Source organism: Hyperoodon ampullatus (assembly GCF_949752795.1).
Source record: "Hyperoodon ampullatus genome assembly, chromosome: 8".
NCBI lineage: Eukaryota > Metazoa > Chordata > Mammalia > Artiodactyla > Ziphiidae > Hyperoodon > Hyperoodon ampullatus.
The window spans coordinates 33,201,834-33,273,922 of record NC_136921.1 but is presented as its reverse complement, the minus strand read 5'-3'; the positions used below and the strand labels follow the sequence as shown (position 1 = coordinate 33,273,922).

General features: G+C 40.8%; 1 protein-coding gene across 1 annotated transcript; it reads left to right on the top strand.

The window, feature by feature from the left end:
• Positions 1–23,536: 23,536 nt before the first annotated feature.
• On the top strand, positions 23,537–51,111 carry CD28 (CD28 molecule; the record flags this gene model as incomplete). Its single annotated transcript, XM_079710420.1, has 4 exons — positions 23,537–23,722; positions 44,679–45,032; positions 45,284–45,408; positions 50,983–51,111. Exons 1-4 carry the CDS (start codon positions 23,668–23,670, stop codon positions 51,109–51,111), a joined length of 663 nt encoding a protein of 220 aa, XP_079566546.1. The 5' UTR covers positions 23,537–23,667.
• Positions 51,112–72,089: the final 20,978 nt, after the last annotated feature.

Below are 72,089 nucleotides of genomic sequence, written 5' to 3'. Positions count from 1 at the left end.
AATGGGTGAGGCTGGACCACTTGTGCCTGGTTACTCTTCTCAACCTTACCAGGCAGAGATGTCTCTCCACTGCCTAGGAGCAGAGTGGAGGAAGGGCATTGGAGGGGACTGCCTTTTCTCCACCACAGTTTCTCATTCACTGACTCATTCAACTTAGATGCTTTCAGGAGTTAGGCATCCTACAGATTCAGGGAATGCAACAATGAAGAGGATACGATTTATCCCTAGATGGTAATAATAAGAACTGCTAATGGTTACTGAGGATGCTCCTTAAGGCAGGATGTACTTTTTATTCCTTTCTCATGAAATATTCACAGCCACCATATTAGACAGATACTATTACTAACTTTATTTTACAATTTGAAGAAATTGAGGCTTAGCAAAGTTAAGGGACTTGCTTAAAGTCACCAATTAGTTAGGGGCAGAGGTAGGATTTAAATCCTGCAGTCTGGCTCCAGAGCTAGTGTTCCTAACTCCGTCCCATGTCACAGGTCAGTGCTGGAAACAGGCTTATGAACAAATAATTACAGTGTAATGAATGAGGTAAGTGCAAATGGAGGGATGTACAACGTGTGAAGGGAGAGAGGAAGGACTGACTACACAGGTATATGTGTACGACATTTGTGCGATTTCCCTTGTCCATTGCCAGAAATGAACATAGTGGTGTCTTTATTGTTACTATACACGAAGTCAGATACAGAGCTCAATTCATGCTGCCCTGCTGTCCCTCCCAAGCATAACAGCACTTAAAATAATTTCTTCCTGACATCTGGACCCCTTCCAAGAGTTCTGTTCCAGCTTTTGGATAAGGCAGAAACAGGAAGAGGATTTCCTAATGTTCCCCGACTAGAGACCTAAGTTGGAATTCGGAATCATTTTGTAATTAAAATCATTGTTAAGATTCTGTTATCCTATAATATGTATATGTGTGTGTCAACTATATTATATAACAGCCGTGATACATGTGCTACAAAAATATCACTAAAATCAGCTGTGAGATCGGTGAAATTCCTATACTTCTCTCTCTATAGGTCTTATGTCAAATGAAGATGATTTTCTCTTTATAAAGTGGAATTCTCTCAAACGTTTATTTTTGCTATGAATTTATCATAATTTAGTAGTCATATATCACAACGTCTGCTAATAATGGAAGACAAATCTACTTTTCTGTTTCATACCTCTGGGTAGAAATTTTTTCCACTTGGCCCCCTTTGGTGAATCATCTCACAGCTCATCTTTGACATACTGACCATCCATACCTTTGGTTTTTATATCCCTCGATCCTAGAGGAGGTTTCATGAGGTTTGTATGACCAGACTGGATACTGTAAACAGGTGCTGCCTGCTGCCGCCAAGTGATGGCCTATTCATGCCAGGATATTAAGCACATCCTGTAGTTCAGTGTAAACACCAGGTGGGATTCTAATCCACTCAGCACAGAGTCCCTTACTCTTTCCTCCTGAATGAATTAAAATCTCTGGAAAGTCCCTGCTCAGAAATTCTCTAAAACTTTTGAAGTCAGTGAGTCTCACTCTAAAAGGACCCCAAAAGAGGGCTGGATCCATGACTCCCATGCCTCCCCTATTCACCACATATTTCTTGGAGTGACCTCAGAAACACACAGGAAAGTTCCAAATTAACATGTAGCCCTCTTTTTTTGTACTAGGTTATACAGGGTTTCAGGGTTTCAAGGTTGGAGAAATCCTCCCTCCTTTCCAAAGGTGAAATTGCCTGGGAGTTTTGCACTCCTGACTCATTACTACTTTTTTCTCCTTTTAGGACTAGAGAGAAGACAAAGTGAGACAAGCTAATCCTTACAACAATGGGATAAACTCTGGTCTTAAAGCAGGGTCTTTGGTCTGTAGAATAAATGGTGACACTACTTAGACCCACCCAGATCCATCATCAAGGAAGTTTCCCAGGAGGAGGTACAGCCTAGCTTACTGATTGGCCAGATGTCAGCACACAAAGGTGCGTGGACACCGTAGCTCTCTTCTCATGGCCTTTTCTTCCTTAAGCATACCAGTATATCATACAGGCATAGGTGGTCTGATAAATGGAATAATTTTGGAGGGGGGCACGGTGCAATAGCTTTGAAGGAAAAGAGGCTAGGTCTTCTGATAACTTATCCATTGTCAAAGGAATAATCTGAAAATTGACCTTTGTGGCAAACCACTGGCTGTCTCCCAATATTAATTCTCCCCCTTTTTTTCTATGGTAACAGAATCCCCAATATGTAGCTGGGAACAACCTTGAAGTTCTGTTGGTCATATGACTAAGTTTTGGCTAATGGAATATAAGCAGAAGTGATGCCATTTCTGAGTTGTGTCCTTAAAGGAAGGGGCAGGTCATCCTTTTCTCCATCTTACCCTCCAGTTGGCTGGAATGTGAGTGTGAAGGTGATCCATCTTGGATCGTGTGGGTCCAAGGATGGCAAAGTTACATGATAGAAAGCATCTGGGTCTCTAAGCCTCGAGCCACCACACCAGACCTGGGCTACTTACCCCCCAGACTGTTAGATGAGAAAGGAAAAATCATCTATTGTGTTTAAACACTTATTATCTTGGGTCTCAGGACTATCCTAAGTCGATGACTTTGGATTTCAATAGAATAGAGTCTTTTAGTTGAGAACATTGCCTTGTTAATTTAACTCATCTGTTTCAACAGGTAGCCTTCCTCTTCTCAGAGCTCTGTAGCTTCCAATTAGGGTGCTGCCTTTGGGGGGGGGTTACACAGAGAAAGAAAGGGCTATGAAATTAGGCCTCAGGTAGAATAGGGAGTGGAGATATGGACTTTTCACTTAGACCCCAAAATCCTGTTTGATCCTGTTGTTAAGACATCTATGAAATTTCCATATTCTATCCCAGGAAAAGAAATTTAATTTTTCTTTGATGCCACATTCTTCTTTAGCCAGCAATACAAGAAAACTACTGTTTGCTGTGGCTTTTTGGCAGAACTCTGAAGTGTGGCCTGGATCTGGGAACCCACAATCCAAGAATAGGGCACCATTTACATACAAAATTGTTGAATTTGGGTAGAAACTAATTCCAGCTATGCTTGTGAAGCCACTGCCTTGCAGGGTTAAAAAAAGAGCTTATTTTTTAAGTAAGTGCGTTTCACTGTTTACTGGTGACTACCAAAATAATTATTTCCTGTGTGGGTCACAGGGAGTGAGGTAATCCCAAGGAAAATGTTCCATTGTGTTTACTGGGCTGGGCAGTGCAGCAGCTCCAGACATTCCCTTAAAGGAAACGTAATTGTGCTGAATGATAAAGTCTGATTCATATGCCCCTTGGAGGGAGATCCATTTTCTACTTGATACTTTGAGGATCTTATGAGAGATGGCAAATGTGACCGTACACATACACATACACATACACATAGAGTAGCATGTCTGTGGGTGCCCTTATCATGTTGGTTCATTTAAATAGTTTTATAGATGTTTTAGAAGGAGAATGTCTTTAGGAGCCAAGATAATGCTCTCTGCCCCTATCAATGTAAAAGAAGAAACATACCTTGTACAAGTTGTTACTGGTTTACTTCTCTGTCTTGAGCCACTTGAGGGCATGCTTCATTTGCCTTTGTCTACCCAGCCCATACTAATGGGCCCATCACTGAATGCAATGCTCATTAACCATCTGTGGATGAAAGTATAGCTTGTAAAGGAAGTGAATTCCAGGGAGGGGACTACTACTCCAAAACGGATTTCCTTGGTACCATGACAATGAGATGAGAGAGTTTGCCAGAAGGTACGTCTGGCCAGCCAAGATTGGAGCATCCCTGAGCTATCAAACTCCATGGTTCCAGTGGTTAAACAGTTCTGTGCTTCCAAACTCCATCTTCCCTGGAGTGATAGGCACAGAATTTTCTACACAAATGTGTTACATACTGGCACAGCAAGTAGAGTGAACTGTGGCAGCTGGATCAACAGGGGACAGACAATCAATCAATGGGATACTACTTCTGGTCCTAAAGCAGAGGAATGTTTTTTAATATATACTACCTGATACTTCACCCTGCCTTACCTTCCATTGCTGCTCTGGTTTAAGAGTATAACACGTATGTTACAGATTACAGAGCTGCATATCATAAAAGGCAATGTTCACCACTGATTAATCCACTCACCCAATTTTTATTGAGTGCCTGCTACGTGCTAGGCATTGTATTGGTGCTGGGGTTTGGGGGTGAATAAACCAGATGTGGTCCCTGCCCTTAAGATTTTAGCATCTAATAGAAGAGATAGACAAAAAACACACACCCAAAATAGAGAAAAATTACAAATTGTGGCAATTTAAGAAAAAGAAACTGGATTTTGAGATAGGGAATAAAAGAAGTACCCAATTTACATAAAGCGCTCGGAAATGACTATCAGCGGGAGGAGTGAGCCCTGGGAAGAGTGTGAAGGGGAAGAACTTTCCAGGCAGAGGAAAGAGTTCATATTAAGGAACTGACACCTAAAAGAAATTGGTGTTTCAGAGGATAAAAATAAACAATGCTCATGGGTTTGCAGCAGAGTGAGTGACAGGGAGAGGCTGCCCTAACTGGCAGAAGTCCTCCAAGGATTTTTTAATCTACTGTTGAGGACAGGATATCAGGTTGAGGATGTGGAGTATTTACAAGGCAGTCAGGGGGCTTGACATCATTATCCAGAGGAAGAGGTCTGAGCTTGAGTGTGGTCCTTCCACTACATGTCCAAAGTCTTGTCTCAGCAACTATATGTCCCATTCTGTCAAGTAATGGTGAGCAAAATGGAAAGTTGGGATTCATCTGAAATGTAGGAGAAAAGCAAGTGCAGGTGGAACTGTAGAGCTTAGTATTGTCACCCAAGTTTCAGGCTAAAATGAGCAAACCATGGTTGGGAGTGGCCATCCACACCTGGTTAGTGTTTGGAACTGGAGGCTAAAGAGAATACTGACATTCAGGTCTACACTGTTATGTACACTTTCTGCTCCTTGATCTTCCAGGATATAGACATGTGGGAAGTGTCTTTTATAGGTGTCATTAAGATGCTGTCAGATTCCAGTACTGAGATTATAAGGCATGCAGTGCTGTGTGTGTGTGTATGTGTGTGTGATCCATGTGTAGATTGATGAGATGCTGATGGCAGCCAGATGTACTGACTTAAGCAGGGGCTCTTGACCAGGGGTCTGATATAATCTTGGGCAGGAGAAAAATTACATCTTTATTTTCATTAACCTCTCTAACTGAAATTTAGCATTTCAGCAATGTATTTAGGCAACAAACCACAGTAATTTTAGCAGTACTGGTGACTTTGTCATCAATAGAAATAACAGATATTTTCATATCACATAGTTGTTGCAGGTGTCTCAAAATATGACTAATGCTAATCACTACTTCAAAATTACAGTAGTTACCACACCATAGCTAGATCTTGTCATTTAATGTATTAATAAAGAAATTTTTATGATATCACATTTTAAAAAATATTTAAAAACTGCATTTCAATCCTTCTGGTTTTTTTGCAATCTTATGTGGGCTATTTTTTTTTTTTTTTTTTTTTTGCATTTCAGAATAAGATTGTAAGAAGGGGCTTATAGGCTCCCAGACTGCCAAAGGGGTCCCTGACACAAAAAAGATTAAGAATTGCCAGACTGAAGATGGTGTTTTGGGAACCCTAGTCCACCTTCTCAGTCTGCTGGTTTTCCGAATAAGGTTGTATTCCTTGCCTCATCTCCCAATTTATTGGCCTGTAACAAATTTGGCTTAGCCAGTCAGGAACCTCGTTGCTTGTGGCTAGCTGGCCTCAGTCAGGTGATATTGGGGCAAGGCCCTAGCAACTGCCGGGACCATTTGTACTGAGGATCTTCCCTTCAAAATTCCCTGAAGCATCACTGGCTACCCCAGCACTTGGCAGCTGGAGCAAGGAATCGAGAAACTTCTGCGAGTGGATGGACTCGATTTTGGAGGGCTGTTCGCTGCTATGAATCTTTTTTTTTTTTTTTGAGGTACGCGGGCCTCTCACTGTTGTGGCCTCTCCCGTTGCGGAACACAGGCTCCAGACGCGCAGGCTCAGCAGCCATGGCTCGCGGGCCCAGCCGCTCCGTGGCATGTGGGATCTTCCCAGACCGGGGCACGAACCCGTGTCCCCTGCATCGGCAGGCGGACTCTCAACCACTGCGCCACCAGGGAAGCCCTCTTTTTTTTTTTTTTTTTTTTTGCGGTATGCGGGGCTCTCACCGTTGTGGCCTCTCCCACTGTGGAGCACAGGCTGCGGACGCGCAGGCTCAGCGGCCATGGCTCATGGGTCCAGCTGCTCCGCGGCATGTGGGATCTTCCCGGACCGGGGCACGAACCCGCGTCCCCTGCATTGGCAGGCGGACTCTCAACCACTGCGCCACCAGGGAAGCCCTGCTATGAATCTTTAATCTTAAAAGCTGAAGGAAAAGTGGAGTCTGAATTCTTTTGTCAGGTCACTTCAACCTCTTATTGGAAGATGATCCAAAAGCATTATCTGCTTATCAGAGATACTACAGTTTACAGTCTGACTATTGGAAGGGCAATTAAAGCCTTTCAAGAGGTGCTTTATGTTGATCCCAGCTTTTGTCGAGCCAAGGAATTTCATTTACGACTTGGGCTTATGTTCAAAGTGAACACAGACTATGAATCTAGTTTAAAGCATTTTCAGTTAGCTTTGATTGACTCTAAGCCCTGTACTTTGTCCAGTGTTGAAATTCAGTTTCATATTGCCCACTTGTATGAAACCCAGAGTGAAAGTAAATATTAAAACTCAAGCTGCCGTGGACACCCGCCTCTCAAGTGCCAGCGCAGCCTGAAGACTCTGACCCCCCAAGTTCGCCTGCAGTCGCACAAGCTTGAACGCATCCCGTAGTTGGTGGACAGCGAGTTGCCGTGTGGCTGACAGGGTCTTGGTGCTCTGGCCGGGTGTCAGACCTGAGCCTCTGAGGTGGGAGAGCCGAGTTCAGGACATTGGTCCACCAGAGACCTACAGGTCCCACATAATATCAAATGGCGAAAGCTCTCCCAGAGATCTCCATCCCAATGCTAAGACCCAGCTCCACTCAATGCCCAGCAAACTACAGTGCTGGACACCCTATGCAAAACAACTAGCAAGACAGGAACACAACCCCACCCATTAGCAAGAGACTGCCTAAAATCATAATGAGTTCACAGACACCCCAAAACACACCACCGGACGTGGTCCTGCCCACCAGAAAGATAAGATCCAGCCTCATCCACCAGAACACAGGCACCCGTACCCTCCACCAGGAAGCCTACACAACCCACTGAACCAAACTTACCCACTGGGAGCAGACACAAAACACAATGGGAACTACGAACCTGCAGCCTGTGAAAAGGAGACCCCAAACACAGTAAGTTAAGCAAAATGAGAAGACAGAGAAACATACAGCAGATGAAGGAACAAGGCAAAAACCCATCAGACCAAACAAATGAAGAGGAAATAGGCAGTCTACCTGAAAAAGAATTCAGAGTAATGATAGTAAAGATGATCCAAAATCTTGGAAATAGAATGGAGAAAATACAAGAAACATTTAACAAGGACCTAGAAGAAGTAAAGAGCAAACAAACAATGATGAACAACACAATAAATGAAATTAAAAATTCTCTAGAAGGAATCAATAGCAGAATAACTGAGGCAGAAGAACGGATAAAGTGACCTGGAAGATAAAACAGTGGAAATAACTACCGTAGAGCAGAATAAAGAAAAAAGAATGAAAAGAATTGAGGATAGTCTCAGAGACCTCTGGGACAATATTAAACACACCAACATTTGAATTATAGGGGTCCCAGAAGAAGAAGAGAAAAAAAAAGGGACTGAGAAAATATTTGAAGAGATTATAGTGGAAAACTTCCCTAACATGGGAAAGGAAATAGTCAACCAAGTGCAGGAAGAAGAGAGATTCCTATACAGGATAAATCCAAGGAGAAACATGCTAAGACACATATTAATCAAACTATCCAAAATTAAATACGAAGAAAAAATATTAAAAGCAACAAGGGAAAAGCAACAATTAACATACAAGGGAATCCCCACAAGGTTAACAGCTGATCTTTCAGCAGAAACTTTGCAAGACAGAAGGGAGTGGCAGGACATATTTAAAGTGATGAAAGGGAAAAACCTACACCCAAGATTACTCTACCCAGCAAGGATATTATTCAGATTTGATGGAGAAATTAAAACCTTTACAGACAAGCAAAATCTAAGAGAATTGAGCACCACCAAACGAGCTCTACAACAAATGCTAAAGGAACTTCTCTAGGCAGGAAACACAAGAGAAGGAAAAGACTTACAATAACATACACAAAACAATTAAGAAAATGATAATAGGAACATACATATCAATAAATACCTTAAATGTAAATGGATTAAATGCTCCAACCAAAAGACATAGCCTGGCTGAATGTATACAAAAACAAGACCTGTATATATGCTGTCTACAAGAGACCCACTTCAGACCTAGGGACACATACAGACTGAAAGTGAGAGGATGGAAAAAGATACTCCATGCAAATGGAAATCAAAAGAAAGCTGGAGTAGCAATTCTCATATCAGACAAAATAGACTTTAAAATAAAGACTATTATAAGAGACAAAGAAGGACACTATATAATGATCAAGGGATCAATCCAAGAAGAAGATATAACAACTATAAGTATTTATGCACCCAACATAGGAGCACCTTAATATATAAGGCAAATGCTAAAAACCATTAAAGGGGAAATTGACAGTAACACAATCATAGTAGGGGACTTTAACACCCCACTTTCACCAATAGACAGATCAACGAAAATGAAAATAAATAAGGAAACACAAGCTTTAAATGATACATTAAACAAGATGGACTTAATTGATATTTATAGGCCATTCCATCCAAAAACAGCATATTACACTTTCTTCTCAAGTGCTCATGGAAATTTCTCCAGGATCAATCATATCTTAGTTCACAAATCAAGCCTTCGTAAATTTAAAAAAATTGAGATCATATCAAGTACGATCTTTTCTGACCACAACACTATGAGACTAGATATCAATTACAGGAAAAAAATCTGTAAAAAATACAAACGCATGAAGGCTAAACAATACATGACTAAATAACGAAGAGATCACTGAAGAAATCAAAGAGGAAATAAAAAAATACCTAGAAAATGACAATGAAAACATGACAACCCAAAACGTATGGAATGCAGCAAAAGCAGTCCTAAGAGGGAAGTTTATAGCAATACAATCCTACCTCAAGAAACAAGAAGCATCTCAAATAAACAGCCTAACCTTACACCTAAAGCAATTAGAGAAAGAGGAACAAGACAACCCCAAAGTTAGCAGAAGGAAAGAAATCATAAAGATCAGATCAGTAATAAATGAAAAAGAAATGAAGGAAATGATAGAAAAGATCAATAAATCTAAATGCTGGTTCTTTGAGAAGATAAACAAAATTGATAAACCATTAGCAAGACTCATCAAGAAAAAAAGGGAGAAGACTCAAATCAATAGAATTAGAAATGAAAAAGGAGAAGTAACAATTTACACTGCAGAAATACAAAGGATCATGAGAGATTACTACAAGCAACTCTATGCCAATAAAATGGACAACCTGGAAGAAATGGACAAACTCTTAGAAAAGCACAACCAACCGAGACTGAACCAGGAAGATATAGAAAATATAAACAGACCAATCACAAGCACTGAAATTGAGATGGTGACTAAGTATCTTCCAAGAAACAAAAGCCCAGGATCAGACGGCTTCACAGGCGAATTCTATCAAACATTCAGAGAAGAGTTAACACCTATCCTCCTCAAACTCTTCCAAAGTATAACAGAGGGAGGAACACTCCCAAACTCATTTTATGAGGCCACCATCACCCTGATACCAAAACCAGGCAAAGATGCCACAAAAAAAAGAAAACTACAGGCCAAGATCACTGATGAACATAGATGCAAAAATACTAGCAAACAGAATCCAACAGCACATTAAAAGGATCATACACCATGATCAGTTGGGGTTTATCCCAGGAATGCAAGGATTCTTCAATATATGGAAATCAATCAATGTGATAAACCATATTAACAAATTGAAGGATAAAAACCATATGATAATCTCAATAGATGCAGAAAAAGCTTTTGAAAAAATTCAACACCCATTTATGATAAAAAACCCTCCATAAAGTAGGCATAGAGGGAAGTTACTTCAACATTATAAAGGCCATATATAACAAACCCACAGCCAACATAGTTCTCAATGGTGAAAAACTGAAACCATTTCCACTAAGATCAGGAACAAGAAAAAGTTGCCCACTCTCACCAGTATTATTCAACATAGTTTTGGAAGGTTTAACCACAGTAATCAGAGAAGAAAAAGAAATAAAAGGAATCCAAATCAGAAAAGAAGAAGTAAAACTCTCACTGTTTGCAGATGACATGATACTGTACATACAGGATCCTAAAGATGCTATTAGAAAACTGCTAGAGCTAATCAATGAACTTGGTAAAGTTGCAGGGTACAAAATTAATGCACAGAAATCTCTTGCACTCCTATACACTAATGATGAAAAATCTGAAACAGAAATTAAGGAAACACTCTCATTTACTATTGAAACAAAAGAGAATAAAATACCTAGGAATAAACCTACCTAAAGAGACAAAAGACCTATATGCAGAAAACTATAAGACACTGATGAAAGAAATTAAAGATGATACAAACAGATACAGAGATATACCATGTTCTTGGATAGGAAGAAGCAACACTGTGAAAATGACTCTACTACCCAAAGCAATCTACAGATTCAATGCAATCCCTATCAAACTACCAATGTTATTTTTCATAGAACTAGCACAAAAAATTTCACTATTTGTATGGAAACACAAGAGACCCTGAATAGCCAAAGCAATCTTGAGAAAGAAACACAGAGCTGGAGGAATCAGGCTCCCTGACTTCAGACTATACTACAAAGCTACAGTAATCAAGACAGTATTTTACTGGCACAAAAACAGACATATAGATCAGTGGAACAGGATAGAAAGCCCAGAGATAAACCCACACACATATGGTCACCTTATCTTCAATAAAGGAGGCAAGAATATACAGTGGAGAAAAGACAGCCTCTGCAATAAGTGGTGCTGCGGAAACTGGACAGCTACATGTAAAAGAATGAAATTAGAACACTCCCTAACACCATACACAAAAATAAACTCAAAATGGATTAAAGACCTAAATGTAAGGCCAGACACCATCATACTCTTAGAGGAAAACATAGGCAGAACACTCTATGACATAAATCACAGCAAGATCCTTTTTGACCCACCTCCTAGAGAAATGGAAATAAAAACAAAAATAAACAAATGGGACCTAATGAAACTTAAAAGGTTTTGCCCAGCAAAGGAAACCATAAACAAGACGAAAAGACAACCCTCAGAACGTGACAAAATATTTGCAAATGAAGCAACTGACAAAGGATTAATCTCCAAAGCATACAAGGAACTCATGCAGCTCAATATCAAAAAAACAAAAAACCCAATCCAAAAATGGGCAGAAGACCTAAATAGACATTTCTCCAAAGAAGATATACAGATTGCCAGCAAACACATGAAAGGATGCTCAACATCACTAATCATTAGAGAAATGCAAATCAAAACTACAATGAGGTATCACCTCACACTGGTCAGAATGGCCATCATCAAAAAATCTACAAACAATAAATGCTGGAGAGGGTGTGGAGAAAAGGGAATCCTCTTGCACTGTTGGTGGGAATGTAAATTGATACAGGCACTATAGAGAACAGTATGGAGAGTCCTTAAAAAACTAAAAATAGACCTACCATACGACCCAGCAATCCCACTATTGGGCATATACCCTGAGAAAACCATAATTCAAAAAGAGTCATGTACCACAATGTTCATTGCAGCTCTGTTTACAATAGTCAGGACATGGAACCAACCTAAGTGTCCATCGACAGATGAATGGATAAAGAAGATGTGACACATATATACAACGGAATATTACTCAGCCATAAAAAGAAATGAAATTGAGTTATTAGTAGTGAGGTGAATGGAGTTAGAGATCATACAGAGTGACGTTAAGTTAGAAAGAGAAAAACAAATATTGTATACTAACACATATATACGAAATCTAAAAAAAAAAAAAAAAAAAAAAGGTCATGAAGGACCTAGGGGCAGGACAGGAATAAAGGCACAGGCATAGAGACTGGACTTGAGGACACAGCAGGGGGAAGGGTAAGCTGGGATGAAGTGAGAGAGTGGCATGGACATATATACACTAACAAATGTAAAATAGATAGCTAGTGGGAAGCAACCGCATAGCACAGGGATATCAGCTTGGGCTTTGAGTCCACCTAGAGGGGTGGTGTAGGGAGGGTGGGAGGGAGATGCAAGAGGGAGGAGATATGGGGATTTATGTATACGTATAGCTGATTCACTTTGTTATACAGCAGAAACTAACACCATTGTAAAGCAATTATACTCCAATAAAGATGTTAAAGTATATATATATATATATATATATATATATATATATATATATATATATATAAAAACTCAAAAAAAAAAGAATTTCCAGACTTATTATATACAGTCTTGTCAGTTGGACTATGTAATAGGAATGTTGGGGACAAAAAAGCCGCACATCCACTTTCATATGAGGCAATTTTTGTATTTGGACCGAGTAGAAAAGGGAAAGAGGTAATAGGTACTTGCCAACCCCATATCTGTGCAGAAACACATACATATTTTTATGCAGCTTGTAGACTACCTCAGAGACTGAATTTCCGAGAAACAAAAAGAGAGTGATAGGTCCAGGGAGACTAGAGATAGATCTGATAGAACATGCCTACCATCTTGGCTATGAAGGGTACATTTCTACAAACCTTTCCTAACTAAAGATATGGGAAAACAGACGTCATTTTCACGAGACTCTGACCTGCAGGACCTGGTGACAGTCCAGCCAGCCAGCCTGAGCCTTCCCCATTCCCTTGGGCTGAAGCCTCAGGTACTCAGAGCTGACCAAGGCAAGCCCAGCACAAATCAGCAGCCAGCTGCCACCTCCCACTGCTCTCCCACTTGATGGAGGCTATTTTTGGGAAGTCTAATTTCTCAGCAGACACAGAGTACCAGCAGCAAAGCCCTGAGAAGTCAGCCCGGTTTCCCAAAAGTCTGAGGTGGCATCCAGAGAAATGAAAATGCTGAAATTAAAATGCTTCTACTGAAATTACATGCTTCTACTTCTGCATCTTGAAAAGAGGGAGAGGAGGAGAGGGAAGAAGAGATGTTTGTTCACTTCTTCAGAGATTTTGGAAATTGAATCGAAAGCTTAAGAGGCTATTCACTCACACCGACCCTCCAGCCTCCACCACACAAACTGAAGGATCATTTCTGAAGATGCCTCACCTGTTGATTCACCCTGTCTAGAGGAAGCTCCTCCTGAAGCGGTGGTTTAATGGCAGAGCAAGGAGTCATACTCAAGGAGGCTTGTCACCTTTCTCAAGATCACAGTCTCATAGCTGGAAGAAGAGTATTTCAGTCCTTTTTTCTTACTTACCAGGTCTTCTCATCCATAAAATGGACCTACAATAATGGCTCCTACACAGGGATTTTTTTTTTTGCGGTACACGGGCCTCTCACTGTTGTGGCCTCTCCCGTTGCGGAGCACAGGCTCCGGACGCGCAGGCTCAGCAGCCATGGCTCACGGGCCCAACCGCTCCGTGGCATGTGGGATCTTCCCAGACCGGGGCACGAACCTGTGTCCCCTGCATCGGCAGGCAGACTCTCAACCACTGCGCCACCAGGGAAGCCCTACACAGGGATTTTATGAGATAATGTGCGTGTGTTGAAACGTGCACGGTCCACGTTAGTTAATCTCTAACTCCTGTAACTTCCATTCTGCTAGACAAACGTGATGGTCTCAAAGTAGTTTTCTCCTTTTTCATTAATGCTAAGGTGTTAGCTTATATCCTAGGCCTATTTCCTATCATCTCCATTTTCCCCCCACAGATTATCCTCCCTCTCCTATTTCTTCAGTCTTTCTCTTTGCAACGTCTTCCACATCTGACCATGAAAACATGCTTCCCTCTGTCTCTCCACTCCAAACAAACCTTCCCCTGACCTCTCTTCTCCCCCTGTCTCCTGCTGCCTCCTGTCCCCACTTTTGGGACCTGCCTTCCTGCAGGGAGCCTGTGTTCTGCTCTGGGCATCGCGGTAGCTGAATGGTAAAGACTCTGCCCCTGCAGGCACGGCCTGTGGTTTTCTAGCAATGCCTATGACTGGTGGGTAAGTCCGTGTGAGTCTGGGATGCTCGTTGTGGCTGCACACTTAGCCACATCCTCCAGTGGTACTTTATCAGTGATATATGCATCTCCACCGCTGTGACTCCTTTGTCTTCCTTAGCCCCTCTTATTTGATTTAGAACTGAATTAGCTGGGTCATTTGTAGAGACGTGGATGAATCTAGAGACTGTCATACAGAGTGAAGTAAGTCAGAAAGAGAAAAACAAGTATCGTATATTAACGCATATATGTGGAATCTAGAAAAATGGTACAGATGAACCGGCAGAAATAGAGACACAGATGTAGAGAACAAACGTAGGGACACCAAGGGGGGCCACTGGCAGAGCGGGGCGGGGCGTGGTGGTGGTGGTGGTATGAATTGGGAGATTGGGATTGACATATATACACTAATATGTATAAAATAGATAACTAATAAGAACCTGCTATATAAAAAAATAAAATAAAATTCAAAAAAAAGAAACAATTAGTAAGTAGAAAGGCATAATTTATTAGCCACCTCAAACCCCCAAAATGGAAAAGTGCCAAGATTTAGGGCACAGGTGGGGAAGAGCAGCCTGCAATCTGATCTGCAGTCATAGCTTTATTATAATTCTGGTCAGGGAGTCAGAGAGCCTTTTCTATCCTCCCCCGTGTCCTTCCCATGCTCCCATCCATCTGGTATGAGGTCTCAGAAATCCCATTCAGCTGTGATTCAGGCAGTTGAGAACGATCGGTTGGAGTTAATGTAAGAGATTAAATCTATTTGAAAGCCTGGATCCAGCATTCTGATGCCTCCTAAACTGGTAACAGCATCCCTGACCTGCACACTGACCCATATTGTGGTGTCTCCTCATCGTACTCAGTACAGAGAGCAAACTTCTCACCATGGCCTGACCAGCCCTGACTGCCTGTCACCTCCATTGCCCTTCCTCAGTGTTCTTCTTGCTGCGGCCACACTGAGCTCCTTGGTTCCCCCAGCAAGCCATGCACCATAGGCTTTTGCAAATAGTGTATACTTTGCCTGGAAGGGAAGTCCCATTCTTCCCCTTTGCTGCTCTGTCCAATTTTGCTTATCCTCCATGTCATAGCGTCTCTTCCCTGAAAGCCTCTCCTGGTAAGTTAGGGGCTTCTTCCTCAGTATTTTTCCAGACTTGAGTTCCCTGGGAACATGGGTACCACTTTCATCTCCCCTGGCTCCCCAGGGTGTAGAACAAAGCCTTCCCTATTGTTGGCCCTGAATCCAGGTTTCTTGGAAGAATGAGTGCATTTTCAAGGTCATTCTAGATTTTCCTACTCTTGTTTGTTCAGCTTTGAAGCCCTCTAAACAATTCCAATTTTTCTAGAAAAGTCCTTGGTAACAATTTGGTATAGCAAAACTGGGCACATTTCATACAATGAGCAACAGCATGAAAAAGCAGAGTACATTAGATTCCTGACATGGATGAGATTTCCCCATGTTTCCAATGTTGATTCTAGCCCCTCAATGAAGAGAATGATGAGGTTTTAGTCACCCCAATTCTAAGCAGCCTATAATACAACAGAAGCTAAATGCTGTGAGAACAAGTTCAGTCTGGAATTTTCCTTAAGATCATGTATAAAAGACATCATATGTACCGTAGTGTTAATGGATGTCTCTGGATGGATTTTTAGACAAATCCTAGATTTGTCCAGAACTTGCCTTGGACCATAGCCTCTGTATTCGTGCTCCTTACTCTTACTCCTGGGCTTTTGTAACATCCCAGTTACAGCTTTTTAAAAAATAATTAATTAATTAATTAATTAATTTTTGGCTGCGTTGGGGCTTCGTTGCTGCGCACAGGCTTTTCTCTAGTTGCAGTGAGCAGGGGCCACTCTTCATTGCGATCTGCGGCTTCTCACTGTGGTGGCTTCTCTTGTTGAGGAGCACGGGCTCTAGGTGCACAGGCTTCAGTAGTTGTGGCACGCGGGCTCAGTGGTTGTGGCCTGTGGGCTCAGTAGTTGTGGCTCACGGGCTTAGTTGCTCCACGGCACGTGGGATCTTCCCGGACCAGGGCTTGAACCCGTGTCCCCTGCATTGGCAGGCGGATATTAACCACTGCACCATCAGGGAAGTCCAAAGCTTTTTTTTTTTTTCTCTTCAACTTCCTTTTTTTCCCCTCCAATATTTCTAGAAGAAAACACAAAATCTTCAATCTTATTGCCTGTACACACAGGAGGTTAGCAAAGGTTTTCAGTGTGTGTGTGTGTGTCTGTGTATCAAGATATGGAAGTACAGAAAGAAAGAAAAGTACTGCTTTTTTCCAAAACTTAAAGGAAAAATTAAGGCTTAAAAATTTGGGATGCTTCTGACTTTGTACTATATCTGGCATATAGCAAATGCTTAAAAAATTTTAGGTACAATTCTATTTATAATTATTAATATTACTCTTAGTAGGCATAGGATCCAGTACTTGAAAGCAGGTTGTCTTTATAATAAAGCAAGTGTGGAGAATATACTCTCCTGGCGCTACATTCTCCATAGGAAGTGGAGATTGTATATATTATCTGGAGTTCACCCAAGCTACTTTTGGGACAAACAGGATCATGTGTTCCGAACAGAGGTCAACAGCTGTTAATCCTCTGTGGCATTCCAGAGATGGGGACAGATGTATTCAGATTGACCTTCCTTATTCAATGAGTGTGGGAATGGTTGGAAAGGGTAGGAGGGAGGAAGATACAAGAAGGGGGAGGGTGGGAAGTTTCCCATGGGCGCCCAGTAACACGAGAAACCATTGAAAGCAATGTTGAAGTTAACAGTCCTATTTCCTGTAGGTTCTGTGGTAAAAAACATGTGAGGGGACAAAGCCCCTTACATTTTTTCCAAAAGGAGGAAAGCCAGGCATGATGGTTTTCCCAAGGCCTGGACAAGATTGTACTTCCTGAAGAGGTCAGAGGTTGCCTCCTTACCATTCCACCGATTACAAAGCCAGGTTATAGAAGAGGGTCAAATCAGGTTCAAGACAAGCTGTGGAGTGAAATACATTCCTTACCTTGCCCTCCCAACCTCAGTCATGTTTAATTAACATTCCTCTTTCTAGAAAATATCCAAAATGTCCCAGCAGCTTCAAAAACTTAAAAACTCAGCCAATTCAGGGCCCTTGGTACCTCTGTTTAATGCCGACAATAAGGCAGGGGGTGGTCTTCTATGAGACTGAAGGAATGTGGCTCCATGAGACCATTAGATTTCCAGAATAATAGGACTGGAGGGCAGCACAGTAGACTTCTTTGAGGACAACATTTTTGGGTCCTAAGACTGTCCCTTGTCACACTGTCCTAATGGTTTCGCCCAAGTCTGATTGGCAATAGTGTTTCTCAATCTTTAACGACGGTGATCGAGGTTTTCTGTATCTACCACTCCCCTTCTGCTTTTTTTCAGATTACCAACTGGATGAACTTGTTGTCATAGAACCATCCTAAAGCTCAGATCAGCATTGTCCGGGCTCGTGATGTATCCTTGCTGACAGCACACAAATTCCTGGTCTCATCAGGATTCATTCCTCTAGGATGATGTCAGGAATACACAAAATTTGTTTTTTCCTCTTGACTGGGTCTCCATGAATATAGGGTCAGCAGGGGAGTATGAGAATCCCATACTCCTGACTGAGGAAGATTTTGCAAGTCCTATGGAATTCTTGCTGAAATTGTATGAAGTTGGTGCTGAATCATAGATGTGTCTATCAAGAGGATACATGCCTCTTTAGAAACAATGCTCCTACCCACAGCACTATCAGTCACAGATTCAAGCTGTTGGTTGATTTGATTGCGATGGTGTCTACTTCTCCCATGACGTTGGACTCTAGTTTAAAACCCTGCTTTGCTACTTACTGTGTGATTGTGGGTAGATTACTCAACCTCTCTAAGCTTCTGTTTCCTTACCTATAAAATGGAGATATTAATAGTAGCAACCTCTTACGGTTGTTGTGGAGATTGAAGGAGATAACGCATGCCTGACGCTTAGCACATACCTGCTAGCCGGCAGCCCCCAGGAAATGTTAACAACTGCTTTTACCATATGGAGAGATAGGCCTGCCTCTGTTAGTGGTCAAAAGATTTTTAGGTAATTGTTTTAAGCTACTTTTCACCATATTCTTTCATGTAATCCTTGGTAAAGCCTCCCAGATTGTTCCTGCGAATATATCTTTCTGTAATATTTCTTTACTTGGTGGGCTTAGTCAATCAGTACGACAGTTATTTCTTGTTTTTTGGCTTTTTTAGTGGTAGCCTAATTTTTTTCAGGCTTTGGTCCTGCAGGCTTGTGATAATATGCACGACTTTTTAGACTTCATTTTTGTCTATTTTTTGAATAAGATTTTCATACAAACACCCGGGGTAGAATCAAAGCTCAAAGGGAGAATCTAAGGCCTCATTATTTTCCCACAATCGCCATGTGAGCATTTGAACCTCTGTGAGACAGAGGTTTGGGAAAACTTAGAAACTAAAATGAAAGGCAAGCTTCTAGCTGGAATTTAGATCAAAGAAGATATTATCCTGGTAGGCTTGCTCTATATGAGTTAGAGATTGCCAAGGGTTTCCCACTGACTAGCTTGGCCACTCTGATTCTTGAAGACTCTTCAGTGATACTTTGTAGTTTATACTGGTTTGTGTAATTATTAAAGGATTGTCCGGCAAGGAGGAATACTGGGCTAATTTCTAAAATGATTCTGACGGCACTCTTGCTATGAAGTAAAATCAATCCACAGAAATAGATGGAACACATACTCAATGGTCTATTTTGGTTGATCCAACAAACATTTATTCAGCCCCTTATAATAAGAATGACGTGGAGATTCATTAAATCTTATTGGGGAGATTCACACATTGTGTGACATGTGAACAACTTATTGAGTGAGGCATTTTGATCCCCATTTTACACATGAGGAGTTGATATTATGACTTTCTAAGATTATATGGCTACAAGGTGACCCAACTGGGATTTGACTCCTAAGCCCATGGGACTCCAAGTCCTGTGCTTTTAGCCACTGGAATTCCCAAATATGTGATCCCCCCCCCACATCAGCTGGCTGTCCTACAATTCAATTCAGTTCTGACACTATTTACCTGGAGTTAGTGTCAGATCCCACAGGTTAAGGGCTCAGTCCCATAAGACCGCCCCCATTTCAGAAGCCAACTGCACGTCCCAGGTTATCACTTGTATTTCTGACCAACTGGCTACAAGTTGGGTTCCCACAACCCCCTCCTCAGGTTCAATAATTTGCTAGAGTGGCTCACAGAACTCAGGAAAACACTTAGACTTACCAGTTTATTATGCAATAAAGGAAATGAAAAATGAACAGCCAGATGAAGAGGTATGTAGGGTGAGTTCTAGATTCCAAGTGCAGGAGCTTCTGTCCCTGTGAAATTGGGGGGCACTACCCTCCCAGCTTGTGATGTGTTCACCAACCCAGAAACTCCCTAAAACCTGTAGTTCAGGGATCTTTTATGAAGTTTTCATCAGTTAGGCATGATTAATTTTTTTTTTTTTTTTTTTTTTTTGCGGTACGCGGGCCTCTCACCGTTATGACCTCTCCCGTTGCGGAGCACAGGCTCCGGATGCGCAGGCCCAGCGGCCACGGCCCACGGGCCCAGCAGCTCCGCGGCACGCGGGATCCTCCTGGACCAGGGCACGAACCCTTGTCCCCTGCATCGGCAGGCGTACTCTCAACCACTGCGCCACCAGGGAAGCCCCAGGCATGATTAATTTTTAACTCAATCTCCCTCCCTTCTCTCCTCCCCGGAGAATAGGGGGTGAAGCTAAAAGTTCCAAGCTTCTAATCATGGCTTGATCTTTTTGTGGCCAGCTCCCATCCTAAAGCTCTCCAGGAGCCCACCAAGAGTCCCTTCGTTAGGACAAAAAAAAAAAAAAAAAGTTCCTGTCACACAGGAAATGCCAAGGGATTTAGGAGCTCTGTGTCAGGAACTGGGGTCAAAACCCAACTATTAGGACAAAAGATACTCCTAGCATCTTTATCGATTAGGGAATTTCACAGGTTTTAGGAGCTTTTGCTAGGAGCCAAGGATGAAGACCAAAATACATATTTCTTAATATATCACAAAAAAGAGTCTTTTTCTTTCTCTTTTTTAAGGCTCTTACCCCTAGGCTTAATTCCTATTATGTTTCAAACAGCCTATAGAATTTGGTCATGTGTATTATATTTTTCTCTGATGAGCCATGTATTATAGGTGGGACTTCAGTATATGTGTTGATTTATTAAGGTCATTTGTTTCATCACAGAGCATCTGTCCTTGAATTTCAAGAGCACGTGTGGATGGGAAATGTAGGAGGGTCTCAGTACTCCATGCATTGATAGATTTAAGTTCCCTTACTTCATCTCTATCATTTCTACTTCTTAGTATAAGTGAATGCCATTGAATTTCAAGAGCAAACGTGAAATGATTTGTTTCTTTAGTGTGTTAAAAAAAGGAAGGCGGGCTTCCCTGGTGGCGCAGTGGTTGAGAGTCCGCCTGCCGATGCAGGGGACACGGGTTTGTGCCCCGGTCCGGGAAGATCCCACATGCCACGGAGCGGCTGGGCCCGTGAGCCATGGCCGCCGAGCCTGCACGTCCGGAGCCTGTGCTCCGCAACGGGAGAGGCCACAACAGTGAAAGGCCCGCGTACTGCTAAAAAAAAAAAAAAAAAAAAAAAAAAAGGAAGGCAAATGCCAAAGTTTGTGTTTCTTTTTATTCTAAAGAGTGAAAACCAAATACGGTTAGTCAATTAATAAAATCAAGTATACTTAATTATTGTTTGTGTAAATCAACTAACCTCTCTGGTCTTCAGGATCCTCCTTTGCAAAATAAAGGAGCTGGACCAGATAATTGCACTCCTTCTTTCCAGCTAATGTTGATTCAATTAAGCATTACCATATACATATTATTAACTACATGCTACATGCTTGAAGCATATTTCTTTTATATGCTTCACAACAGCTATTAATTTGCTCCTTAGCCTTTTGTTATCAATCAGAGGAAATTTGGGGGAGTCTTTGTTTCTACTGTACATATTCTTCATATCTGTGATGAATTTCAGAGCTTGTTCTAGCTCTGGCTGGTCTGGGGACTCCTGAATAAGGGTAACCTTTTAGAGAAGGGCATACTGCTTTCCATAAATTGTCCTTAGAAAGACATCAGGCCCTGGGTAAGATATAACTTCCCCTATATCTTAGAGAGTCAGAGCTAGGAATACTGGGTCAAATTCTAGAAGTGAAACTTCTCTCAGACTGGAGACATGACTTCATCATTTACCTTTAGTTCAGAAGTGTAAGTGAAACATAGCCAAGGACAAATTGCTCCAAAGGGCAGAAAGATATATTGGTATGGGTGGGGGTCACAAAGAATGTGTTTGTGAGAAGATTGAAATATGGACAAAGAGGATCTATTAGGAGGGGAAATACTTTTGATCTGTCATTTATCAGACAAAGAGGGAGGGACATGAAACCTTCTTTCCCTTCAGCTAAATCATGAGAGATGTTCAACGTAACATTTGAAAATAGCAAAAATTTGGTGACAACACCAGGGGATTGTTAGACAACTTGTGAGGTGATTATAGGACGAAATATTATGCATCAATTTCAAATGATGTTTATAAAGAATACTTACAGGTCATGGAAAAATATTCAAGATAAAACAGACAATAATATAGATCTGTTGAAAATTATAAGTAAAACCTCATATTAAATATGTAAAAATCTTAATAGGAAAACACATGGAAGGTAATGGACCAGAATGTTAACAGTATTTATATCAGAGCAGTAAGATCATGGGTAAGTTTTGTTTTATTGATTATTTTTGACATTTAAAAAAGTAAAATGTATCTTTTTTTATTCTAAATTTTCTATATGTAATATGTCCTACTTTTATAGTCAGAATAAAAATCAAGGGCTTACCTGGTGGCGCAGTGGTTGAGAGTCCGCCTGCCGATGCAGGGGACACGGGTTCGTGCCCCAGTCCAGGAGGATGGCACATGCCGCGGAGCGGCTGGGCCCGTGAGCCGTGGCCGCTGAGCCTGCGCGTCCGGAGCCTGTGCTCTGCAACGGGAGAGGCCACAGCAGTGACAGGCCCGTGTACTGCAAAAAAAAAAGCCAAACAAACAAAAATCAATACAAATTGTGTTTTTTTTTTAAAAAACCACATACACGAACCCCAAACTAGGGTAATCATATAAAGCTTAGGTTTTTCAGGAAAGCAGAAAAAAGTTACTGGAAAGTTTTTGAGAAAGCCATGGAGTACAAGATCCTGACCCAGGTGCCAGAAGAGGAGAGTGGAGCTGGCCATGCCAGGGGGATGACCCTAAATGCAGAAGTCTTGGCCAGAGGGCAAGGTCACCAGCCTTGGGGAGGCTGCTACGGAGCCTCCTTTCGTGCCTGTCACTTAGCCTGAATGATTCCTTGAGGGACATGGAGACCATGAGGTACCAATGGGCTTTTGGTTACCTTACTGTCCTCCTAAAGACGTGTGAATTTTTTTTTTTTTTGCTGTACGTGGGCCTCTCACTGTTGTGGCCTCTCCCGTCGCGGAGCACAGGCTCCGGACGCATAGGCTCAGTGGCCATGGCTCATGGGCCCAGCCGCTCCGTGGCATGCGGGATCTTCCCGGACCGGGGCACGAACCCGTGTCCCCTGCATCGGCAGGCAGACTCTCAACCACTGTGCCACCAGGGAAGCCCGATACTTTTGACTCTCCCTTTGCTTAGGGGACCTCCTCCAGACAGTCAGTAGGCGGGGTACTTGCAAATGTGTTTCTCAAAGTTCCTAGAAGTGAGATGGGAAAGGCTTGGCATAACCTAAGCAGTGTGTGTGCTAAATGTTCCATGGGGCCGCTTACATCCAACACAAACGTTCAATCCCTAATATTCATAACTCCTTTCAACACTGATAACAAATATTTCTCAAATCCTCAATATAATTCTTATTGGTGCCTTTTGGACACAGTCTATCTCCATCCTATGAAAATCTCTCCCCTTTTAGAATACCTTGTTTTTCTACCCTTACATTCCTGCTGGATTTCAAGCACCCATTTTTCACAGCTCTGACACTGGTCCACAGAGAATGATTTCCATGAGCCCATCATAGAGTGACTGACATTGTCTTTCAGTGACAAGAAAAGACTTGCCTTTAAAAGAAGAGGAAAAGTCAAAAGTCATCAAAACAATGTAATATCCTGTGTGAAATGTTGCAGTCACAAAAGTTTGAGGTTTGAGTCCCTTGATCATGTGCCCCGAGGGAAGTAAGTGGTTTGAGTCCCTTAATCATGTGCCCTGAGAGAAGTAAGTCGGTGGTGGTGGCTGCGGATGACGAGTCAGGTTGCTCAGGTGTCCAGCTCACCTCACACTTGGGCTTCTCAGGGAGGAGGGGCGGGAGCCCTGGCCCACCGTTAGCACGATGATCCTCAGGCTGCTCCTGGCTCTCAACTTCTTCCCCTCAATTCAAGTAGCAGGTAAACAATTTTGATTTCTTTCCTCCCCCAATGTTTTCATTTGAGGTCTTTGGTTCATTTTCAAATTTCAAAGAACTCATGAAATTTGGACATTTGAAGTGTAGTTTTTGCTATGAATGGCAACCTGTTATTTAGAAACTCACTGATTCTCAGACTATGGCCAGCAAAATATTTTAATGAACTGCCTTTGGAATTAAATCAGATTTATTTAGCTATCAGTTGACAGTGTCCCAAGAATTGTTAGCTTTTGTCTATACATATATATTTTGAAATGTAAGAAAATTGCTGTAAGCAGGTTGGTTCTGAAAGCTCTGGTCTTGGACTGCCTGGATTCACAGCACAGATCCATTTCTTGCTAGCTGAGCTTAGGCTAGTATTTAAACTCTCTAAGCCTCAGTTTCCTTGCCTATAAAATGGGGATGATAATAACCTCATCTCAAGGTCATTGTGAGGATAAAAGGAAACAATCCATGTGAAATGTTTAGCACAGTCAGTGCTTGGCTAGCTAGATAAATGTTGGTTGTAATTACCATGTCTACCTGAACTGAATGAGTGCCAGAATGAATTCTGGAGTTGTCACAGAAGCTGGTACAATACAGATGCTAATACATTAGTTTTTTTTTTTTTAACAGTTGGCTGAAATCTGTTTTCTTAGGTTGAAATTCTTTTACGTTTCCAGTGGTGATGGGGCGAGACTAAAAACTTGACACTATCACAGTTAACTGCATTTCAGATGACGAGATGGGGGTAGGAATGTTAATTTGGCTAAGGATATACATATAGGAATTATTGGAACCAGGGTCTGAACTACTTTAGTCTGACTCTAGAGCCTGTGCTACTCCACCTAACATGATGTGCTTTATAATTTCTTAGCTCCAGATATGTCCAAGGTTAAATCATCTTTGGAAAATTACAATTCCAAACAGAAAGAGTTTGTTGCTTATGTGGGCTGGAGTCAGATGTTTGTTCAACTCGTTCTCAGAGTTAGAAAAGGGTCCCACTTGGCTCAAAAATTGGACTGTTAGGGGTTAATCGGCATATTGAAATAAGGATAGTTATTTTCCCCTTGAAGATACATTGAAAAGCCAGTATCTTCCATTTTCTTTCTCACTTATTTTGGTAGTGTGGGGACTGCATGATTTTTTGTTGTTCTTAAATATCATGTACATGACCTCCAAAGAATATAATTACCCAACCTGCATAAGTACGCTAGCTACATATATACCCATCCATTTTGTTGTCTGAGGTGCCAGTAAGCACGTTTACAAATTGTGTGTATTTATAAAAGGTGTTGATATAATAAAAGACATGAACAGGTGATGAGACAGGTTATGCTCCAGTATCTCATACCCACTATTGAGAGTTACCAAGTATATTTTAAAAGAATCTTCAACATTGATTTAAAAAAACTTTGTTTTTAAGGGATCTCTAAAATTTATTTTTAAAGAGTATTTAAAATTTCTTAATTTATTAGGCAGTAAAGAATGGGCAGAAAAGAGAGAGGAGCCTCACTCTGACAGAAAACTTTAAAATTGATAATTGTATACAAAATACTTTTCTTTGTGGAGAGCCATCCATCATCATTTCATTCACTCTCCTTTAAAGATATTTTTTGTAAGACTCAAAGCTTTATATTCGTCCTTTAGAACATTTATTAAAAGGGGGATAGCTAGAAAAGCAGTGAAGAGTTCACACACATGGAAACTGTTATTGACTTTGAGGTACTTCTACTTTTCACATGCCAACTCAGCCCCATAAAAACTTTTAAGATTTGATGCTGAGAGGCCATCTAATGAAGTAGGAAAGGGGTAGAGAAAGCACTTTGAAAATGTCACTTCCAGTAAGAAAACTTATGAGAAAAAATAATTACAACATACAAAAATGTCTAATGATCCATTCTAATCAGTGGTGCAAAATCTTCCATGTGCTTTTTTTTTTTTTTTTGGTACGCGGGCCTGTCACTGTTGTGGCCTCTCCCGCTTCGGAGCACAGGCTCCGGACGCGCAGGCTCAGCGACCATGGCTCACGGGCCCAGCCGCTCCGCGGCATGTGGGATCCTCCCGGACCGGGGCACAAACCCGTGTCCCCTGCATCGGCAGGCAGACTCTCAACCACTGCGCCACCAGGGAAGACCCCATGTGCTTTTTGTTTCTGTCTTTACCCTCCATGAAGAAGTTACAGTTAAGGAAATTTGCTGGTCAAAGTGTACTTGTCCTCCCTAGGATTTTGAGAGACTACTTCTATGTCTGTGTTGAGATATGTGTGTGCATGTGTTTGTGTGTGTATGAAGACCAGTTTTTCCCCCGACTAATTTAATGTCTAACTCATTGCCTCACAACATAGCTTAAAATACTTATTCTATGAAGTATTTTAAACCTAACCTGATGCTTCATGATTAATAACACTATAGAAAGATCTTTACGGCTAAATTAAAGAAGTATGATTTAGGAAGCATGAGAAAACCTTAACTTACACAGTTTCTTTACTAACATGACATGTTTTCTACCAGATAATTGTGCAATTGAGATCCACAATAGAGGATTTTGTTGGATTTTGGAATATGAATCCAGCTTAGAACTGCAGGCCCTTGAAAGGGAATCAATTCGTGGTTGATGATAGAAGTGTGCCTATAATATATAGCACTGTTCATAGGTTTTTCAGCCAATATTGGTTATTTTTCAGCAAGCTAATCATCCATGATGAAGGCAAAAATCAGGACAACACATTTTTGTTTTCACGAGAGCATTTCTTTTCATTTCTTCCCAAACCTTAGCAAAGAAACTGTCAAAAACGGCCAATTCGAACACGACTGGTTTCTCCAGTGCTGCTGCATTCCCCTCAGCACTTCTTTTTCTGAGAGAGGCACAGAAGGCAGGAAAACGATTGGTATTTAATAAAAAAACATCAACAAAGCAAGGTAATTAAAGACCTTATTTTTTAGTTCAGCAAATGACCCCTCGGAGGTAGTTGTACACAAAAAGAATCATTTACCTCTCTCAGGAAAGTGTTGCTCCAAGGCGGGGCTTGGGAAAGTAAGGTAGAAAGATGGACATAGAAAATGCAATGTAACCAGCAGCTTGCTGTGTCTACATGACACCCCATACACAGTAGCCAGTTCTTCTGACTGTTAAAAAATTGACTGGGTGTTTTGTCAGTTCCAGTAAATTTGATGGACATTTCAAAAGTGTAGCCTTTGCTTAAGAATTGGTTTTACTCTGCTTTCACACCCTAAGATACTTTTTTTTTTTAAAAAGAGGCAACCATCCAGAAAGAACTTTTACAGCAAGGAATGTAAAATTAATACCAATATACCAATACCAGGAAATAGAATGAGTCATTTTCACAGATAGATTAGAAAAAGAAATGAATCTGTGATCCTTACTCTGAATCTCTCACATTCAAACCTTTACTATGGGGGGTGGGGGAGGATCTTGCTGCCTTTCCTTTAAACGTAAACCTTCCTCCTTTTTAATATCCTTACTCTATTTTCATGAGTATCAAAATGCCATGTGACTACCATTCACCTTTTATCATGGGTGGCTATCTTCCTCCAAGTATTTCCTGCATGCAGTGTGTTGACATTTACAAAATGCAAATTATTATGCCACCAACATGCCAGAAGAAAATTCCGTTTGTGGTTTATCATCTCTAAAACAATAGCTCTTTATTAGTGCATATAGGCATTGATAAGGATACACGGTTCATTGCAGACTTTCTTGTCTGAAAATCAGAGGGCAGGCCCTCCTTCAGAGCACAGTTATTTATCCTTTTTCCTTTTCATCTTGGTTTAAGTTTTGTTTGCCTTTTTCTTCAAGACATTTCTTATTTATAAAGGTTCACAGAGTCTGTGACTTTTCTTCCCAGTAGATAGTTTAGCTGAATTCCAGGAAAAAAATGATATCTGGGTGGCTTTGTGACAGACTGAAGGGGTCTCTGGTTTTCTAAGGCTTGTTGAGGAATCTATGTCTCTTTTATGTTAATTTCTTTGACACTTTTTGGTCAGTGACATGATGTTGGCATCCAAAAGTGTACCCAGAACTTTTGGTCTGAGAATGGTTTCATGAAAATTGGTCCCAGAAGCTGGAAGGAATGTAACCCAAGCCCTACGGAAAGTAGGTGTCTAATTTCTTGCTTATTACTCTCATTTTAATGACTCTCAACACTAGAAGAGAGGTGTCCTGGATGGGTTTGAGGGCTACTCAGCCCTTTATTAGAGGATGTGAAAAAGAGAGTTTAGACTTCTTGGGCCTTAGGATTTCAATGCTGATTTCATAGGCATCTTAATTCTGTGTGTGACCATTCTGGTTATGTGAGTTTATATTTTCATTCTTGGAAGACGAACGCATGGTGGTGGTGAATTTCTTACTTAACTCTGAGCTGCAACTTTATCTCTGCATCACCATTACCATCATCTTTTTCATTTGTCATCATCTTTATTATCTTGGGGACTCTGGTTGCCAAGGTAACCAGGTTAATGGTTCCTGATGATGTCATAAGAGTCACCCACTCACCATTCACTCTGACCTCTAATCTAATTGTGAGCCCCTTTCTGCAGTATCTGAGTCACCTCTCTGGCTCACCGTCCACCACTTAATGTATTCATTATAACAGTAACTCCTAGTCATTACCCACTCTCTCACACAAGAATCTAAATTAGTGACATGTCTTACATTTTTAACAATGACATGGATTCCTCTGTTAAGGACTTAGGTGGGTGTTTCTTTTTTTTAAACTTGAGAAGATAGAGGGCTGTGCTTTTCATTTCTTAGGGATACTTGACATGTGATAAAGTGTCAGAACATCACTGTGGCTGTATTTGCAGCTTCCATGTGACCTGACGACTTGTGTTGAAATTCAACAGTACTACTAATAAGGGTACATAATTTAAGACCAGCTTCAGCAATGTTGAGTCCAGGAGGGTTCCATTTCCAACTCACAGACTCTATCCCATAGAAGGTGGATGAGAATGGGCACATAGGAGGAAGAGAATGTTTCGTCCCACCATGAGGCTCCTGTGGGAACTAAAACAGGGTGTTAGTAAGTTACTGTTCTCAAAAGTTCCTGCTCCTTCTTATGCTTTGGGAAGACAGATCTTCTTTCATGTGCTCATTCCATAGGTATTTATTAACATCTTCTACGTGCTATTTTAGTTTCTGTAACTGATACAAAAACCCAGTTTGAGCTACAATGAAGTTAAAAATGAGAACTGCGAAAACTTTCCAGAATTTTTTTTCTCTTTCAATTTAGGACCACTGTGAATGATGTCCTATCAATGCTAATTTATTTTATGGAAAACAGTGATAACCCAAAGCATCCACAGAACTGTTGAATTCAACCACAGACATTTTTTAGAGATGGGAGGGAACTTAGACATCTCTCAATTTATAGAAAAGGAAGTTGTGTTGATGGTTCCTCGAAGATGCTAATAGAAAGATGACATTGCAATGTTTCCTGACATTTCGGGATGCTTTTAGGCTGGACCCATTTTACTTATCCAATCTATCTCCTTTTATACCCTAATACAAGATCCTTAACCTAAATACTGAGAGTTTCTTCAATGTCTCACACACCTGCACTTTATGACCTTTCTGATGCTGTTTCCCTTTTGGAATTCCCTCTCCCTTTCCACACATCCAAATCCTACTTGACTTTCACTTTATGTCTTTCGTGCAAGATCCATCTCCCTGAGGAAGCTTTCCCTGGGTATTCAGCCTTTACTACGGTCTTATAAGAGGAGCCCCAATGGGAGTGTAACACGATCTAACAAATATTTATTAAACCTCTGTTATATTTTAGTCTCTATTGGGATCTGAAGGAATATAAAAAGAGGAAAAGAAATATAAAGACTTCATTAGCACACAAGAACTGCTTGTGTAATTAATCAACTTCTCTGTGCTTTTACAGACTTCAGATCTAGTTGAGAAGACTATATGTGACAGGATATAACAGCTGGAAACAGATAAATAAAACTTGGCAGTTTACTACCTCATCATGCTATTTGATGCCTTAATGGCTTTGCATATATTATTCTTGTAATCTGTTATGTCCCCTAGTCCTCTCATCTGAAGAAGTCTTCTGAGACCCTACATGGCAAAGTGAGGGACTTCTTTCCTCATCAGGGTTCCTAAAATTATTATTGTGTGTTGATACATCTGCTTTTTCCCCCTAGACTGTGAGCTTCTTGCAGACAGGATCATGTCATATCCATCCTTATAACCTCAGTACTATGTACAGTGCAGGAATCATTGTAGGTGTTGGACAAATATTTGTTGAAGGAAATGAATGAATTAGCACTAACTAAAATGAGGCAGCATAAAATAAATAGTAAGCTTTTACAGAAAGCTGGGAATTAAGCTGGACTTTAAAGCTAGATAGGTTGTGAATGCATGATGTTATTAATAATAATTGCCAGCTAATATTTATTTTGCACTTATAATGTGCCAGACACTGTTCTATGTGGTTTTCCCTGTATTAAATCATTTATTCTTTCCTTAAATCCTTTGAGGTAGTTACTATGATTATCTTGTCTGTGAGATGGGAAAACTGAGGCATGAAACAGACAGAACAACTTGCCTGTGGTCACACAGTAATTGAGCCAATCCATACACACTTGCTCCAGGGTTCACGTTCTTACCAATGCCATGTTGCCACAGGAAGGAGAAGAAATCCAAATGAAGAAATTAAACCAGGAATATCATTTCATGTTCTTGGAACAGTTGACCAGTCTGAATGTATAGAGGCTTGGAGAGGCAGGGTTGAGTCAGGTCCAACAAAGGATTGAATACTGATAATAGAAATTCAAACTTCATTTTCAAGATATTGGGAAACAGCTGAAAGTTTGTGGAAGCAGGATGGTCTAGAGTGTATGGAGACTAGTGACCAGGTGATCATGTTAGAACACTCTGTCACTTTGTCAGGAAGAAGGTCATAGGATTTGGGTGGCAAAGGTGGGAAAAGAAAGGAGTGAGTATTCTGAGAGATGTTTTGAAAGCAGAAATTTCAGGACTTAGTGCCTAGTTTGTGAAAGAGAGGGAGGGTTAAAGAATGATGCCAAGATTTTTGGCTTAAGAGAAATGGTGGTGTCTCCGCCTGAAATCAAGATGTTGTGTAACTGAGTTCTGGAGGAAACTAGTGTTTAACTTTAGACACACTGGGTCCGAAATAAGGACCTGAGGTATCAGAAGGATGTCTGGTACAAAGCTGAAGACATGGGAACTGGGTAAGAATAAAATATTTAAGCATCCTCAACTTTGGAATAAAATTGAAGCCATGGAAATGGATAGCTAATAGAAAGAAGAGGGTATAACTGTAGAAAAGCAGAGTGTTGAACGGAGTCTGGAAAATAGGCCTGGTTTGGAGTCAGCTGAAGAGGAGGATGAGCTAGTGAAGGAGACAGAGAATGTGTTTGGGGAGGGAAGAGGAGAATGAGGCTCGTGGAATGTCACTAGAGCCAAAAGAGGAAAGAGTTTCCAAAGAGACAGTGGTTAATGGCTTTGACTGCATAAGGGAAAGAGAAGTGAGTAATGACTTGGAAAGGCCATTGGTTTTGCCTAAAAGGAAGCCATTTGGGGCTTCGGAGTTTAGGCAAGTGACGGGGAAGGAAGATAACACTTCAAAGGTTTAAGAAAAGGTGGAGGGGGACAAAATTGAGAGAGTGAAAAGGAGAGGAAATTGCCAGATAAAGTGAAGACAATCAGGAACTTATAACACTTATAATGTTTACCATGGTATTTTGTACATCGTAGGTGTGTAATAAATGTTTGCAACTGAGTGACTTAATTATATTCGACAGGTGGAAGGAGCCAAGTGTTGGTTTTGAGTGTGTGTGTGTGTTGCATGGGTGGAGGAGAGAGAGGGCTATTAGGAAAGACAAGAGGAAGAGAGAGAGAAAAACAAGAGAACAGAGGCAGTTTTCTTGAGGAGATGGGGATGGAGATTTGGAGAATGGGAGTATTAGCGAGAGGAGGACAAATGTCTAAGAAGAACAGGAGGAAGAGAAGAGATTAATAGGGGTAGAGATGAGTTAGGATGAAGCCAGGGTAGATGAGTGGTTCCATACTGGCATATATATATATATATACATATATATATATATATATATATATATATATATGTTTGATTCTCTCAAGACAGGTCATAGTGTTAAACCTGTCTCCACAAGGGCCACTGGGATAGAATATACCTCAACTTTGAAGAGGTAACCTGTTTGTACTGTAAATTTGCTTGAGTCTTCAAAACTGCACCCTGTGGCTGGGCTTGGCCTCAGCTCACAGCTGTGATAACAGGGTCACAAGGTTCAGGCCAAGCCTGCCCAGCATCACAGGCAGGGCTCCAGTTTCCAGTCAGGGATGTTAATCTTAGCAACTCTCTGTGCTTTTCAGAGAAAGGACATGGTGGCTTGCCCTTGACTTTAGGGAGGCCACGTCTATTATTCTTTTTCCAAACTCAAAATCTAAAACCCCTGATTTATCAAGGTAGGGGGAAGTAATGAAGAGTTTTAGTTTGTTACGCTCTGACTTAACTTTTCTAGGCCTTCATTTCCTCATCTGGTATATGAGGGGGTTGGACGAGAAGGCATCTCAGGTCTATTTCTGGTTCAAAAATGCTTCTTAAGTGGGATAAAAGCTCTAGCTTTTACCAGCTCTAGCAAGGCAACCCCACCCCTTTGTGGATGCTCTTATGATATGATAGAGAAAATACAAGAACTGCAACCAGCCATCTTGGAAATTGTTTGGAGAGATTGTGAACCAGGATCTTAGATGCTAATATGCTTAGAAATGACTGCAGAGTTTGGGGGGACAATATTGCCTTTGTTCTCCCCTATCTTCCGACATAATGTTAAAGTTTAACACAGTAATTATTTTCAAACTTCCAGGCCATGACTCTTATGTAGAAGAATCTGAATATGCTTAGGTGGCCCTAAGCAGACTTTGCAAAGGTATAAGATTTAGGGAGAATGAAACAGACAGGAAAAATGTACTGTCGTCTTCTTTACAGAGTTGTTTTGAATGAGGGTTTAGAATGATGGTGGCTCAGGAGGAAAATATGGTTCCCAAATTTGGTTACCAGATTAAAATATGTATTTAGGATATAATATATTAATACATGAGGTCTCTAGATACCTGTGGGTATCTGTTAACTGGATTACTGTCATAATATTTATGTAGAAAGCTATAAAGCCCTGATTACCTGCTATCTGAACTACAGGTAACCTTTAAAGGTAATAAAATTTGATTTTTGGAATGGTCTGGTAGCTTTTGGTACAGGTAGCTCTTTCATATAAATTAAGGTGCTCTGTCATGTTGTCCTCTCAGATGGTTCGTCCAGCATTAGGAGCTGAGAGGACAACACAGACCCTTGAATGGTAGGGCCTGGGTTACATCACACCCAAGTTTATGTTGCTTTGTGTTTAGGAAGTTTTGGTCCTAGAGTGCTCATACCCTGCATTGCTGGGTAGCGTCTCTGAGTGGTAGGGATGGGTTGTAGTACAGGTAGTGGTTTTTTAGCAAGTTTAATAATAACTGTCACCCTAATACAGATGACATCCCAATGTACATGTCTATCTCTGATTTTCTTGAGCTCTAGTCCGACTCATCAAACTCCTGGACCTTTCCTCCAAGATGCCTTACCTACCCCTCAGACCCAACATATCTAAAACCCAACAGCTCTTTTTCCAAACAGATTTCCTCTCTTCATGTAGCTAATTTTGTTAATAGTCCCTTACCCAGTCCATGAACTCCACGTAATTTTGATTCTTGTTCACCATCACCAAGCATAACCCAGCACCAACACCTTGTCCATCCTTTCTATCCCAGCTGCTACCTCCACAGCTCAGGCCCTAGGAGCTCACACTGATGCTATTGGCTCGGCCTCCTGACCAGTCTCTGCCTCAGCCCTGCCCTCGCTCCAAGCAAATGCACGTGACCCTCTGTGCTAATCTTGCCAAAGCGGTGCTTACCATCCCAGTCTCAGCTCAGGTGTTTTCAATGTCTCACATTGCCTTTCTAGTAAAATCCATGTGCCTTTTTCTTGGCATCACAAAGGTTCTCCATGATTGGTATCAGCCATCTTCACTTACTTCACCCCTATGTAAATGGAATGCTCAGCTTGTTCCCAATAAACCCTTACACTAAAGGGCATTTCCTTTACCTTAGCCTGTCTAAATTTACTCCAAAGTTCATGGCCCAGTTAAAGGCCAGTCTGTACAGAAGCAGACTCATCTTGTCTGGAAACAAGGGGTCTTCCCTGTGACTGTCAGTGAGCCTCTACAGGGCTCACACACCAAACCTGGTTTTGGAGTGTAGCTAATTGTGAACCTGCTTTAGGATTTCTCCTAGAAGGAAAAGGCTGCAGCTTCTTTTACATCTTCCCATCTCCCAAGAACCTAGTACTATAGGCCCCATTATTTATTTGCTGAGTGAATGCTTGACTTTGTCAAGGCAGAAGTCAGAATACCAGAACAATTTTCTGACACACTGAAATTTCTTTTCAGAAAGAATTCATTGATTATATTGATAATTTTTCTCTCTCAATAATTAGTGCCTTAGATCTAGGTGCTTGGATGGGACTTTTTGCTACTATCTGACCTCTGAGTTACTTTCTGACAGTTGCCTGGAGCACAACAATTTTTTAAAAGGCCAAGGATGATGGTCCTCTACATTACAGTGTCTGCCTGTCTGGAAACACAGACCAAGGCTAAAGGTGGTGCTTAGACTGGTGCTGGCCAATAGCAACTTCTATTTCTATTATCATCTGTAATCGTATGTACTTGTTTGAACTAAGGTCTCTTTAGATTTTGTTTGAAAGTCACACTTGCTCTTGGTAAGAGTTAATGTGCTTGATATAACTTGCTAGCTGTGCATATGCAATCTTGGGCAGGGCTGGTTGCTTGGCCTGACTGTTTTTCCCTACAGAAGTCATTGCTTCCGTCATGGTGGCCTCCTCTACACAACTCTCTTTTCCTTCTGATTCTGGAACCTCTTCCTCCCCTAGCCCCTTTAGATCTGAGCATGGTTATAACTCTGCTGCTAGGAGCTACAGGTTCTAGTACTATCCCCTGTGGCTCCAAACCACTGCCAAGAGTCTTTTTATAAATAAACCCACCTCCTATCACCCAGTTTTGAGCGTGCCATCTGTTTTCTGCTAAGATCCTGAACGAGACCATGTATACGTATATGGACCACGCTTCTCCAAAGACTTTTTTTTTTTTTTTTTTGGAGAGGCTTTCCTTAAATCTCTATTCCTTGTGAAAATAAGGAGAGTTTCAAGATGACAGTCAACAGAAAACTAGGTGAAATGACCACAAAGTTATTTTGAAAACATAATCTGAACTACCTTCCCCCCCCATTTTGACATGGATTTCAGAGAGTCTGGAGCCATTCAAAGTTTGATAGCTTTGTTTTTCTCTTTGTTTTCACTGAGGAGGATGGTGAAAGATGCTGTAGTCTGAGTGTCTTGTGTTCCTCTTTCTCACATCTCTATGAATCCAAGCCACAAGCTAGAGTTACCAGAGCCACAGATGGTTCAGGATCCCTGTCCTCCCAGAAAGCACAGTTCGCCTTACAAGTTCCTGAGCAAACACTGTGTTGGCCTATGGTCAGCCTGCCCCTTATGGAGTCTGCAAAAGGAGGAAGTAGTCAGATGGCCATGTGTTGAAAGGTATCCTGGGCCTGAACAGGAAACGTGCTTAGAGGAAAGTTACGGTAACTTCACCAGCTCTGTGGTCAGGAGGGAGGTGTTCTGTGCCAGGGAAACCAGTGTCACCTTCACAATGCGTTCACAAACATCACAGGGCAAGATGGTTGAAAAGAGAAAGCTTCATTTTCTTTGGTTCCTGCCTAACATGCTAAATTCTGTTCAGTCAGAATTTTAAAAAGGAAGCAACGTGATTAGGATCTTTACAACCTGATTGTTAAACTGCAGAAGAAGAAACTCTGATCATGGTGTGCAGAGATAGAACCCAATAAAGTTCTTAAGAGGTCAATGGACATTGACAAGGTCAAGAGGGCAAAGGACAATGACATTGCTAAAGAAACATGTACTCTATCTTTTTTAGGGCTTCCTTAACTTTAGTTAAGGAATGCGGTTTTCAGTCTTGAGTGCTGCGTATTCCACTCTCGGGTTCACCAGCCTCTGTGTGCCATTTGATTTCTCTATGGTGTTATGACAAGGAAAAGGAAAGATGGAATATCGTAAATTAATCATGACAAATAAAGTAATTCACAAAGGCCCTGAAGTTAAGGGTTTGCCCAATGAGGTTTAGATTGAAAGTGATTTTATGTATTGACTAATGTTTGTGTTCAAACTCTTTTGGACACGTGGGCAAGCTGAAAAGGAATTGCTGCAATGGTGTAATTATTGCGTGTGGATCTGAAATAATTTATAAGAGGCATTTCATGGGACCATATTTTCTGTAGGCTTTATCTGGAATCCATCTATGACCTTCAGGAAGTCTCTGCAATTGTAAACAAAATCTTTTGTGTAGAGACAAAGCAAGTTTGGTAACAGACTTTTTCTAAATATGAAAAAGTCAAGATTGACATGAAATCAAGTCAAACTTGCTGAATGTACAAAACTGGTTTTCTATTCATTCATGATTTAAAATATTACTACTAGAATCATAAATAAATAATATCTTAGCTCTTCCACAATTTCTATGACCTTGTTTAGAAAGCCATTTACTTCTTTGGTTTTCAGTTGCCTCTTGTGTAAAATAAGGAATTGGCTGAGATCATCTCCAACTTCCCTTCCAGCTGAGCACTTTTTGCAGGATGGTGTTCCAGCAAAACAGGGTAGAAAATGAAATTTATCTTGGTCCTGTCCTCTTCCCACTCCATTTACTCCCTTGCTCAATGGTATTCTCCTCCCTAAGTCTCACTTCTGTGCCATTCAACTATCAAGTCCAACTTTGAGAAGGTCTAGAAACAATCACCAAAATTGATTGAAATTTTGATGCAACCTGGCAGAGGGAAAAGAACACTAGATTAGAAGTCATGAGGCTTGAGCCAAGTCCTAAGCATCATGTACTTGTCCTGTAACCTTGAGCAAAGAATTAGACCTTTTTGACCTCAGTTTCCTTGTCTATAAAATGGGCATAAAGATGACTGTCCTGCTTATTTATTTCACAGGTTAATGTGGAGTTTATATGAGATAAAATAGGAGAAAGCACTTTGTAGCTCTATGAATATAGGCCATAGTTACTAATTTGTCAATGTATTTCCCACACTGCATTTTAGGCTTCACCTTATTTTGAAATCAAAGCATTAACTGAGCTGGTGGGGAGTGTCCTTTTAGGGTCAGGGTTCCTTTTCTGGTGTTTGGAGCCACACCTTAGAGATGGTTATCCACTCCACCTGTGCAGAGAGTTGTTTATTATTATAGTAATTGACCTATTTACCATAGGCAAAAAGGGAAAGTTTTGTTTTGTTTTTGGTAACCAAGCTCCCTTCCCCCCTTTCTCATGGAAGCACAAGCAACTTTCAATTTTCCAGAAGTCAACTATATCACAAAATTCACAGATTATCTGTGGGAAATCTTTCAGCTCTCACTGCCGTGCTCATAAGTAGCAGATAAGTACCTTCTCACCTCCAGTCTTACTCTTCACATTGGCTGTTGTCAAGGAGGAGTTGTGAGGGAAAGAGGTTTGAGGTTACTGCTTCCTGTCTCCACACCTTTAGCTAGGTTAGCTGCTAGGAAAGGCTTTGAAAAGCAAAGCACTAAATTCATCATCAAAACAACTTGCCAATTCAATTAGAGCCATGTCAGTCAAGCCAATCTTTTGACACCAGAAGCGAATACAACTGATAGATTGACAATGTCTCTCTTTTAACCTAGTAGGTTTGACCTAGGCAGACCTTGCCTAACTACTCACAAGAGGGAAAACTGAATATTTACAGGGAAAGGGGTAGGTCTGCTAAGAAAAAAATTAACATGAGAAGGATGCTTCCCACTCCTAGCACTAACTGGAAGGCAAAAAGGAATCAAACAGAAGTTAGTATGGGGAAGCTAAATATTTCTCTTATTTCTTCTTCTGAGTCTAGATGTGTCCTTAAATTTTACAATATGTCCTTAAATCATTTGAAGTGCTGTAGATTCCCTGAAACTCAGAGAACCAAAATACATATCAAAGCCAAATGTCATTTGGTGTTCTGGTTATTTGTTGCTTTGACTGATCCATGTTATTACTTGACTCTCACAGAGTAAGGGGTATGCATTTTCACACATGCTCCATTTTTAAGAAAAAATAAGAGCAATCAGAATTACTGTTTCTATGGGAAGTCATAATGATCACAAATATTCAATATCACTTAGAGCAATTGATTATCTTTTCCTACCACCCAAAGTGAATTTCCTTCCTTTAGTGTCTCTCCAAAGCAGATATGGATTTTGAAGTCCTATGAGATGGCTTCTCACTTCGGTTTCTCTGAATGACTGACATGAATCAAGGCGGAAGCAAGTAATATAAGGAGATACATGTTAAAAAAAACAAGAGGTTTTGGGGCTTCCCTGGTGGCTCAGTGGTTGAGGGTCCGCCTGCCGATGCAGGGGACACGGGTTTGTGCCCCGGTCCAGGAAGATCCCATGTGCCATGGAGCGGCTGGGCCCGTGAGCCATGGCCGCTGAGCCTGCACGTCCGGAACATGTGCTCCACAACGGGAGAGGCCACAATAGTGAGAGGCCTGCGTACCGCAAAAAAAAAAAACAAAAAAAAACAAAAAGAAACAAAAAAACCCAAGAGGTTCTATCAGTCAAACTTGAATGCAAGTTGAACCCTCAGCTAGGAGGCTGTTGCCACACACTAGCACATATTAAGAGAACTATTGATACTTCAAGCATAGTACCTAATTTTAAAATGATCTGTGCTGACATAGAAGAGGGAGGAAAGTAAACCTTGACAGATAAATTGGACATCTCTTTTCCCTCAAATGACCATGTAACCAATATTTTTCAAGCTCTTTCCCAACAAAATATTAGTACATAGGGTCACAAAGGAAGTGACTTTTCCCTCCCTTGCTCAACTGTTGGATAGGCCATCAACCAGGGGAATATTGAATAGGTAACAGCCAGCCTAGATCTTAGGACCTCAGATTGCTCTTCCCTAAGAAGTTTCTCACTTTGTAGTGCTGAGGGAGAATGGGCTCAGGAGAAATGTGATCAGTTTTAACAATGCTGAGGTTTGAATTTGGAGGCCCCATGATGAACAGAAGGGAAATCTATCTTCCAGTTATCTCATTATATCGTGCTCTGTGAAGGAAAGCAGAGGAAGACCCCTGCTTTTCCCTCTTCTGAAAAACAGCAAACACTGACTAAGATCCAGGGAGTCAACTATGTGACCAGGAACCTTTGAGGTGATTTCCTTTTTCTTTGCAATGATCCCCTAGGCTGGAAGAATGTCTTCTTCACGGCCCAGATGTCCAAAGTTCACCTCAGTTTCTGAGCTGTCTGTTCCAGTCATGTAATGAATGAAGAAAAGACATAGGCAAAAGGAAAACAGTGTTCCTTACTGGTTGGTCTGTGTGGCCTGAGGACAGCATTTTTAACTCCCTCACTCATCACATCTAAACCCATGCTGAGTTCTGCCAACTTCAGTCTGGAAATATTTCTTGAGTTCATCCACCTCTTTCTAACCATAGTTCAGACCCTTATCACCTCTTGCCTAGACTACTACAATTGCATCCTAACTGGTCTCCACGTTTTCACTCTTGGTCTCTTCAAATTCACCTTCCACCTTTGTGCTAAAGGGATCTGTATAAAATGAAAAATTGTACGTATGACTCTTCTGTTTAAAATCTTTCAAAAGGTCCTCATTACCTGCAGGAGAGAGTCCAACCTATGAACTATGCTTACCTTGCCAACCTTGTCTTTTACAACTCAGGTCCAGCAAATTCAGGAAGGTGCAATTCCCAACACCTGCCATACTCTTTCTCCCCTCCTCATCTGCTCTGCCTAGACTATTCTTTTCTTTCTCTTTGTCTTTATCTTCCCCACAGTCCCCTACCTCACCCCTACCCCAACACACATTCTCCTACCTCCCCCGCACACCCTAACACAAAGACTCATCTTAGCTAGGATAACTTTTACTTCATAAAAACCTGTTGAATCAATGTGTGCATAATCCTTATAAGACTCAGGTCAGCAGTCACCTCCTCCAGAAATCCTTAGTTGATTCCCCAGTTGCCCTCACAAACACTTGCAGATCACTCTGCCACTCTTTTTAAAGTTGCTGTCTGTTTTTGTATCTTTCTTCTCCCACTAGATTGTGAGCTGCCCAAGGATAGACACTGAGCCCTGCTTACCTTTGGGAAATCAATTTCTCTCTCCCAGTGCCTCTTGGGACAGTGTCTCACCCTGAGTTATGCAAGAGGCACTAAGCAAACTACTGGAGTGTAGATGCTTGAGCTTCTCTGGCCCCCCTCCCTCTCCAGCTTGCTGTGGGTGCTGGGAGAAGGAGGCCAAACTGAGCAACCATCCAGGATTGCTCTTCAGCCTTACTCAGTTTCCTTGCCCAGGCTTCCCCTCCCCGCTTTTTAAAAATCCCTGCAAAGGAGTCCTATTCTCATCTTTTTTCTTACATCAGCTCTCAGAGGAAGATCAGGAAGAATTCGAATGCCCATTAGAACAGAATTCAAGTAATTAATAACAGAAACACACTTCTTGGAGTCCTCAATAGGCAGAAGCACAGATACCTAAGCTGAAAAGGAACGCAGATGTTGGCATTTCTTGCTGGGGTTGGCTCTTCCAATCAGAACCGGCCCGGTGATTCTGGCTAAGTAAGCAAAGAAAAAGGCCAAGCAAGATTCAACAAAACAGAAAATGAGTTGGATTTTCCTATCAAGACAGGCTGAAACTTTTGAGTCTTTACGTGTTTATTTTTCAGTGCTTTTAGAGAGTATTTGTTATAATGAATAATAAATGAAGCTAAAGTTGTTGTTGAGACCGATTTTGAATGAGGACTTAATGAGATGCTAGGCAGAGCTAGCTACTGCTAAGAATGGTACAGTCTGATCACCATCTTTCACTTATTATTTAATGAGATGCTATTGTTTGCACAGTATCATGCAAAGAAGCATAACCTCTTGTCCTTGCTCAAAACGGACTTGGAAACTAGGGGTGTAGAGGAAATACACACAAATCAAAAATTAAACAAATGGAAGCCTATGAAACAAGAGGTGTTCAAAATGTAGAACAGAGAGTAATTATTTTGAGACCTGAGAAGGGAGAGACATTGTAAGCCATGGAGTTGGTGAACAAAGTACAGAGAGATGAGTACTCACAGTGTGTCCCTAAATGATCTGGCTAACGGGGAGGGTTTTGCTTCAAGGAAATGAGATTGGAAATGCTAGTGGAAGCCTGTGAATTGAGGATTAAAAGTGAGTTTCAACTGTTAAGCCACTGCTTCGCAAACTTGACTGCAAATTAGAATCTCCTGAGAAACTTTAAAAATATTGATGTCTGGGTTCTACATGCAAGGATACTGATTTAATTGGCCTGGGAATCAAGGTTTTTTTTTAAAGTTTCCAGATGACTCTGATATGCTGTCAGCTTGAGAACTCTGTTAGGCTATAGTGGTTTTCAACCCTGACTGAATATTAGAATCAAACAGGGGAATTGTTAAACCAAAGCCAAACACAACATATAAAATAGGAGAAAATATTTGCAAATCACATATCTTGATAAGGAACTTGTATCAAAAATATTGGGCTTCCCTGGTGGCACAGTGGTGGAGAGTACGCCTGCCGATGCAGGGGACATGGGTTTGTGCCCTGGTCCGGGAAGATCCCACATGCCGCGGAGCGGCTGGGCCCGTGAGCCATGGCCGCTGAGCCTGTGCATCCAGAGCCTGTGCTCTGCAGCGGGAGAGGCCACAACAGCGAGAGGCCCGCATACTGCAAACAAACAAACAAACAAACAAACAAACAAAAATATATATATATATATATGTAAAGAACTCTGATAACTCAACACTAACAAGACAACCCAGGTAAGTGGGCAAATGGTCTAAATAGACATTTCTCTAAAAAGGATATACAAATAGCTAATAAGTACATGAAAAAAATGCTCAAATCATTAGTCATTAGGGAAATGCAAATCAAACCACAATGATATACCACTTCATAACTCTAGGATGGCTATAATAAAAAAGATGGACAACAACAAGTGTTGGCAAGAATGGGAAGAAATTGGAACCCTTATACACTGCTGGTGGGGCTGTAAAATGGTGCAGTTGTTTTAGGAAGCAGTTTGGCAGTTCCTTAACAAGTTAAATACAAAGTTACCATAATGACCCAGCAATGCCACTCCAGGTGTACACCCAAGAGAATTGAGAACATTCGCCCACACAAAAACTTGTACATGAATATTCATAGCAGCATTATTCACAATAGCCAACAAGTGAAAGCAACTAATGAATGAAGAAACAAAATGTGGTATATCCATACAATGGGATATTATTTGGCCATGAAAAGGAATGAAATTCTGATACATTTACAACATAGATGAACCTTGACAACATTCTGCTAAGTGAAAGAAGCTAGATACAAAAGGCAACAAAAAACTAAAAATAGAACTACCATATGACCCAGCAATCCCACTAGTGGGCATATACCCTGAGAAAACCATAATCCAAAAAGAGTCATGTACCAAACTGTTCATTGCAGCTCTATTTACAATAGCCAGGACATGGAAGCGACCTAAGTGTCCATCGACAGATGAATGGATAAAGAAGATGTGGCCCATATATACAATGGAATATTACTCAGCCATAAAAAGAAATGAAATTGAGTTATCTGTAGTGAGGTGGGTGGACCTAGAGTCTGTCATACAGAGTGAAGTAAGTTAGAAAGAGAAAAACAAATACCGTATGCTAATGCATATATATGGAATCAAAAAAAAAAAAAAAGGTCATGAAGAACCTAGGGGCAAGACAGGAATAAAGACGCAGACCTACTAGAGAAAGGACTTGAGGACACGGGGAGGGGGAAGGGTAAGCTGGGACAAAGTGAGAGAGTGGCATGGACATATATACACTACCAAACGTAAAACCGATAGCTAGTGGGAAGCAGCTGCATAGCACAGGGAGATCAGCTTGGTGCTTTGTGACCACCTAGAGGGTTGGGATAGGGAGGGTGGGAGGGAGGGAGATGCCAGAGGGAGGAGATATGGGGATATATGTATATGTATAGCTGGTTCACTTTGTTATAAAGCAGAAACTAGCATACGATTGAAAGCAATTATACTCCAATGAAGATGTTAAAAAAAAAAAGGCAACATATTGATGATCCCATTTATATGAAATGTCCAGAATAGGCAAATCCATAGACGTAGAAAATAGATTAGTGATTGACAGGGGCTGGAAAAAAGAAGGAATGGGGAGGGGGCTGCTAATGGGTATGGGATTTCTTTTGGGGGGTAATGAAATATTCTGGAATCAGAGAGTGGTGATCCATTCACAGCTTTGTGAATGTAATAAAAAGCCACTGAACTTTTAAAGTTTACTTTAAAAGGGTGAACTTTAAAAAAAGGGTGAGCTTTATGGTGCATGAATTATATCTTAATAAGTTGTTATAAAAAATGAAAAGAATCGATCCCTCTCTCCACCAGCATAGACCAGTTAAATCAGAATTTTTGGGAATGGGACCCAAGCACAGGTTCTTGATGTACAACTAGCATTGAGAACTATGTAAGAGATGAAAAGCTATTAGTGATTTAGTTCTATGCAGCTCCATTTTCTCCAAAGCAAAAACAAAATACTTGAGTACATGGATTCAAATCCGGATTCAAATCCAGGTTAAATTGTAAATTTCATTTTAATAGATTATTTGACCCTTTAGTATGGGTATGGGGGGTATTGCTTCAAATAACCCTTTAAAAAAATGTGAACAGGCAGACAATTGTTAGTATACCTAAAAACAATAGCAAAAATGTTTTTTGTTTGTATTGAATTTTGAATCAAATACACAAAGTGATTTATTGTTTTAAAGAAATTTTGGAGAGTGTTGGTTGCAAAGTCGATTCTCAGTGCTTAAGTGGCCCATTGCTCAGGTGGTTGTAGTTTACTTGGGTTTTAGTCCTTGCTTTGCTCACCATCTGCTCAGTGATATTAGACAGATCATCCAATGTTTCTAGGCCTCATACAGTCACTACAAGAAAAGGGAATATATTGTCATGTGCTAGGGAATGGGGTATAGTGGGAAAAAAACAAGATAGAATAGATATGTTCTCTTCCATCATGCAGATTTCAGGTTCTTTGCTTTAAAAGTGAAGAGATTGAACTAGGTGGTCTCCAGATTCTTTGATCGTTTACTAGGATAGTATAAAGGTATTAGATGGACTAGAGAAGGAACTCTTGTGGGCCTCTTGGGCCTCTTCCATCTTCTGTGATTTAAAGAAACAAATATGCACACTTCCTGACAAGGCTGTTTTCAGAATTTGCTATGGAGGATAAATTAAATTCTTTGGGTTACATTTTTCTTACCTCTTTATCCTACTCTTGGAACAGCCAATAAAAAAAGTCAAAATGTTTCAAAACATATAAATTCCTTCACAACAGGCTGAATCACAAATTCAAATACAAATCTATTTGTTTATGTCAGGTGTTAAAAGCCATTTCCAAGTAAAACACTCAATTAGAAAATTAATTGAGCATGATTAACATGTTAGGAACCTCAGCACAGATTCAAAAATTCCTGATGCATAGCTGTGATGTTCAATGCCAACAGAAGGCCACGTTCTGCCTTCCAAGTGAAATCACGCTCCACTGTCCCATTCAAAGGAGGATGAAAATAATATCAAAGTGTAAACTCTCAGGATAACTATCTTCCAAAGACCTCCTGCGTCTTCATCTGCCAAGAGAAATCCTTTGCTGGAGATCTGTTTATTTTGTTAATTAATATATCTTGACTTCAGAAAAAACATCCTTATATTCTTGTTCTAAGCAAATGATTTTTTCCCCATCCAGAAAACAAGATTTTGGTGAATCAGTCGCCCATGCTTGTGGTAAACAACAATGAGGTCAACCTCAGCTGCAAGTATACCTACAACCTCTTCTCGAAGGAGTTCCGGGCATCCCTTTATAAGGGAGTAGATAGTGCTGTGGAGGTCTGTGCTGTGAATGGAAATCACTCCAAGTCACTTCAGTCTACAAATAAGGAATTCAACTGCACTGTGAACTTGGGCAACGAAACAGTGACATTCTACCTCCAGGATTTGTACGTTAACCAAACGGATATTTATTTCTGCAAAATCGAGGTTCTGTATCCTCCTCCTTACATAGACAATGAGAAGAGTAATGGGACCATTATCCATGTGAAAGGTAACGCACGGCTCGACCAGTGTCCACTCTCAAGTAATGGTTTTCAACGGCAGTCTTGAAAACTAGGTTGTGATCAGTGGTGGGGTTGGCTAACTCCCAAAGAGGACAGACCAATGAGGAAGTCTACACCTCTTAAGCCAGTGATATTTTGCATATTTTGATTCCTCTCACATTCTCCTCTAGGAAGAAGGAAGGAAATGTACTCAAGTACCATTCCCATATCATTTAATCTAATCTATTCTCTTTTTCAGAGAAAAATCTTTGTCCAGCTCCCCGGTCTCCTGAGTCCTCTAAGCCATTTTGGGCACTTGTGGTGGTAAACGGAGTCCTAGCTTTCTATAGCTTGCTAGCAACAGTGGCTCTTTCTAACTGCTGGGTAAGAGAAGCAACACTGTTTTCATGTGACTTTTCTACTGCATATGCAATTGGACATATTCAAGAATTTTGCCTATGTGGCTTATTTTCTGTTGAACATGTGATTATTTTCTTTTTCCCTGCTAGGTTTCAGTAGGTTCTCTTTTAGCCTATCCAACTTGATCTGAGATAAAAATCGGATGTGAGTTTATGTTCCAGAAGGCACTGATTAGGTGGCCAGGCAGAGTAAGAAGCTAAACAGGTAAATAAGTGTGGGAGATAAATTAGGGTAGAAAATTACCTTTCTTCTCCCCACTTTGCAATGTCATTATGACATATAAAATAGCTCTAATATATACATATGTATAAAAATCTAAGCGACTTGGGGATCTAAGAAACTGAAGCCAATGAATAACTTTGGTTCGGGGTCAAAAATCATGAGAAATTTGTCTACTGAAATTATGCATTCAAACCTAGCAAGGAAACTAGGTCTGTTTATCTGAGTCATATTTTTATCTCCTCTGAAGCAGTTGAATTTTGCGAGGCCAAGTATGGTGCTGTCATTATGAAACTATAATGGGAGTTAGACTTTTCTGAGCTCTTACCACTGAATTGGAGTTTACGAACTTTTGCAAATGTTCATGCAATAAACTTGGTGTGTTTTTCTCTACCTTCTTCAATGTTGAAGTTTTGGCCTAGATTTGAATGCATATTGATAACCATATCTAATGGGAGGCAGGGACCTCCTTATTTTCTTTCCTTTCTCTTACTCAGAAACTTCCAGTTCTTATGTACACAGTGTGGCACTGATTCCATATTGTCTTTGAATTTTTTTCTAGAAGTTAGATTCATGTACGGATCATTTCCTCAACAGGATATGTATGCTTCTCAAGGATATAGGACTATTTCTCTTGACATTCACCATCCATCTGGTATTAAGTACATTTAGCTTAGTGCTTGAAGAATGCTTATGAGCTGATGAATTGATAACCCCCATAGAGGCCAAACTAAGGACTTAAATGAGTATGCCTGAAGTATCATACCTATCTTTAAGGCATATTCCATACATCTAACTAATTCATACATGGATCAGTGATTTCTGGAAGCCATACCATGTTGAAGCCATCCTATTTACTATAGCCTTGGTGCTGGGCAGGGTCAGGGTGGAGGAGGAAGGCAGCCCTGGGTTCACAGTCATGCCAAGGATAGATTCAGCCTGGGATCCTTTTAAACTCTTGTCAGCCTATTACCAGAGTTTGCCTCTCCCTCGTTCCCCAAATGCTTCTCCCATTTTGAGAGACTAGGGGGCAGATGGATGCTTGTCAGGCTGCCTGTTGCCTAATCTGTACCTCCAACCAAATCTGTAACCACCAAAGTGGCTGCTTGTTCCTGGAAATCCTTTATATCAGATCATGAGAATTTGCCTATCTTGCCTTCTTCAAGTTGCCCAACTCTGATGGGGGCTTTTTATGTAGTGAAATATTGCCTAAGTTCTTCCTCTGATGTCAGTTGAGTCTGGATCTTGGTGTCTTCATCCTAGTTACCTTTCATCTTTGAACCTCTGTGGAGTTTGCCAATAACATTAGAATTTAGGCTCCGGACGCGCAGGCTCAGCGGCCATGTCTCATGAGCCCAGCCGCTCTGCGGCATGTGGGATCCTCCCGGACCGGGGCACGAACCCATGTCCCCTGCATCGGCAGGCGGACTCTCAATCACTGTGCCACCAGGGAAGCCCTCAGTTCTTGTTTTTATCTTGATCCCCTTGGAATATCAACTTCTTAATCTAAAAGCCAGGTGCAGTGCCTTTTGGGGTACATTTCCAGGACAGGTGCTCCCCTGTAGGTCCCCTGTAGTATGCTGACCTAAGTCAATGTACTTTACTAGCTTTGTAAGAAGTAGTTTTGGAAAACTGTTTTAACTTTCAGTGGCCAGAAGGGTACTGCTCACCATTTAAAACTTATTGTCAATATACACTAGAATATCAGTTACTATAAGCAGGGACTAATTTGCTAAGTGACTCGAATTACCCAAAGGGACAAAAGTAGCTTCTATTTTTAATGAGTTTAAAAAGTTTACTTTTAAATTGGAAACATCATAAATGCAATATGCTTTTCTTTGGCAGCACTACTAATTCCTAGTGAGGTTCATCTTCCTTTGTTTTGAGAAAACTTATTTTGGTCTTATTCTGTCTCATGAGCTCCCTGAAAATTGGGAAGTCCCAGTGCTTGGCATACCTTATCTTCTTCTGTGGCCTCTTGTGGTTAATTAGGTTACCCAATAAGAAGTATCTTTTATTTGCAACTCAAACATAGGTCTTTGTACTCTCTGACCAAAAGGGTGTGAAATAAATATATAAGTATATTTCATAGAATAACAGAGCATTTTTACCCAGGGCTCATCTTTTCCGGATACTGTTTAAGCGACTTGCTGAGATAGGCAGCCAGGCCATCAGGGATCTCTAGTAGCCATTTCCAGGGTACTTTTCTGGGATCCTATTTTTGGCTGGTCTGCATTGTGCCTTGGTGTAAGATGCCATTTTCTGGAACTTCCTGAGGGTCTGTGATGTACTGCCGTAGGCAGTTCTAGGCTGAGTGGGTTTCTGGGAACAGCTGCAGATTCTATCTCAGTTCTTGACCTGTTGCTGACATTTGAATAAAGAAAGAGCTCCCCTCTGCCAGGCAGCCACAGACCAGCACCTGTCACTCTCACTCAATCCTCAATTCACTCAGTTGAGATGGTAAACCCATTCTCCTTCTTAGTCTAAAGGAGCCTTTAAAAAACACAGTTTTCTCCACTATAAATCACACTGTGGGGAATGTGAATAGTGTGTGTACAGGTAGTATCTGCCTTTAAATCCAGTGGGTTCTTGAAGACCATGTCTTTTAAATGAATTACCCTGTGTATGCCTGTGTCTTTCTGCTGCTTCCGAGAAACAAGTTGGTAAGGATGGGAGTAGAAGGAAGAGGAAGGGAGGAGTGGTCCTGAAATCACACATCTTTAGCAGACAGTGAATGTTGAAGGGCTAAATGACTTAGTCACAGAGACATGTAAGGTGAGTACTCTGCACACGTATATGCATATGCTAGATGAACATGGGCACTGTGGGTTCTGTATACTGTTCCCAGCATGTCTCATTTCCATCCCACTGTTGTGTTTACAGTTAGGGTGAAAATGACTAGATCTGCTATCTGAGAACAGCATGAGGGTAAGCATGGGAGCGGATTGCAACAGATCTTTCATAATTTTGGTGCAACCCAGAGAACCTCAGAGCCAAGACATCTTCATTATGGGGGCCCCTCTAACTAGCTATAGTTTAATTTGAGTGTCCAGAAGCAAAGTCTGTCTCTTAGGAGTCTGGCAAGGGAAGTCAGAGTTAGAGTAGGTACTCTAATGCCTCCCAGGATATCAGCAGCAGCCTTCCACATTTATTTGGGGGCAGACAATTCCTTGCCTTATTCCTGCCCTGCCATAACCCTGTGCCCAAGAGATCTCTAGTCCTTTATTTATAGAAAGGATGTAGAACCAAGATGTTTGAAGGGCAACTTCCCTCACCCCCTTGGTTTCCATAGCTACCTCTCCCTGAATGCATCCCCCAATTATGTCTGTTTAATGCTGTCCTCTTCTTACTTTCAGCTAGATAACCCCATCCATCATCTCAAATCCCAAATGACCAAAGCTGAATTGATAGTCTCTTTCAAATCCACTTTTCCTATCATCTTGCCTTATACTTATGGATGGACCATCAACCTCCTGATCACCCAGGCTCAAATCGTCAGTCATATTTGAGTATGAGCAAGAAGGAGGACTCAGGCAGTCTAGCAATATTCATTCTAACTTGATGATATATTTTGTATCCATTGCTTCATTTTCATTCCTTTCTTTTTCATGATCAAACTCTTCAGATCAGGATTTCTCGGTCTTGGCACTACTGACATTTGAGCTGGATAATACTTTGTTGTCAGGGGCTGCCCTGTGCATTGTAGGATGTATAGCAGCATCTCTGGCCTCTGCCCACTAGATGCCAGTAGCATTCATCCCAGTGTGACAACCCAAAATGTCTTCAGATGTTGTAAAATGTCCTCTGGGACAGAGGATAAGGGAGTTGGAGGTGTCGAGGATGAGGCTTAGGCGGTCTGGTATGGGCAACTGTGTATATGGTAGTGTCACTCACTGGGATGAGAAACACTGGAAAAGACCATTTTAGGGGAAGATCCTGAGTTTCTTTCTGGACATGTTGAGTTTAAAGTACCTTTGAGGTCTAGTCCAGAGATATAAATTTGGGTGAATAGGTGGCAATTGAAACTGTGAATGTGGATGAGGTTGCCTAGGGAGAGAGGATGGCATGAGTAGAGGAGAAGGCTTAGGACCAAACCGTGAGGAACTCTAACGCTGAACGGCTAGTTAGAGAAGAATGAGCTTGCAGAGGAGGCAAGGAGGGAGTAGCCCCAGAGTGCCAGGATGAGAATTGGGGTGGTAGCACCTCACGGAAGGCAAAGCAGAGCATTTCAGAAGGGAACAGATAATCTCGAATGCTGCTGAGAGCTCAAAAGATGAGGCCTGAAGACATGTTAGTTTTATTTAGTGATATGGAGGTCCATTTTTTACCAACCTTTAACACTCACTCCTGCCCCTTTGATAAGGAAGGTGGGAAGGGCTCAGGTAGGAGTGCATGGAAATAAGGCCAGCCTTTGGCTTATTTATTCTGGTGCTCATGACATTCATGTCCAACGTATCAATATTTACTTATGCATCAGGTCAGGCCTATGTGCCAAGAAATAGACTTTTTTTTTCATTCTGGAGAATTCTGAATCCAGAAATCTGGATGGCTTTCTACTTTTAGAATTTTTATGGAACTTTTATCAAACATGTACATTTTACCATCACACTGATTGAGAAAATATGTTCCTAACCCTCAGTCAAAACTTTGCTAAGATTCGTGGTGAGTATAACTCTTATTCTAGGGTTAGTATCACCCCTCATTCCTGGTAGAAAGTCATCCAGAGGGAGCTGTGTCTGAGGGATGGAGATGAATGACGCTATTGTCTTTATGGAAATATACATACATATAAAGGAACAGGACTGTAACTAGTTGTCTAGAACTGTAACATCCATTTAATTTGGACTCCACTGCTATGAAATTGTGACTATTCTAGACTCTGGAGGGCTGAAGGTCCTCCTTGGTTAATCATGAAAAAAAATGGCTTCTTGAGCAAACGACTAATACAAGAAGATTGCAGTGGGGATGCTTAACCTTTTCAAAGGAGGAAGGGCCTTCAAGAATATTCACATATCATCAGCGGATATGTTAATTAGATATGCTTTTGGAATTCAGTTCAAATGGCTGCATTGAGAGTAACAGGGGTGCATTTCTCTAAAATACTTTCTTTGATTCAGATTTTTCAGGTTAATTTGGAAGAGTCCAAAGTAGTTGGGTTTGATTGGTCATTATGCAAGTCCAAGGTGCTCAATGAATTCTGGTTTGTTCAGCTTCCTTTGACTGTGTTCTGAAGAGTTGCCCCCAAATCTTAGCACTCCTCCCAGATATCTCCCTCTGTGTCCCTGGCCCCCTTCACAGTGACATTTCTCTTTTCTGCAGATGAAGAGTAAGAGAAACAGGATGCTTCAGAGCGACTACATGAACATGACGCCTCGCAGGCCGGGGCCCACCCGAAAGCACTACCAGCCCTACGCGCCAGCACGGGACTTTGCAGCCTACCGTTCCTGACACGGACGCCTATCCAGATGCAAGCCGGCTGGCCCCTCTTCACCTGCTCAACACCATTGCTCTGGATAGGAAAGGACTGCCTCGTCTTCAGCCAGCCACCTTGGCCTCCTGTTAGGCCACCAATGCTCATTTGTCTTGAACAACTAGACCGAATAACATTATTTTGAGACTCTGAAATGAAGTTAGAGAATATTACTGTGGAAGACTCTTGTAGTGCCATGGCCCAAATTCAAACTCACCATGTATTTATTGACTTGATTGAGAGGTTAGGGTAGAAAACTGAAATTGAGTGGATTCTGTTAGCCCTGACATCTGCTTCCAGTTCCACTCCTTTCTAACTCACCTGCATATTGCGGTCAAGTGAAGTGTGATATCGAAAGACTTTTTAGATGGAGAAGAAAAGGTTAGGAAATCATTCCCTTTGATTAAATGGGGGTTTTGGGGTGGAGATAAGTTGGAATGGGGGAGGGAGTGGTGAGACATAAACATTTTAAAAACCCTTAAAACACTGTCTCTCACTCATGAAATGAGTCACTTAGTTCCTATTTAATGCTGTTTTATTTTAGTTTGTAAAGATGTAGACATTCTTTTTGATGAATTCTAGTCCTATTTAGTCATTTTGACCAATGGAATCCCTTCAGAGCAATGGGAGGTAAACCAACTTGCTTTCCTTACTCCCTGTGTTGGGAATTCAAGGTAGTCTTCACAATATGATTTCAAAAGAATAAAGTAGTCCTCCCACACCAAGGAAGAATGTGTCAGGAAATAAGGTCACTTGATGTCAAAATTATTTGAATACTATGAAGGGTTATTTGTTTAGCAGCTCATTTCAGTCGAATCATACAGGGGCCTTTTCTGTTCCATGTATTTTAGGTTTGCTCAGTTGGTTTCTTTATTGTCTGCATGGAGATCTACAGCGGGATGCTGAGAGTGCATCTACTGGAGAAGTGATGATACTGTGAAAAAGGGATGTTAGTATCCATTAGAGTATGAGGGATGGGTCTCGAGAAACTCCTGAAGGGAACGACACAATTCTTGCCACGTACCGCAGGGGTGGCAGGCATCTGGTAGGAGTTCTCTAGAAGACAGAAGGCAGAAGGAGAAATGGTGAGAGCTTCTTTCTGGGACTTTCTGTGCTTTAGGGCTCAGAGCTCCAGAACTCTGTGGTTCAGTTGCCTGTTTACCCTGGAGGTCCATTGACATGGAAAAGTGTTTGATGCTTTTGAGATAGCATCAAAGTTCTCAAGATACCAGGCAAGGCCCGACCCTGGAAACACCATGAATATTTTTCTGGCTCCAGTTTGGGTCAACTGGAGTATGTCTGGGGACCTTGAAGAATGGTTTTACTGCTGCCCTTATAGTTTGTTCAGTGCTTCGATTCATTCAGATGTTGGAGAAGTCTAGGTTTTAGAGGCAGATAGGCCTGGCTCAAGTACTATTGCTAGCTGGCCTCAGGCGAGTCACTGCCTTTCTAAGACTCTGATTCTTCAACTATAAAATGAAGATCATGTTCACAAATGTCTGTTCCTATACTATCATTTCTATGAGGGCATGTCTCAAGTTTGTCTTTTATTTTTCTGCTTGTCCCTGGCACATAGTACCATGCCTGACATATGTTAGCTATTATTATTATTGTCATATAGATAAACTATGTATAAAAATTAAACTGGGCAATGACCTGAGAAGCAAGAGACTATTATAACACAAATTTAAATTCACTACCCAGAGATGAGGTGCTACAAAATTTGAAAGCCTCTAAACTCCCTCCCATTTCCTGTTTCAAAATACTTTAGCTTGTAATAAAACGTATAGCATTCTGCCTCTCACTTTTATGTACATAAAGAGGTCTTCTCTAATTTTTTAATTTTTTTTGTAACATGAGGAGGGGTAGGAATCTTATAATTCCATTCAGAGGATGTTGTACTTTGGTTGATTTTTAAATGGGCTTCCATTCCATAAATTAAATTATTTCAAAGAAGGTCGAACTTAGCAGTACTTGGGTGATGAAAACTGTTGAATTTATACTGACACACGTGCCAACTTGCCAGCCTCTTGGCATACAGAGTTCCTTAATCCAAGTTATCAGATTGAATTTGTAAAGGACAGAGCTGGAGAATTTTTAGAAAGGGCAAAAATGACAAAAAATAAATTAAAAAATGGAAAGATTTGCTCTTTGGTAATAAATGGTTTTATTTTCTGATGGGAAAAATAGGTTTACTGAAGATGAATCATACTTTAGATTTTTCTTACTCACTCTGAACAGAACCAAAGTAGAAATGTTAACAGGGAAGTCCATTTTCACTATTACTGTGAACCAATAAATGGTTTAAGAACAGTGGTTGGAGCAATGCTTTTACAGTTTCAGATATGGCAATTATGAAGAAAACAATGCCATTTGCTGCTATTATTATAAGAGTCTTATAATTAATAGTGGTTCTATAATTTTTGATTGTGAGCTCACTTATTTGGGGATGAGCATACCAATTTAAAGAGATCAAGTATACATTATGTTCTGTGTTCAGTGATAAAATTACTGAACTACCATATGCCTGTTTTAAATTTGTGCTTTAATACTGTTTTTCAGAGCAGGTATGCTTCACTTTTGGTGATGAATCTGGAGAAAACCTGTTATTTAAAAAAGGTATGGGATAAACCCTTTTTATAAATCTCTAGTTTAGCCTTGAAAAAAAATTCCAGACTTTTAAATATTAGTTTCATTTCAAAGCAAAGTACACTTCTGGTTTGTTTGCTTGGCTTTAGTCACAACTTCTCATCAGACCAATGGATTATATCTCTGAGATGTCAGGCTGGGCTTACCTGTACATTCTGTGTGATGTAAATGTTCTATCAGAGAGATCAAACTTCAGCCTTGACTCCATCAATCCCTCAGGTTAACTAACTGAGCCACTAGTTCTCATGGCTAATTTAATGGGGATGTTGGTGGTTAAATGGATATCATATACCTCATCCTGGCCTTTTGTACTGCTGCACAGGAGCAACAGCAGGCCTGGGGATTGATCCCAAAGTGTTAAATTTAACTACATGCTGGAGGTTGGAGATGGTGGCAATGATGAACCTAGAACCAAAATCATCACTGCTATAGACCTGTTACTACCCAGTTTTTGGTATCTGCAAGGGCACTTGAGGCTCAGGAAATCTCTTTCTTATAAGTATATACATACTTTCTGATATATTCCTCCTCAAATATCACAACCCTGTTCCAACCTCAGGGCCTTTACACATACTGTTTCCACTGTCTGGAATGCTGTTCCCCAGATATCTACCTGGCTTGCTCCTTCATTTCCTTCACATCCCTGCTCAAGTGTCACCTTCTACCCTAGTAAAATCTCCCCAAGCCCCATCTACTTTCCTTGCTTGTTTGTTTTTCCATAGCATTTCACCATTTCTTATACTTGACTTTTAAACTTATTTATTTGTTCACTGTCTAATTCCCCAAACTAGAATGTAAGCTCTAGGACGGATTGAACTTTGCCTTGTTTATTGCCATATCTCCAGTGCCCAGAACAGTGCCTGGCAGGTAACAAATATTTATCGACTGACTGAGTGAATTTCACATGCCTTTATGAATTAATGGTCAGTCTAAATGTACTAATCAGACTCTGAAAAGGAGAGAGTCAGTTCTGTTTTCCACTTTCCTATTAATAAGCTCAAAAATCCATTTTATTAGTGAGACAGGATGTAAAACATACACACAGCCAAGCCTGGTGAAAGAAAACCTGGTAGCTATAAGTTCATTTACATTTTAGAAATGTTTGTGCAGTGATGAAAACCAATACTGTTAGAGTCATCTTAAAAAGTCACGCTAAATAAGCCACAGTTGAAATTAAGTTGATTTCCCATTGAAGTCCCCAACTTCCCTCTTAATGGAGTATTGACTATGTTTTAAACATGCCTTTAGTCTAAGACTTCTGAAAATGTTGCCTTTGTTGTTAAAATCCCACCCGACTACTAAACTGCTGCTCTTTCTTTTTATTTTTTCTCCCCTGGCCCCCAACAAATTCTATAAATGCTTTGCCTGGCTGTGATTCATAAAGAGCTCAAGGATGGGAATGCTGGGGACAGACAATTTCAGATTCTTCACCTGTCATGCTCTTGTCATAACTGAACATGCTAATGGCTTGCAATAGTTTAAAAATAAAAGAACAACGACAAACAAAATTGTGGCATTTGGAGCAAGTTGAAAATTCAAATCAGGCATATCAATCATCACACTCACACACACACACACACACACACACACACACACACACTGCTATCCTCTTGTGGGTAGGGAAAGGCCCTTGAACAAGAGACACAAGAGCTGGTCTGATACTTCACGTAATAACTCCTATTATTTCATTGCAAATTGTGCTTTGAGTGTGGCCTGAAGTCACATAGGTGTGTTATGAGTTCATCTCCAAACGGACTATTTTCTTCGTTGAAATGGAACTCATTAAACTTAATAAAGATAACCAAAACCTGTTACTCCAAGAAAGACTTAGCTCATGAGTTTGACTGGACAAACCAAATCAACTGGAGAAGAATAAGTTGGTAAAAACTCCGGCATTAAATGTATCGGCTCAATAAGCACTCCTTTATTGGGCTAATATAAATAGTGTAACCTGGTTCTGTGAGAAGGTTCTAGCACCTTGAAACTCAAGTGCAAAATGAAATAAAATGCAATCTTCATGACTTCACCTAACAGACCTCCCACCACGTTCTAACTTCATAACTAGGTGAAGAGTGTAATTTGCTGCAGCCCCGAATTCACTTTTTTTGATCCAGTCTGATAAAAGAGATTGATTCCTTTTAAAGCAGTACACTTTCTCCTCTCTCCCCTTTTCTGGAACAGAGATAATGGATGAGTGAGAAAAATCAAAGAAAATTCTGGATCCATCATAACGGGGGCTCTGACCACTGCCCTAAGCAGCAGCAAATGGGATGGTCTGGGAGTCACACCAGAAACTTGTTTGTTACCTTATCTGTATCTCCTTAGCTGAGGCACTAACTCTTGGCTTTTCAATAGTGGTGCTCAGAAGAAGTTTGGTTCTTCTGGAATGAGTCTGAGTGGGTGGACCTCCCAACTTTCTCTGATTTGGCATCCCAAAGGAATGAGTGCTTTCCGCGTGAAGATTCCCAGGCTCTCAGCACTTAGAGACCCAGACCACTGTCCAGGGAAGAATGGAGCACACTTCCTCAGTGTGCCTTTCATTCTTTTCAGGGTATGGACACTGGCTTCCACGCTTGAAAAACATTAAGAATTAAATATGGATGATCCAAGAATATTTCATCTGTTCTGAGCTGACCTCATTATTGAGGCCACACTAAAGGCCAGAATGTGTACTTCCCAAGCCCATTTCCTTATCTTATTTGCCTGTGTAAACTCGGTGAAAAGTTTTGGAATGCTGGGAATTCTAGGGGACAAAATGTCACAGAAAGGTGAATTTATCTTCGAGTAGGGGTGGATCGGGTTCTACTTACACTTCAACTGGCAGAGCTATCTCAGTGACAGATTGAAACACTCCTCTGGCTCCAAAGAACAAATTGTGAGAGCTGGGTGGAAATGTCAGTTGAGACAGAAGAGCAGCAAACAGCTTTGTTTTCCTATAGTTGTGGTTTTGCTTGGTGATGATGACACACGACGATGAAAATGTGCAGCATGAACTCCAGTTGTTATCTGAGTGAGCATCTCTGCCAACACTGAAGGATATGTGTGGGTGTCACCTGCAAGCACACACACACACACACACAGAGAGAGAGAGAGAGAGAGAGAGAGAGAGAGAGAGAGAGGCCCTGGTTCGGAAAAAAGAGCCAGTTAATCAAAGATCAACAATGACAAGTGGTGCTGTTTATTTCATGAGGTTCAGATTTGATTTCCTTCCCCTCATTAATTTCCAAGTCTGAAGTTAGTCTCTGGACTAAATAGACGAGTGTCTGGTGACTGAGGAAGGGAGTGGGACAAGGTGGGCTTGAATGGGCATCATGGCAGTCACCGTAGTTATGTAGTCATTTCTTAGTCTCCTGGGCACACACTTCGCATTTGATATGTTAGCTTCCAAAATGTGCATTTCTACTACCTTTTAAGAATCGTGACATATTACATGAGAGTAGACAAGTCGTTGTACTTGGGGTCCCTTTTGCACTCCTAACCCTGTGCAACTCTTTCTTTTTTTTTTTTTTTTTTACGGTACGCGGGCCTCTCACTATTGTGGCCTCTCCCATTGCGGAGCACAGGCTCCAGATGCGCAGGCTCAGCGGCCATGGCTCACGGGCCTAGCCGCTCCACGGCATGTGGGATCTTCCCGGACCAGGGCACGAACCTGTGTCCCCTGCATCGGCAGGTGGACTCTCAACCACTGCGCCACCAGGGAAGCCCAAACCCTGTGCAACTCTTGCTTCACTTGTTTTATGTTTCTTCCTACTCCCTTCCTTTTCATTCACTGAATAACTATTTAATGAGCACCTGCCCAGCTCTAAGAAGTGGCCTAGGATAGAGATGTGGCAGCAAGCAACACGGTGTTATTATCTCCACGCTTACCAAGTGCAGAGTGTAGACGTTGCATGTCCCTTCTTTTTTTAATACCCTAATCCTCAGGGTAATCACTTAGTCTTAATTATGGGTTCAGACTTGAATGTGGCTATTTGATAGCCTTTGTCTTATTGGTTTGCCTGAAATTTATTTTTTGAGATGTTCTTATCTACCATCTCTAACATGTTTAATGTCTTAGCTTAGGATTGACAAATTTTTCTGGAAAGGGCCAGATAGTAAATATTTTAGGCTTTGTGACCATACGGTTTCTTGCAGCTACTCAATTCTGCCATTGGAGTGCAAAGGCAGCCACAGACAATATGGAAACAAATGAACATGTCTGTGTTCCCATCAGCCTTTATTTGTGAATATTTGTATTTCATGTAACTTTTACACATCACACAATATTAGTATTCTTTTGACTTTTTTTCCCAACCATTCACAATGTAAAAACCCATTCTTAGCTCATGGGCTGCTCAAAGGCAGATGGTGGGCTGGATTTGGGCTGCAGGCTGCAGTTTTCTAGCTTGGGCTTGGACCCAAGCCACAGTTTTAGCTACAAGCTTGTCTTTGAGTTCCAGCCACTATTTGCACTGGTAGGGCTGGAAGGAATCAATTTGGTTGTGTGACTATGTGTGAACGTGGGGGTTGGGTACCTGGCTGCCATTTTATGGGTGACCAAGAGTGACCCCTCTGAAATCCAAACTAAGGCTCAGCATTTCCCAGGGTAATTGGTGAAATCACTTTTACTCTAATAAGAAAGGCATTGACCCTACCCTTACCATTCCTTCACTTCCATCCCCCACTCCTGTCTGCAGTTGCTGGTTACACCCAAAGTACAAATAGTCCTTGGAAGTAGCCCAGCCTATGTGGGCACCCTGCGCCACACACCCATTCACACCATCTGGGCAATTTAAAAATAGGGCCAAATGTAGCATTTAGCCTGATCTGTCCAGCCAAGATGAGGAAATTGCCTCTAAAAGGTCAGATGATTAAGATTATTGTGCCAACAGTTGAGGATACCAGTAATGAAAAAAGATTTTGGTAGAGTGGATTTATCCTGACTTTGTACATGGCATTCAAGTTCTGGGTCTGGGTGAACAACCTCAGGAATTCCAGATTTTTCTCCTCCAGCATGCATGGCCACTGTGTACATTTATGTGTTGTGTGCCCTGAGCAAGGACCCCTAGCCAAGGGGACGAGGGGGCTGAAATCCAGTCAGGATCCCCTTATTAAGCTACTCTCCTGGAAAAGCTATGCCCACCTGGAGAGGGTGCCTTTCTCCAATGTCCACACCTATGGGCTATTGAGGTGCTGACAGAATGCTTACCTTTCTACTACTTGATTACTGAGCTCTTTATAGAATAAGTTAGATACCATTTTCAAAACAGGAATTATCCAGGATGAATAATAGTTAAAATAAAATAAAACAAAAACATAGAATCATTCTTAATACCATCACAGTTTCTCTCTGGGTTCCCTTCTTTAGTCTTCTCTTCCCTGCATTTCTGCATATTTTAATTCAGTTAGTTGGTTTTTCCTGATATACATCTGGTGGGGCTGTCTTTTAGGAGTAATGTGAGAAGAAACTTCCTGGTTCAGATCTCCAAGGAAAACAAATAAGTTTTTGTGTCCTGGAAAATACCAGGTTTGGGGTTAGTTCTTAGGATGTCCCTGGAATTTTTCAGTTAATGGCAGAGTCTTCTCTTATTTCATACTTATCAGTACATGGAGGGGCTAGACTAAATAACCTCAAGTCTAATTCCTATAATAGTTTTCAAATTTGTTATTATAACTCTTCCAGGATAATCTTCCCAAAATAAATGCCATTGTTTTGGGTTTTCTCCCATCATCACATTCCCATATTTTACAGACATAAGTATTTTATGTTTGATATTTGTCAATCAAGATTATTGGAATAAATCTACCATTTCCTATCACTCTTTTTTTTTGTTTGTTTTCTTTTTCCCTTTTTTTTTTTTTGGCTGCACAGCACAGCTTGTGGGATCTTAGTGGGGCTCTGGCAGCGAGAGGGCCAAGTCCTAACCACTGGACCATCAGGGAATTCCCCTGTAACTCTTAAATTCAATACTTTATCCAAATTGTTTCCATTACTTTCTCTTAAGAAAATTTTATTTGTATGTTTAGGCTAGAAACCTTGAAAATGTTGTGGAACTTGGGTGAATTTAATTTGAAAGTCACCTTCACATTATAGCATGAGAAACTATTACATCATTTTTAAAGTTTGGCGTTTTCCAAATAATAAATTTAGTGATGACATAAACTTTGCTTTATTGAGTCTTCCATAAGTGAACTATATCTTGAATATGATAGGTACTCAGAACATCTTAACTGAATGAATAAGTGGATGGATGAATGAATATCTTTCTTTAGATAAATATCTGCAAGATGTTTTGGTCTAACTAAGTACTATAAAAAGACTTGGGAAAAGTGAGGGCTACTGATAAAGATTTACCATTTCCTAAATTGTTGAAACGGATTGTATGACTACACATTTTAAGACATTGTTCAGACATTCAGAAGCAAAAGTTGTTTACCCTTCCTTGGCAACAAACAGAACTCTAATTGTGTTCACTTATCTACTGCCATGTGCTTCTAAGGAGTCCCAGGGAGCAGATAATGATTGGTTTAAACCAGAAAAGTGGTCCCAGTCTTCTCATTAGTGTTTGTTTTAAGTGTGGACATGTTACAAAATTCTGACCAATAGCCCTGACAGTTTGTTCTGAGGGGCCTCTGGAGAAGTTTCTCAGTACTCTTAGAAAGAGATCTATGAAAACGAACAGTTTCTTTTCTGCTCCAGAACGTTGTGTTTTCAGGTGGCATCTGGACAGCCATCTTTGGACCATGAGGGGAGTTAGCCTGAGAAGAACATGCTGGTGTAGGCAGAGCAGAAAGAGGGAAGGAATCTGGGTCTTGAAGACATTGTTGGGCTGCAGATTGTACTAACACTAAAACTGTTCTTCCTTCAACTTCCTGTCCTATGAGACAATGCATAGCTTTATTATTTAAGCCATTTTGAGTTGGATGTTCTATTGCATGAAGCTTAAAGCATTCTAACTGGTAACTCCTTCTTTGCATTTATTGATGTGTATAAATACTCATGAATTATATTACTTGAGGACACAAAGAACTTGACTCAATATCTTGTCCTATTGACATGCTCAAATTAGTCTTTGATAACTTGGAATAAATAAGCGCTATAACTATACTTGGAACAGTATCCATAGTTACTGATAACATTGAATCTGGGCCACTGGCTTCTTTGAACACATTGCCTCTTAAGGGTGCTATAGACTATAGAACAGCAGAAAATTCAAGGCCCACGCAAGAGATCATAATGACTTTACCTTCTTTTCTGGGCTTCCCTGGTGGTGCAGTGGTTGAGAGTCCGCCTGCTGATGCAGGGGACACGGGTTCATGCCCCGGTCTGGGAAGATCCCACATGCCACGGAGTGGCTAGGCCCGTGGGCCATGGCCGCTGAGCCTGCGCATCCGGAGTCTGTGCTCCACAACGGGAGGGGCCACAGCAGTGAGAGGCCCGTGTACCGCAAAAAAAAAAAAAAAAAAAAAGACTTTACCTTCTTTTCCTTCTGTTACATGAATTAATGAGAAGGAACACCTCCTGGAAGGAGACTGGGGACCTTATAGTCATATTTTGAATTAAAATATACATGTGAAAAATGGGAACAATGGCTTACTTCCCTGCAGTACAGGATACCACACACCAATATTCAATATTCAATATTCAATATTCAATATTCTTCTAGCTGAGTGGTCTCTTTTATCCCTGTGTTCCCAAATGCCACCCTAAACTGCAGGGGCCAATAGGAAAGATAGGTCTTAGTAGGTATAAAATAATAAATATTTGAAAAAATACTAAATTTTAAAATTCAAAATATACTTATAATAAAAAATGTAAATTAAAAAAATCACATTGTTAATTTAGATCAGTGACTTAAATTTTTTCTTTAAGTAGCAGAATCCTTCCCCATTTTTCTTCTAATGAAATCTTATCATAAGGTCAAAGTAGGTCTACTGGGCCTGGACCCTTATCCTTTCAGTCTCTCTTAGCTTCTGGTAGTGGTTCCCCAGGCAACACTGATTTTCTTTGGGGTTCCTGTTCAATGAGACAACTTACCTATATTTGTTGTCATTCTTAGTCTCAATTGAGATTGTGCCTTGATCTCAAATGGCCAGAAAATAGTCTCTAGAGAAATTAGTTTCAGGATTATTTATAGGTGAATCTTCTCCTTCACATCTATGCAAACAGATTTGTTTTTTGTTCTAATTTCTTTATTCTTTTTTTTTTTTTTTGCAGTACGCGGGCCTCTCACTGTTGTGGCTTCTCCCATTGCAGAGTATAGGTTCCGGACGCACAGGCTCAGCAGCCATGGCTCAGGGGCCCAGCCGCTCCGCGGCATGTGGGATCCTCCTGGACCAGGGCACGAACCCGTGTCCCCTGCATCGGCAGGCAGACTCTCAACCACTACGCCACCAGGGAAGCCCTAATTTCTTTATTCTTAATTAAAATGCCACTCTTTTTTTTTGCATTTTTCCACATGTAGTTTCTCTTCATCTAGAAAAATAATTTACTCTAAAATGAAAAAACTTCAAATTTCTTTTAAAAATAAAACATCCACATTTAGATCTCTTCATTTTTATAATAAATAATAAACAATAGTTCATACCAAATAACTAATCAGAACAAGTATAGAAATAATTTCATTTTCTAACAAAGACCACAATTTGCTCTTTATTTGAGGGTTTTCTATTGTTTCACATAATTATTCTAATGTATCATCTATTTTAGACTTAGTTAAGTCTAATTGCTTTAGTGTAATAGTATTTAGTGGGCATTCTTATCATGTGTTCAAAGCAGTTATAAGGTCAGATCTGCTATGTGTTTCATCAAGATTTCTGTCTTTCCATTTCTCCAAAGAAGATATACAGACTGCCAACAAACACATGAAAGAATGCTCAACATCATTAATCATTGGAGAAATGCAAATAAAAACTACAATGAGAGGGGCTTCCCTGGTGGCGCAGTGGTTGAGAGTCCACCTGCTGATGCAGGGGACACAGGTTCGTGCCCCAGTCCGGGAGGATCCCACATGCCACAGAGCAGCTGGGCCCATGAGCCATGGCCACTGAGCCTGAGCGTCCGGAGCCTGTGCTCTGCAACGGGAGAGGCCACAACAGTGAGAGGCCCGCGTACCGCAAAACAAAACAAAACAAAACAAAAAAACTACAATGAGATATCATCTCACACCAGTCAGAATGGCCATCATCAAAAAATCTAGAAACAATAAATGCTGGAGAGGGTGTGGAGAAAAGGGAACACTCTTGCACTGCTGGTGGGAATGTGAATTGGTACAGCCACTGTGGGGAACAGTATGGAGGTTCCTTAAAAAACTATAGATAGAGCTGCTATGTGGCCCAGCGGTCCCACTACTGGGCATATACCCTGAGAGGGCCATGATTCAAGAAGAGTCATGTACCAAACTGTTCGTTGCAGCTCTGTTTACGATAGCCAGGAGATGGAGACAACCTAAGTGTCCACCATTGGATGGATGGGTAAAGAGGATGTGGCACATGTATACAGTAGAGTGTTGCTCAGCCATAAGAAGAAACGAAGTTGAGCTGTTTGTGGTGAGGTGGATGGACCTGGAGTCTGTCGTGCAAAGTGAAGTGGGTCGGAAGGAGAAAGACGGATACCGTATGCTAACACATATATATGGAATTTAAGAAAAAAAATGTCATGAAGAACCTAGCGGCAAGAGGGGAATAGAGATGCAGACCTACTAGAGAATGGACTTGAGGATATGGGGAGGGGGAAGTGTAAGCTGGGACAAAGTGAGAGAGTGACATGGATATATATACACTACCAAACGTAGAATAGATAGCTAGTGGGAAGCAGCTGCATAGCACAGGGAGATCAGCTCGGTGCTTTGTGACTACCTAGAGGGGTGGGATAGGGAGGGTGGGAGGGAGGAAGACACAAGAGGGAAGAGATATGGGAACATATGTATATGTATAACTGATTGATTTTGTTATAAAGCAGAAACTAGCACACCATTGTAAAGCAATTATACTCCAATAAAGACGTAAAAAAAAAAAGGATTTCTGTCTTTTAGCAGATCCATAAAATTTTGTGTGTAATCTTTGAGTTCTTCCAAAGAATGTCATTACTTGCAGCACATTTGAACTCACAACTCACAGTGCCAAGTATAAACAGTGAGACATATGTGACTTCTCTATTTTTGGCCAAAATTCTGGCTTGTATACATTTTTCTTTTCAACCATGTTAGTGTCATTTTCATAGGCTTTCCTTTGATAATTAAAAAAAACCAACAAAATAAAATGAAAATTGTTTAATTTTTTCAAGATTTAAACAAACAGTATTAAAAATTTAATAAATATTATAGAATTTGCAATGCTACCATCTAAAGTCTATTTAGCTGCCCACATCAACGTGATGGACACTCAGATGTGCAATCCAGATTCCCTGCAGTACTGAGGCCTCATTTCTGCAGCTGCTGCAGTGTTTGCTTCTGATGGCTCCCTCTCCAGGAATTGCTCTCTGCTGAAGGGACCTGCCTCACCCTAGGTTATGCCTTCTCCCTGGGAACTGCCTTTGTTCAATGGTAGGTCATTTCTGAGGTGTTACCACTGGGATAATTCTGAAGGGCCAACCATCCCTGCTCCGAAGCTTCCAGTAGTATTGACCGAGGCTCTGCATCAACAACTGCATCAAAGTTCAATTTCTCCCTGTGCCCAATCCTGCTTCCCTCACTGCCCCTCCCCACTGAGTGTTTTTTCCCTGTAAAACTCTAATAAATTTCAGTCTCAGAGTTTGGTCCCAGGAAACCTAACCTATGATAGTAAAAAATCAGCATCAATGTTCATGCATGATGTCTAGGTTTACAGATATACATATTTTGAATCATTTAAATTGCTTAATATTGCAAAATGTTCCAAAATATCATGTGGAACTGTTGCAAACACTGTGCTAATTTGTGAGCACCTCTGGAACCACAAATCGGAACCCAAAGAGAAGCAAGAAAAAGGATGTTTGGCAGAAGTGACATCTTCTCATAAAAGAATCTATTGCATTCATGCTATCTGAGAGGAAGAATTTAAAAGGCTAATTTTTCTTTTCCTTTGATGGAAAGTTCCTGGCACTTGATCCTCCCCAAACTTGGAAGCAGTGTTTGTGTCTGAGATTGGCAGAGATGCAACCTACAGCCTTCATGGCATTTGGAGGTGGTCACCCAGTATTTTGAGGTCATAGGATAAGAGATGTGGAAGAGCATTTTTGGGAGCCTGATATGCAAGATTCTAATGACAGAAGGCTTTTTCCTGTGGGGATCTCAGAGTGAGAAGAAAACACAGAACCCTGGAGAACACCAACAGCTAAGAAAGGAACTGAGGGAGGTAAGCCTGAAAAGACCTAGAAGGAACAGCCAGAGAGGAAGGGAGTAGAACTGATAGGTTGAACCATGTAAAATTGCTGATATTTGGCCTTTTTAGAAAAATTAATAGATGAATTTTTAAAGAGCAGTTTTAAGTTCACTGCAAAATTGAGTGAAAGTACAACTAGTTCCCTTATACTCTCTCCATGCCCTCATCATACCCCAGACAGCCTCCTGCACATCAAATCTCCCACCCAAGTGGTACATTTATTACAATCAATGAACCACCATCAGCATGTTATTACCAACCAAATCCATAGTTCATATTAGGGTTCACTCCTGGTGGTGTACATTCCACAAATTTTGACAAATGTATAGTGGTGTACATTCATCATTATAATATCATATGGATAGTTTCACTTCCCTAAAAATTCCCTGTTGTTCCACCTACTCATCCTTTCTTCCTCCAAATCTTGGCTATTTGACTGTTTTTGATTTACAAAAACTGTTACTTCATATAGTTTAATGTAAAGAAGAGAAAGGAGAAGAAAATTCTAAGTTCGAGAATGTGGTCAACAGTGTTTGTTAGGTAAGTGAGATGAGGGAAGAAATCAGCTCTATGGATTTAGCAACTAAGACCTTGGCAAGAGTAGTTGCAGTGAGCTGGTGGGACTAGAGGTGAGGTCCTAGCAGGGAAAACTGTGATCAGACAGTGAAGAATAGGAGGTCAAGAGAGTTGAACTTATGGCAAGAAATTTCCTTGTAAAGAGAAGCTTCTTGGCACCTGAGCTCCGTTATTGGTCTGGGAGCTCCTTGATGGCGTCTCCAAAATCCAGCACACGATGTAGTAACTGGGCCATGGCAGGTTCACAGATATTTGTTGATTGGAGAGCAAGAGGAAAATAATAAGGTAAAGGAAAGTTTTGTTTTTGTTAGAAGGCAAAGATTTAAGCTGTCTAAGGAAAGAGGGCATCTAGTAGCAATGGAGAAATGAAAGCTGAAGGCGTACGAAAATAATAGATGGTAAAGATCCTTGAGCAATGAGGTGGGGTGGTAGTGTTGGGGAAGGTGAGAGAGTAGAGGGTTAGGAGGAGGAGCAATGAATCTTGGGCTGGAGAGGGATGCTCTCCCTCTCATCCATACACATATGTTCAGAGTGCACTGAGCATCCATTATTTTTAGAGTGTGGGGAAAGGCCATTGCATTCAGCTGCTCCCGACTTTTTTGCTGCACTATGCGCTGAATGGAAAGGAATGGACTATGGGGGATTTGTTTCCTGCAAAGCAAGCTCTTCTATTCTTCTCTTGGTGCAAAATGCACAGGGTGACTTGATATTAGAGGGGCAAAGACAAATCATCAGAGCTTGCACTATATTCCTTTTATGTGTGGGCAGAGCAGTTGAGCCTTGCCTACAGGGGATCAGTTGGCTCTGTGAAGTTTGTTGCCTACACCTACAAATAGTGCCCAAACGTATGAGTGCTCTCTCTGTACCCCTGCTCCCATTCTGTTATCTACATATCTGTTGATATGTAACAAACCATGCCAAACTTAATGGCGCACAACAACAACAATATATTATTACTATCTCTTACAGTTTGATGGTTGACTGGGCTCAATTTGGTAATCCTCACTTGGGTCCCTGGAACCTTTTGAAAGTTTCTTCAGAGTCTGGCAGCCAATGTTGGCTTCCAGTTAGGGTTTCAGAGGATGCTGTTAGCTGGAGGCTGTTGGCCTACATAGAGCTTATCCATCTGGTCTGGGATTCCTAATAGTATGGCAGCTGGGGTCCAAGGGCAAAGATCCCTTGAGAGATCCAGATAGAAGCAGTTTGCCTTAGAAATTAGTGAAGTGAGTCACTAAGACCAACCCATATTCAAAGGGAGGAGAATTAGACTCTATCTCAAGATGGAAGGAGGGACAAAGAATTTTTAAATAACCATATCCCAAATCAACAGCAATGCAATGAAACAAAGCAAAATGGATAGGTTATAGAATTTAGAATCAGGAGACTTAACTTGGTGACTAATTTGCTATGCAAGATCACTTTAACACTCTCCATAGAGTTAGAAGCTTGGAGGCAGAGATGTCAAAAGACAATATAAAAGTCAGTGTTTGCTGGAAACCCTTCACGAACATTCAGCATCTCATATAATGTCTAAATTCCTTTCAAATGCCATGTATATATGTATAGCTTTCACATACTGGCATTCAAGAAGCAAACATTTGAAGCTTCAATCATAATATTATGGTTCATGTTTAGAGAATGCTTGTAAATATCAAGTCCATAACATGTGCATTGTATACATGGGTTTATCCAATCTTCACAACTCTTCTATGCACTTGGCTTTATTATTATTTTGTTTATTTTGTAGGCAATGAAACTCAGACTTAGAGAATTTAAATGACTTGTCAAGTATTCAAACTCAGGGAATTGATTTCCAGAGCCACATTTTTAATCATTTTGCTTTATATAGTCTCTTTCTTTCAACTTGTTGAGAACCAACAGGGCCCATGTCTTATGGTAATTTGTAATTGTTCTCAGATGTGAATATGAAATTTTTGCCCATGAGGTTCATCTGTGGAGGCAAGTCGCTTACCCAGAGAATGTGCTCTGCTAAGAGCATGCCAGGGCAGATATCCTCTTCTTGTGAGGGTATCTTTGTTCCTTTACTGAGAAGTAGCCTGAAAATGAAGATAACTGGTAGAGCTGATGTTGAAAATAGAGAGTTCAGGACTCTTTTAGTTGCAAATGACAGAAACATGACTTCACCTAGTGCAAGTAGAAAAAAAGGGGCGTTTAGCAGCTCATGTATGTAGGGTAGGGAGGAGACAATGGAACAAGGACCCCCATGTTCCTAGGACTTTATTCAACCTCTTGCTTCTGCTTCTTTCTAGATGTAATCTCCATTCTCTCATTCTCTTTCTTCCTCAAGATTTTCAGCCGAAAAATTTCAGGGAATTGTTCTGACTTGCTTAGCTTGGATCAAGTGCCAATAGGAAGGGAGTTTTTGTTGGAGGAAGGGAATCAGAGGACAGGCATGTTTTCTGGAGATATTGTCAGCTGAGCTGCCACCCCATTTGTGTCTAACACAGGTCTAAGAAGTTCTAGTTCTTCAAAAGAAAATAAAAATTTTGGAATGTCACATTGGCTTATTTACTAGCAAAGTTTCATGAATCCTCCTCCATTTTTTTTCTTTTTTCTGTGTAAGATGTATTGTAGACTTGCTCATATTATATATGTGAGCCACCAACAAATTCAAGTGTTCTTAATTTTTGATGGGTCATGGACCCTTTTAGGAATCTTTTAAAAGTTATGAATATTTTTTCCCAGAAAAAAAGCACATACACACAAAAGTTTGCCTCTTGTTTTATGGTATTTATTGTAGTTCTTGGACCTGTGGAGAAGTACTCCTAAAGAAGACAGGGCAAAAGCTGCATTTTAAGAAGGAAAATTATATGTCATGGTGTTTGTGACTTTGGGCATCTTTACAATTGTCAAGGGATCTATTGTTGTTTGTCCTAGGAATGTGTATTCTTGAACTCATCCTCATGATGAATCAATTCATAGGAGGATATACAAGTCTGAAGTCATTTCTGTCCAAGCAAAAAGAAAAATTCAGTTAATTGCTTGTGTATTTCCAGAAATCATGTGTTTGACATACTGTAAACAAGATACTTGAATATTATATTTGATCATGAATTTGTTTTCAGTCTTCTGAGTAGAAGAGCATTAGATGAGTTTCATTTTTTTGTGGCCCAGAGATGTAGAATGAGGACCAATGAGTTGAAATCCTAGAGGAACCAATATAAATTCAACAGCATGATTGAAGTCTCTGTCCCTTTCATTCCAAAATGGCAAAAGATATATGTTTAAGGCAAGAATGAGGTGCTTTGCTTGGGCTCAGGAAGGGTGATCTCTTTAAAATGTGGGACCAGGATGCTGGTCCTCAAATTCCTCATCCCAATCCAAAGTGTTAGGGGAAGACGCCTGATCTATTAATGGACACATGGCTCCCAAAGAGTATTCACCTATTTGACATCAGAGTTTTGGTTAACAACATCTTATAAGAGGGACAAATAGCCAGTATCTCCTAAACACCACTTCCAAACTTCCTAAGATGGTAGTGTGGGGAAATAATGATGCCTTGCTTTAATTCACACTGCCTTTTCTCCTCCCATCCATCCACACAGGAAAGGCTGGAGGGTGAACCTTCTTTGAACTTTGAACTAGTGAAGCTTCTAGGGGGCTTGAGGGGTAGGTATGCATACATGTGTAGGAGAGCTAATGAGCACATGTTGACCTGATTGAGCCTGAATTTTTTTCTCTTCCGATCGATCTGAATCCACAGCCTCCTCCGTTAGTCTTTAACATAGCCCTTGCTGCCATCCACCTCAGTCTCTTCCTCCTTGGGAAGTTGGCAATCCCAACAATAGGGAAACACTTCGTAACTCTTGGAGGACTTTCCAAAGATGGAATGGGCTGACTAGGAAAGCAAAGGGTTTCTCATCCCTGAAGGGAAGTTAAGACAGCTGGATGATCATTTGTCAAGTATGTAGAAATTAAATAAGTAAGTAAATAAATAGTAAGATCATAGCTACCATTTGTTTGGTGCTAGACACAACATTAAGCATCTTAAGTACATAACCTCATATCTTCATGATAAGCTTGCACATTATTTTCTTCATTTTTCATTTGAGGGGGTTGAGACTCAGGGAAGTTAAGTAACTTGTCTAAGGCCATGTGACTAGGAAGTGGCAAAGCCAACCCATTGTGTGTGGCTTCAAAGCCTACTCTCTTTTTTCACTAGTACACATGTCAATTTCATCATGGGTTAGGTGCTTTAAACCATCTTGACCTTAAAACCCCTTCTCATTCAGAGATTCTACAAGTCTGTGAACTTTTGTGTCACGGCATGGTAACAAAAGGAGGTGAAACAACACTGTAGGTTTCCTTCCCACTTGTTTTTCTTTTCTTCATTTTTTGGGGGGTGTAAGGAGGTCCAGAAATTGAAATGATTGACACATCTTCATAAGTTTTTTAACAAACAAGTGAGTACAGTGGTTTTCACACTCAAATCAAACCCAAGGTTGTTTTCTGACTCCAGACAGGTTTTGGCAGATATAGTCATTTGTAAATTAGGTGGAGCTTGTGCCTGGCTGCCCTAACCGGAGTGGAGAAAATGAGCCATGAGGGCCTGTGGGAGTGTGGAGGTCACCGTGGGGGAGGTATAGGTGAAGTTTAGAAAGACAACTGCCACAATCAGAGATACACTACACCTGAGTGGCCTCTGGGTGTTTGGGAGGGATTATAAGTACTAAGTATGCTACAAAAGGAAAAAAAGAGGGGCAAGGGAGTTGAGTTTGGCCCCAGAACTTATGATCTGACTCATAGACATGAAAACATTTGAGAGAAGGGGAAGGTGTGTGCTTCAAGCATCTATGAGTGCACACACAGAGGAGAGCAAGTTTGAGACTTTGACAGTGTGCTGGAACTTTCTCATGCCCCAAATAAGGAAGTGAGTGTCACTTAGGCTTTGCTAAGGCTTAAAATGTGCCAAGTGAAAAAACTTACTTTGCACTCTGTTTTTATATTAGTGTAAAACCAGTGCCTCTTGAGCTCCATGTCTTAGAGTACAACCCCCTAAAATTACCATGGAACTTGAAAATATGTAGCTGAGATGGTAGGTCTTAAAAATCTAAAGTAAAGAGACCTGTGATTAAGATTTCATATCATAGTATTGTTTCATAAGAAGAAATAATTAAATATAAATTATGATGATTGATTAATTACCTTTATGAAATCTTGCTTTGTAGGTCAGAGAGGGGTAAGTATTGCTACAGTGCAATTCATGTTTTTGATGTTTTGGTTTCCTGTTAATATTTTGTTCCCTTGAGTTCCTGTAACTATGTTATATAGAGTGGGCTTAGCCATGTGGTTTTTGCTCCAATAAAACATTGTTTTGGAAAAATCTTTCTCTGCCTGTTAACAGAAATCCAACAAAACAGAAATTAGAGAAAGTGTTCTAAGAATTAGGTAACAGAAAATAGGAGTGCAGAAATTGAAGAGAGTGGGCAAAAGATAAAATTGCACTTGCTGGAGGTTGCAGTTTGCAAAAAGAAATTAGGGGGTGCAAATATTTGGGGTAAACACTACAGATGATATTCTTTTCGGAGTGTCACCAACTACATTACATATTAAAAGTTCTGAGAAGTCCTGTAATTAAAAAAACCCTGATTTACCTTTTTTTTTTTTTTTTTTTTTTTTTGTGGTACGCAGGCCTCTCACTGTCGTGGCCTCTCCCGTTGCGGAGCACAGGCTCCGGACGCGCAGGCTCAGCGGCCATGGCTCACGGGCCCAGCCGCTCCACGGCACGTGGGATCCTCCTGGACCGGGGCACGAACCTGTGTCCCCTGCATCGGCAGGTGGACTCTCAACCACTGCGCCACCAGGGAAGCCCTGATTTACCTTTTAAACAAATATTTCCCAACTAATTTTGATCCTTTTACTTAAAAACAAAACAAAACAAAACACACAATATCTATTAATAACTCATGGAACTAGTGTTCTGTACCACATTTTAGGATGTTGGTCTAGGACCCTCCTTGGTTATACCCTTGGCTTCTATACAAGGTTGCTAATACCAGTCTTATCCTGTTTGAAGCTGAGAATTAATATAGTAATAATAATAATAACAAAATCACATAGCACTTTTCAATTTATGAAATGTTATCACATATACTTACTCTGTTGATCTTCATGGGAACACACTGAGGTAGACATTATTGTTTCAATTTTATAGATGAGGAAACTGAGGCATAGAGAGTTTAAGTAGTTGTCATGGTAACACACATAGACGAGAAAAGAGCTGAACCCTAGTCTTCTGCATTTAAATGACAAGCCCATATTGATCATGCTATTGAAAATGTTTTTTGTGAATCTATTTACTTGATTAAACATGTGTAATGGGCTGGGTTGGGGATTGATGAGAGGAGAGAGAAGTGTGTAATTGCATATA